A 72,089-nucleotide genomic window follows, 5' to 3' on the forward strand; every position below is an offset into this window, starting at 1 on the left:
AGACAGAAATGGCAGGGTCAGGTTCATGTGTACCATATACTACTACAGATGTTTTGTGCTAGCCCTAATGTATAAGATGCCTTATGATTCAGAGAGAGATCTCTCTAGCAGTTATGATGCCACATATGACCATAGAGAGCACCTGGTTCAATACGAAGTCTGGTTAACAACTCTGGGCCATGATGTTTATTGGGAAACACAGTAAACATGATATATGTAGTGTATCCATCAAACTATACTGGTAAGTGCAGAGTCTGGTTTCACTATGCATCAAACATTACCTCAAAACCTCACGGGATGGAGGGTAGTGGCATGTGCCACATTTGTCATTATTTGCTCAGGGTACAAGCAGACACTTTAGCACAAGACTATTATGACAACTAGGAGGTAGAGATGGAGAGACAATTTCAGGCACAGATCAGCAGATGCACAGTGGATATGTTCAGATCAGCAGATGCACATTGGATAGGGGCCACATTAGTACAAGTCTGACAGGAGGAATGGATGGCTTCCTTCATGGGGACCTGAAAATATACTTAGTTGCTCAATAAACAGTGTTAATAGGTTTAAACATGCTCTTGCGGACCATTCCTTAAACTATTTAACCTATGTTTAGCTACTGGTTTCATCCTTAATGACTGTTGTACTGTAGGAATGGCCTTACAATTGACACAGGCAATTACAGGCCTATCAGTCTTACAAGCCTCATTTCCAAAGCTATGGAATATTATAAACTATCATATCAAGAATCTTATTAGACTTGACCCCCAAGAGTCTGTCATTGTGAAAGGTAGGCACTATCTATTAACTCTGGTAATCTTCTTTGAACGGGTTATATAGAAGCTGTAGGTGATAACCGTGTTTACATCTAGATTATCTTTACCTGGGTAAGAGTATCAACACCATTTCCTACTGGCTTCATATAGAAGCTGACTGCTTTAAAAATCAACCCATATGTAAACAATAATCCAGTACGTAGAACACCAAATAAAATCCAAGGTAGGAAGAACGCAAGACAAACCAAAATAGCGTAACAAAATTTAATCACCGCTTTCGTCCTAAGACTTCTTCAGAATACAAATAACAAGCATAAACGTAACAACTTATATAGTCCATAGTTAATTAATTAATCACTAGCAATGATTCAATAAAATTCAGTTAAAATTAAATTAACTATCCATTAGTGTGTTAATTAACGCTTTTAGAATAGTTTTGTCAATATCAAGTTTAGCATCCCTTAAAAAACATTTAATATTGATAGTATCATTGAGCCCTGGATACTTGTCAGATTTCAATCTAATCTGCCATAACGCTTTGCTCAATGAAATTTTAAAATCACCACCCTCAAATCACTTTTGCAAACTTCAATAACAGAAAATACAAATTTTTTAAAATTATGACATGTCAATGAATGCTTAAATAAGGCATTATTTTCATCCTGGACTATAAATGTTCACGAATTCTGATTTTCAAACTTAGTTGTCATTCGACATAAGCCGGACATGAAATGCAAGAACTAACATAAATAACTCCAGCAGCTGACATATTCTGGGACAACAAAGTTTGATCAAAATTTTCTATAGTAATAATGGGCCCTGTTGAAATATATCTACATGTTACAATTGAGACATTGAACATGCCTTTTTTTTTGATGTTACCTGTGTTAATTGTAGTGTTTTCTATATTCTAAGGATTTTTGATGTTAAAATTATTTAAAGGTGCACCTAAAACTTTACTCATCGCCAGGATACCAATTGCTTTCAATTAGGCGTCTTATCCTAAGGCTGTCACTGGTCATATCCAAGGTACAAACAGGTGTTCCCCTAGTTGTAATTTTTGAATTGACCAAATTTAAATTGTTAGTACTATTATCAAATGAAGTATTGAAATTCAAAAGTGCCGAATATAGAGTGTGTCTTTTACCTAAAACTTCTCTGATGGTGTTTTCTAACAAAAATTTGTCATATCCCCTGTCTATGAACATGTTGGCAATGAAACGTATTTCATCATGTAAATCTTTATCATTAGATGTCATACGGCAAGCTCTTATGAACTGGCCTTTAGGTATATTTTGATAATGCCCACTTTGAAAATGTAAATAACTGTTGGTTTTTGCTATGAAATCTGGACTCAACATTGTCCCAGGACATCCAAAAAGTTGATGACTGACCCCATGTTGCCTAATGTAAATTTTAAGTAATTAGATGTTTGATTAACATCACTTAAAAATGTGTTAACCGTATTTTCATCCCCTCTGATGATAAAAATTAAGTCGTCTACGAAACGGTGATAAAATAAAATTTCATATTGGTTTCGCAATAATTTTAAACTATCACATTCCCACCAGGATAGGACTAAGTTGGCATATGAGGGTGCGGCTGGTGAACCCATGGCCACCCCTCTAATTTGCCGGTAGTAGGTACTGTCAAATAACATTTTTTACATTTTTTAAACATCTAATTACTTAAAATTTACATTAGGCAACATGGGGTCAGTCATCAACTTTTTGGATGTCCTTTTTTGGTGGGGCAATGTTGAGTCCAGATTTCATAGCAAAATTTTCAGGAAAAACACTTTCACCAACAGTTATTTACATTTTCAAAGTGGGCATCCCCCTCATGTCATTAAAAATATACCTAAAGGCCAGTTCATAAGAGCTTGCCGTATGACATCTAATGATAAAGATTTACATGATGAAATACGTTTCATTGCCAACATGTTCATAGACAGGGGATATGACAAATTTTTGTTAGAAAACACCATCAGAGAAGTTTTAGGTAAAAGACACACTCTATATTCGGCACTTTTGAATTTCAATACTTCATTTGATAATAGTACTAACAATTTAAATTTGGTCAATTCAAAAATTACAACTAGGGGAACACCTGTTTGTACCTTGGATATGACCAGTGACAGCCTTAGGATAAGACGCCTAATTGAAAGCAATTGGCGTATTATCCAGGGTAATCCTGACGTGAGTAAAGTTTTAGGTGAGAAACCTTTTTTCACCTTTAGAAATAATTTTAACATCAAAAAATCCTTAGAATACAAGGAAAACACCCCTACAATTAACACAGGTAACATCAAAAATAAAAAAGGCATGTTTCAATGTCTCAATTGTAACATGTGTAGATATATTTCAACAGGGCCCTTTATTACTATAGAAAATTTTGATCAAACTTTTGTTGTCCCAGAATATGTCAACTGTAACACCGCTGGAGTTATTTATGTTAGTTCTTGCATTTCATGTCCGGCTTTTTATGTCGGAATGACAACTAGAAGTTTGAAAATCAGAATTCGTGAACATTTATACAGCATTAAGGTCCAGGATGAAAATAATGCCTTATTTAAGCATTCATTGACATGTCATAATTTTAAAAAATTTGTATTTTCTGTTATTGAAGTTTGCAAAAGTGATTTGAGGGGTGGTGATTTTAAAAATTTCATTGAGCAAAGGGAAACGTTATGGCAGATTAGATTGAAATCTGACAAGTATCCAGGGCTCAATGATACTATCAATATTAAATGTTTTTTAAGGGATGCTAAACTTGATATTGACAAAACTATTCTAAAAGCGTTTTTTAATTAACACACACTAATGGATAGTTAATTTAATTTTAACTGAATTTTATTGAATCATTGCTAGTGATTAATTAATTAACTATGGACTATATAAGTTGTTACGTTTATGCTTGTTATTTGTATTCTGAAGAAGTCTTAGGACGAAAGCGGTGATTAAATTTTGTTACGCTATTTTGGTTTGTCTTGCGTTCTTCCTACCTTGGATCAACCCATATGTGGTGAGATGGATTGCAAACTGGCTGAAACACAGAAACCACAGAGTGTGAGTTACAGGTGCCAAATCAGAAAGTATGAAACTGACCAGCAGTGTTTCCCAGGGCTTGATTCTGGGGCCTCTCCTTTATAGACTTTATTTCTCAGAACTCCAACCAAAGAGCCAATACCTTTGTTTAACAAAGTTTGCAGACAATGGTCAACCTCTGACACCCAAACACTCCAGAATAAACTCTCCCTATTAAATGTTCAAACTGAATGCTAAAAAGGTTAGTACTGCCATTTATGGTAGTCAACCCCTCTCTTCATCATACTGAAGAGACAATACATCAATACAAAATGAAAATGTAGTCTGGGGACTTAGGAACTTGGATTAATAATTCCCACTCTTGTGGCAATCATGTGACAACAATTGTCATGAAATCCTTTTATTTACATAGCTAATTGGTAAAGGGTATCTTCAACATCAAAAGAGGTAATTTATTCCCTTATACTCAATATTTATCAGACTATTTATCAAGTACAATGGAAACTCTGTCCCTTTATTTAATGTCTTATAAACTTCTAAGTGGAGATCTCAGTTTCTCTTACCATGCCATTAGAGACACAGTTGTCATGGACCTCTTGTATCTCCACAAGCCCAATGGCTCTATCAATACTAGAAAAAGGGACATAAATCTCCAGAATAAATTCTGCATGCATGTTAAGAAGTATAACTTACTATCTTCTTTTAAGCATCACCTAGATGACTGGATGAGTAATCATAGATTTTGTCTGGAACTGACAGGTATTTCTTCCTGGAGAAAGAAGGTGCTGTCTAAGGGAAGTTATTTGCAAGGTGTAAATGGTCATAAAATTCAATAGCCTTGTACTATCTCTGAATCTATTAATTTATGAATCTAAGGGGGATGCATGTAACTGGGCAAAATTCTGCAGTAGGATCTCTGTAAGTAAAAGATTGTATCAGTAGTCATTTCCTCTTACAATGTGGACAAGGAGCCACTGTATGGCCTTTTATTGTTACATTGCTGCTGTGACTTCCATGGTAAGGATGGTGTTGTTATTAATAATTTTGACCTGGTGTGCCTTAGCTAGAGAGGATGAGTATGGATCTTGACATCTTCTGACAGTGATGGTATACAACTTCTTGATCTAAATGTGTATAATGTTTGCTGGTGTAGGTTCCAGTCCTGGAGGTTAGAGGTCATTGTTGACCATACTGAGAAGAGCCTAGGCATCTGACAACTCCATGCATAGCTGATAAGCACACCCCACTAATAACCCATATACATGTCCACCCTCTGCCATACTCTACCTTGGTCATAAACAACAGTGACAATCTAGGCAGACATGCTAGTACTGGCAGTCCTATGGAGAGTAGTGATCATTGCAACAGTCTGAGCCATTTCACAGTGCCTGTTTTCTTTGCCTTTATGTCACTGGGAAGCATCATCACAACTGCCACCTAACACATGTAATAGCTCCATTAAGCACTGTTAGCCAGTGGGTTGTTGTTGGGTCATGTGACTATACATCTGCTGATTTATGTTCAATGCCACAAGCAAGTCAGAGGGTAACTGATGTTTAACAGTATCAAGTGCATCCATACTACTGGCTTATGTGGGTATGTTCACAGGCAAATAATTATGCACCTCCAAAGATGGCATTTCAGGGACAGTTAGAGTCCGTTTAGAGACTGGCATCTACAACAGAATCCTCTTGCACAGGAGATGGATATTCACAGCAGAGTACACTAATTGGGGGCCATTATGTTTTGCCATACATGTACCCTCTGTTGTGGATAACTTCTCACCTAGCAGTGAAACAGAGATGACTGTCACATGTCCTTTGAATCTGACACATCTAACTCTCAAGCAATCTGAAGCACTCTTGCTAAACTAAACAAGGAACTCCAGATATTGATTAAATCAAACAAACTAAATATGATGTAAAATAGTCACCTAGGTGAAAGATAACAACAAAGCCTTTGTTATCTATGCTAGAAACCTCAAAAAATAATGCCCTATACTGTGCAGGGCTAATGGTAAGTGATATCACATATTCAGACCCAGAGGACAAAGCCAATCCATTGTCTGACAAATTCATCTTTAATATCACCCCCATCCCCTCCAATATTCTCAGATCAAATACCTGCACAGTCACCCACCAAAACCTTGAAAGAGCAAGTTCTTAAGGCACTATCTAATACTCTGCCTATAATTAGTCTGAAACATGACTTGTCAGACCTCCTACAGAGGATATTCAATATTAGCCTCAAAACAGGCTTATTACTAGATGAATGGAGAACAACAATAGCCATTCTTTTCACAAAAGAAAGGCTTTAATAGACCTGGGTAATTATAGACCCATAAGCCTGACTAGCCTCATCTATAATGATCATCATAAAACTAATAGAGAGAGATATAAGAAACTTACAGACTCTTAACCAAACCCAGTTTGGATTTATCAAGGGCAAGTCCTGCTTACTTAACCTGGACAACTTTTTCTAAAAGGAAGCAGAGGCAATGGATGAGGGCAAATCAGTGCACACTGCATATCTGGACCTCCTATGGGTATTCAGCACCATCCCACACATAGGCATCATGAATAAACTTTCCCAGCTTAACTCTTATGCAACAAATTGAATAGTAATATGGTTCACAAATAGACCAAAGGAAATAAGTGTGAGCAGTTCTACATCCTCTAAAAGACCTGTCACGAGCAGACTTCTCAGGATTCAGTCCTTGGGCCACTCCTTTTTGGCATTTACTTCTTGGAGGTCAAAGCTTGGAGGTTAAGGATTTGTGGAGGTCCAAGTTTGTAGATGACTGCAAATTTGGTGCTATTGTGAATTTCCCAGAGGACACCAGGATCCTACAAGTGGGACTGTTCCAAACAAAGAGTTGGTGTCAAAATCCAATGACTAAAACTTAATACCAAGAAATGTATAATAGTATCTTTGGCAAGCATAACACGCCATGTAACTACCACATTGACAATACTGCTCTAAAAAACTGAGCCTATAGTTAGAGATCTGGTAACTTATGTCAACAATTAGCTGTCCTTCAATCAACGCATCTCCACTGCTGTAAGGAAGTTTTTCTGCATTGAACAAGTTATATCTAAAGGTATAGCATCCTGATCCAAGGACATAACTGTTGTACCTTGTGATGACTCACCACTGGACCAGTAATCAAAGAGCCTCAATCCTCACCACTGGCACCAGTGGTAGACGTACACTGTGAGGATGACAGGTACACACACAGTATTTCCAGATGCAGCTCTCTGCATCAAGTGCAATTTACATTAAGATCATGCAGAGACCATAGTCAGTCCGGGGCTGGTTCCTCTACCTTTCTCCAGATCTCCAGTAAGAATCCCCACTGACACAGCTATAAAGTTGTGTCCTTATGGAAGGTTCCAAGCAAAGTCCTCCAACACTGTTTCTGTTCAACCAGTGCTTCATGTGCCTGCCCAAGTAGCTGACATACACGCACACACTCTGACATTTTGATTGCACACACACACACACACACACACACACACACACACACACACACACACACACACTTCATTAAGGCTGGCACAGGTTTACTAGCTATGCCCCCTTTTGCCCAGATGATAAGGTAGTTTTCACTGCCACCAGAACCCTTCTGCCAGCTAGCTTAAGGCCCTTAACAAAGAGTGTCCAATTTTACTGTGTAATATTAATACTAATACAAATGATAGTTTGACCAAGAACAAGGTTATTAGGCGTGGCCTACACAGTGTCACCAAATAAATATTCATGTGCTCTCAATACTTAAATATCTCTACACAGATCAACCACAATGAAAGGTTTAAATATATTTAATAATAAATAGTAAAAGAACAAGACAATACTAAATATATATATATATATATATATATATATATATATATATATATTCATAGTAACATCACAGTTCAAAACCACAGGAAATATTTAAAACAACATTGCAGGACAGTCTCAAATAAAAAAAGAACAATATCTAAACTAAGACTCACTATATTCCTGACTGAATCTAAGAGAATTACTATAACTTAAGAACTTACTAATAGAGCAAGTTAGATGTGGTGAATGGATCTTCTAGTTGTTGTCAGGTCCAAGACAGAATGCAGAATGCCCTGTCTCACCAAGAGACTTCACAAATTAATATCTCAAACATTACTGCTAGGCTAGCTTGCAGAATGACATTATCTCTGGTCATCTAACTCCTAGTTCCTCAGCCCCAAACAACCATTGATGGCAGCTGGCAGCATTTAGCATCTACCTGTGAAAATGCGTAGACCTCAGTTCTTAGGCAGATGCTAGAAGTCATAAAAAATAGTATTCCTTCATGCTTCCAATGACAATACGGAAAGCTTCTCAGCACAGACTCTGTGTCACTAGCTGCAATGAAAACTGAAAGATACCATCTTTTATTGTATAGCCTATAAAGTAGTTTAATTTCAGTTACTTTCCTAAAGTTTGCTGGACTGAATTAAACTCCTGTATTCCAGTTTCTACTGTTAAAATATATACATTTAGAAAGTTACAATAGTGCATGTACATTTCTGTTCTCTTCCAGCAGGGTGCACTGTGGATGCATTTCAAACACAAACACTTTATAAAATACCTTTTCAACACACATGTCTGTACAACCCAGTTTGATATACACATGACATACAGTTCTAATACATTTGTAACACAAACATCTTATGTAAATCATTTCAATATTCACCAATGACATATAATTATTTATAAAATTCTGGATAGCTGTGCTGGCAGTATCTCCCTTCATCACATACCTGTTGAGCTGCAGACACTGATTTACTAGAATACCTATAACTCACACATATTAGGCCAATAATTGACTATAATGACCCTTTCAATATGCACCTTTCCAAACAGTTGTCACAGCTGGAACTACCACAATGCTTTCTCATTAAAAATCAATTACCTAAATTATGAAAAACTATTCATACCATCCGAGGCTTTCTCTCTCTTCTCTGTATCATATAGGCTACTGAGACATGAGCTGTGGCTCATGTATCGAACATGTATAGACCCTATTCTGTCAAATCTTTGCACATTTACAAGTCTAATGCTGTCATAACCACCCACTTGAGGGATCTAAATCTTTTTTTTTCAAAATTAATAGAATGTTGGAAGGATAGTTTCATATCACAGAGAATACCACCTTCATAGAACCATCTTCCACTTTACATAAAGCAGAATACTTTTCTTACACTTTTCAAATGTAATTCAGATGAATGCATGAGAAACTACAAATTCATCCCTAGTTCAGCATCACTGGCTCTCATGAATAGGGGAAACACATAGTTACCCCAACATATACTTGTTTGCCCACCTTTGGATACTTGAATTGAAAAATATAAGTGGGTTGGAAATTACCATGAGAAATCAAGGCTAAGCTTTTTAAGTTCATCAATGATCAATAGCCTAGTAAGTACCTCTGAACCTATGAACCTGCAAAGGTATCTGAGTATCATTATGAGACCCTGCAAAGATGTGCACATCAGAACCTCATCCAGTCTGAACCATGACTACATGATGTGCATCACTGATGAGCATCATAATGAACACCTTAAAATGTATTCCACGGACACCTAACAAGTACTATATGGGTATTTTAACTGTATCCAGTTCCTTATTATGCATATTTACCATCTTTGGGAGTGGCAACCTGTTGCATTTCAGATGTGCCTATGACAAATTTGCTCATGCCTACTTTGTTAAGACACACCCAGAAGTATAACAATTGGGTATAAACATCTTTGCTCTGTACTATTAACCTGTTCTATCCTCCACTGAGACAGAGGTGAGATAGGTTAGCCCAGCATCAATATTCACAGCATCATGAAGATAAATCTTGTTGCATCACTCTCATCCTAGTGAATGAAGGGATTCCTTCATTTCTGTCATTTTTGAGGCAATAGTAGCACACTCCTGTGGTGGAACAAAATATCACAGTCTTCTGTGAACCAAGTTCATGCCGCAAATTTATTTATGACAACACAGGCTGCCACATATGATCACTTAATAGTGGTTCTCTTCCCTCCACCACCATCATCTGAAGGCCAGACAAATTGAGTGTTGTGCTCAGCATTACTGTAATGTTCTAGCCTCTGTCTTCTCCATAATGTGAACATGCAAAATCTTGTTGGAAAACATTAATATTTTGTTTTATTTACTAATTTAGTTACCGGACAAGAAAATACCCTTTTTAGTAGAGGCCCAGAGAGAAAAGCTCCAGACAATGAAAATAATAAAGCAGACAGTATTGTGCAAATACATAGATTTCTAAGGAAAACACTACAGCGAAATTATAAATAATATGCAATAATGGCCTAATACATATAATTCTAAGGACAGATGATATCAATATAACAATATTTGAGAAAAGTTTTCAACTTATTCAATATTAAAATAGTGTAACTTGATCTTACAGTTGGAAGAAAAGGAGGCAAAGGGGGGATATAGCAGGAAAATGGAGGAAACTGGGCAGAGGTGGTGGAGAGAGATGAGAAGGAAGAGTGGGAATTTAGGAAACTGGAGGAAAGGGGGAGACATTTGGTGAGATCGTTCAGCTGTGCAAATCAGGTATAAACACAGTAGTGGCTCATAGGTTCCTCATTATTCTGTTGAGTTACATGAGCAGAGCTAAGACTCAGTCAAGTGTTGTTATAATTTGGGTTTGAAATATCATTTGTCTATTTGTTTTAGTAGAAGTGGCAACTTGTTCAAATGTTTGGTGAAGAAACTGGAATAGACAGCAATTGCTGTAGTATTATATGACTTTGTGGTGGCCAGAAGAATTTTTTTTTTCATTTCAGCGTAACTCTTTCTGTATAGTGAATACTGCTGACAGATGTTTATTAGCAAATGGCAGTTATCAGGGCTGTGGATAAAATTATAACCTGTGACCAGCTTGGTAAAAATTAGGTGTTCTGGGAGTTGTTTCAAGGTGAGACAGTGGTGAGCCTTATATGAGAGTGTTAAATAAATTTGTTAGAGTCAGACTGTAAAAATCATTGAGTTATTCAAAAACAATGTCAATCAATAACAAACAATAATGCAGGAGAACTCGAGTATCTTAAACTCTAATGTACATTAGGAGGCAAAAAACCATACACAAACTTGTACAGAATTTTGTCTAGTTTTATTCACAAAGGGCACCATTTTTATACATGCCATTATCAGTTTTGCCCACCTCACTGGCGTGGTCAGTGACAGGGTCTTTACATCATAGTAATTCATAAAAAGTGCTGAATTTGTGTTTTTCAAAAGTCTTTTTCCCATGTGAATGTTACAGCCTTGCAAGCACCTGGTCAGTCACGATGACCTCCTGAGGATGTAGCCAATTCAAGGCTCTCAGATTAGTTCAATACAATAGATGTATGTCTTCTTTAATGCCTCTCTTTGTCTTTCTGTTCTCAGCTAAGCACTATCAGAGATAGTACAAGGCTATTCTCCTGGTGGAAGCAGGAAAGAAGATACACATGCTAACAGATTTATTATTTTCTAACTTTGCAAAATAATCTTTACTTGAAAGACATGAGCCAGGCTCTGCTTGCACGCTGCCAAGGTCAAATTTCTGATTACACTGCAGCTTGTGCTTCAAGCAATAATATGCAGGTTTATTTCTACTATTATTCTAGTAAGACAGAATTAAATGCATTATATACTACTTTTCAAACTTTGTTCTCTATTATGGATTTAAGTACATTTATTCCTAACTAAAGCACACATTTCTCTATATATTTGACCACACAACTTATATGTGTTTGAATGTTTGAATACACATTTTCCCAAGCAGCATACATTGTAAATATATTTTCTAAGCAGCATGTATAGATTTTTCTAACATTCTCCCTCCTGTTAATGCATTTTATTCTATTTGAAACATAAACAATATTATTTCATTCCTCAGCCTTTTCCTTTCAAGGACTTTCAGTTAAGTTAGTCATTGGTTTTATATTTCAGAAAAGCATCATTTGAAATTAATCTTTTAATTTCAACACTTTGGTAAAAAGTTTCAGTAGCAGATATATCAACAAATTTTTGATTAATCTTTTCATGCAGGGAATTTCACAGTAAACACATGTTCCTATTAGGAGTATACCCACACAAATAGCAATTAAATGTTTAATAGGATGGAACCCCACCCCCCCAAACAGATTCTGGAAAAAGTCCGTCAGTGGGTTTGGGCCTGGTTTAGTCATTGCTGATACTTGCTGAATTACCTCTAGGTGGTCATTGATTTCATGTTGGTTGTCTGGAATGTACGCACAGCATTTTTCTTCGTGTACCACCTCTTGCCGCTAGGGTGAAGTAAAGAGCCATTCGATTTTGTAGCACAACAGTTTTATTGCATTCAGTTCATTAGTCACCAATTCTAGGGTGGAAAAAGTTGCATTGCTCATGACTTTTTGACAGCTTCCTCAGCTCCCAGATCGATTTGACTGCTCCATAGGCTGGTGGTATTCCTGCCCTGGATATAACACTGTTGCCCAAGTTCATATGAGTCAATTTACTTTTGTCTTTCACTGAATTATGGCCTTTTCAACCAGCTTCGATTTTACCAACTGGATTCACAGGTTTTTTTTTTCCACTGGACCTTCAGATTCTCGAGCTGTTTTCCTTACGTTTCGTATTTTACCCAAAGGTAATTCTGCAGTATGTCTTATTGCTAAAACCAGATAACCCAAACAACAACTGCCGGACCAATTCTCAGGTAACCATTTATATGCCTTTTTCCCACAAATAAAATCATTACTTTGGTACTGATACGTGTTATCCCTGCATGAAACATTTTTCTATTCTTAATAGACAATTGCTTAGTTAAGACTGGATTGTCACATACTGCATTTAATGTAGTTTTCATTGAACTCAGATATGAATCATGGTTAGTATTACAAACAGTACCCCCACTTTTGACTTTAATGTAACATTTATAAGACATTGTTATATTACCATTACTCCAGCCCACCTGGAGGGTATTACTTTTGTAGAGACATACAACTCCTTTTTGTGTGAACAGGTATAAATAAAGCAATTTTGTCCTGTGATCTCACAGTTTCTGTATAAAAAAACTTTCCAAAGTCTCATTTTATCCCCAGAGGGACAGAGGACCTTAAAGTCTATTATATGTTGTTGGTATAGCTGTACAAACTCAGCAATTTGAAATGTGCATAGTTTCTGTATACACTTGCTTCATGGCCAGGTACGTGTTAAAGTTTGGATGCCAGTCTATAAACAGTTCATCACGTCTTTTCACTTTCACTTGTGTGGTTGAGTGCAGGAAAAACCACAATAAGAGAAAAATTGTCACACTTATAGGTAAGAGATGCACAGTGAAAATAATTATGCTATAGTTCTTGGGTTGCTCTGCTTTTTGTTTTCTTTACTCTTGGCCATTTTGCCCTTGTGTATCAGTCACAAAGTTTTTATTCAGCTGAAAGTTCTTTTGTCTGAAAAAGAGTTAAACTGCAAAACAGATTTATTTATAACAGTTTCTTTATATAATTAGCTAGTGAACCGTCAGCCTCCAGCTCTGCAGGCATGAGGGCTTTTTACTGAGGCACATAATATGCCCTTCCAAATACTACTTTAAAGGGGATCAAACCCTTTACATTTGTTACTGTTTTCATGCTCAGCAATGCTAGAGGTAAACAGCAAATCCAATTCTTCTGAGTCTCACTCATTAACTTTCTTAACTTGTTTTTTTTAAAATCCCATTGTACCTCTCCACCAGTCCTGCTGACTGTGGGTGGTAAGCACAGTGATTCCTTAAGGAAAACCCAAAAAAAATCTCCCAAGTTGTTGAATTGTCTGATTGACAAAATATGTCCCATTGCCACTATAGATTCTTTCCGGTATGCCAAATCTAGGAATTATTTCCTTTACTAGGGCCTTTGCCACTGTTGCTGCATTCGGATTCCTGGTTGGAAAAGCTTCTACCCATTTTGAAAACATATCTATGATCACTAAACAGTATTTCTTTCCTTCACATTTATTCAACTCTATGAAGTCCATACAAATAGTATGGAATGGATATGGTGGTGTAGGGAAACTCCTTGCTTGTTTTAAATGCTCCTTGTGCATGGTGCTTGTTACAAGTATGACAAGCTGCACAAAATTTTATTGTATAATTTATGTATCCATATGTTTGGAATATTTTATTTACTAACTGTACCATCCCCCCTGTTGAGACATGGCTCTGCCCATGGCTCAACAAAGCTGCATATTTAAATAAATTAGACGGTAATATTGTTGTTTTTTTTTTTTTTCCCTTTGGAAATGTACAGTCCATTTTCAAAAATTGCACCTTGTTTTACCCAGTTTTGTTTTTCTGCTTTTGTAGTAAGCATTTGCATTGTTTTTAACATGTCTAAATCTAAAATCTCAAACGGCTGTAATTTTTCATTAAAAAATAAAGTTTTTGAGTCTGAGGCTGCTTGCTTTGCAGCTGCATCAGCTCGTGCATTACCTTTTGAAATTTTATTCTATTGTTTTGTATGAGCTACACATTTACAAATAGCTACTTTGGTAGGCAACTGAATAGATTCTAATAGCTTCAAAATAAATTGCATGATTAATAGGTTTTCACTGGATGTAATCATCCCTCTATTTTCTTTATTATTGTGCAAACACATGCACTGTAGAAAAAGCATACTGATTATCAGTATATATGTTTACTTTTTTTGCCTTTTACTAAAATACATGCTCCTGTCAAAATTACCAGTTTTGCTGCTTGAGGATACAAGTTGTGTGGCAAAGTTTGTGCTTTTAAATTTTTAGTGTCTGTAACTACTGCATACCCCACCAGATTTTTCCCTGTAGGACCCCTTCTGCATGAGCCATTCACGTAATATGTCACCTCAGCATTATTTAAGGGCATATCTGTAAGATCTTGTCTAGGTAAAGCTAACTGTTTATATGAGGTTGACTCAGCAGTATGGTCATACATGAAAGATGTCTAGCAGGAGAAAGGTATGCAACTTTTCCTTGTGGCAGAATTATTGCAACTGCATGAGGCATTCTTAATGTGAGAGGGTGGAATAACACCACTGAGGCTGAAGCCTGTACTGCCATTGCTGCTGCAACTACTGCTTGTACACAGTGAGGCAAAGATTGCACCACTGGGTCTAACTGTGATGAATAGTAAGCTATGGGGCATTGCTTATCCCCATGTTGTTGCTTTAATACTGATGTTATGTACCATTGCTTACAATCTATGGTCTAAAAAAAAACGTTTGTGATAACTTAGAAGTCTTAAAACTAATGAAGAAGCTATTAACTGCTTCAACCTGCAGAAAGCCATTTCTGCTTTTGTTTTCCATTGTAAAATAATTTGGTACCCAGTTTCAACAAAAATTAGTTGTACCTAAGAAAAGACATTATTTCTTTTTTAGTTGTTGGTTTGGGTGCTTGCAAAATTGCTGTTTTTTCCCTTTTTTCTTTCCCCTTATTTAGTATTTTATCTTTATTGAATATCACATATCCCAGGTATTTAACCTGTGTTTTTTTTCCCAAAGTTGTAACTTACTTTTGTTTACTTTGTGTCCTTGTATTACTAAAAATTTTAACAATGCTACTGTATTTACCCTGCACTGCTGCTGGGTGCTGTTAGCAAGATGTCATTTACATAAAGTAAAATTTGACTACTTTCTGGTGGGGTAGACCCTGCCAGGTTGCTAGCCATTTTTTGTGCAAATATTATTGGGCTCTCACAATATCCCTGTGGTAGTCGAGTATATGTATACCTTTTACCCTGAAATGTAAATGCAAACCAATATTGACTATTAGGATGTATAGGTATTGAAAAGAAAGCATTGCTTATATCTACCACAGTAAAATACTTCTGTTGTGGCTTTAAATCATTTAACAAGGTATGTGGGTCTGGCACCGTGGGTGCTTTAGGTATTACTGCATTATTCACAGCTTATAAATCTTGTACCATCTGCCATTCCCCGTTTGCTTTTGTTTAACAGGAAATAGGGGTGTATCACATGGTGAATCAGGAGTTTCTACTAGTACTCCTTTTTTGAGTAATGCTGCTTATTATAGGCTTAATTTTTACTTTTGCATTCTTTCCCAAAATGTATTGTTTTTTTCTGTGGTCTAAAAGCTGACTTTGGGGTAATTGTAACTGGTCCTGCTGCTTGAATAAGCCCTACATTTAACTTGCCTGTTGACCACAGAGTTGTTGGAATTTTACACAAGGCCTTTCCTTTTTTTTTTAATAAAAATGCTAATTAGCTGTCCTTACTAGATTGCAAGTGTACAGCTGTATGTGTCTGTGTCAACCAATTCAGTTTTGTTTTTATATTCCTTGTCCTGACATTTTTAAATCAGTCTGTTTTTTTCATTTTGTTACCCTTTTTTTCTAAGTCTGCCCATTTAACACTTTTGTTTTTTTTGTCAAGCTGACATGTGGCAGTCTATTGGACTTATACAATCTCATGAACTCCTGAGGTAATGAACAGCTTACTACACTGTTTCCCTCAGTATCCCAGCATAAAGTTTGTAATATTAATTTGTCAGCAGGATTTTTACTTATATTTTTTATTAGGTCCTGGTGTGCTACAGTAGTATGGAGTACAATGTAACAAGTGCTGCTGATCTGTGTCAAGGGAGGGTACCTTACTGATAGCTACGTTTATCAGTTCTTTGGTTACTGCCCCTGGACCAATCATAACTAGGTCCTGGCTGTACCAATAATAGGCTTTACCTTCTGATCACACCACAAGAGCATTCATTTGTCTTTGTGCTTCCATACCCTGCATGGTAGGAACTACTGCTATGCCAAATATCTGCACAAGGTCTTTTCCCAGTAAGTTTACTGGATATTTTTGCAGAAACTACAATTTTACTTTTCTGAGTCATACCTGAAACAGGGTCAGTTATTGCTATATTATGGGAAAGTGGTTCCCTGTATAGCTGTCCATTTGCTGCTTTTACTAATATATAATCAGGTGATTTAGAATGCTTTGGTAACTTGGGGGTGTATCAAAGTCCGTGACGCTCCTGAGTCACACAGGAATTTGACCTTTCTTCCCTCCACCAGAAGTGTTACTTCTGGTTTTGTATTTGCTAGGTAGAGCTCCAGGCTCAACAATGCTAAATCTAAAATTTTATTTTCATTTTTATTCTCTACATCTGTTTGTACTTCCTCTATTCCCTACTACATTCACATTTTCTTTTTGTTTATTAACCTTTCCTGATGATTTTTGGTTATTATCACTATCATATAGTCAGTCCACATCTCCTTTTTCTTCTGTTATTGCTTTCTTATTTTGTTTATAGTCCCTAGCTAGATGCCCTTTTACCTGACTGTAATACAAATACTTCAGCTCCGTCTTCAGCAGTGAAGACTTGTGCCCTTTTTTTTTTTTTACTATTAAGGTGTCTTTCAGTACGTCTAGCATACTCAAGTAAGGCTTGCAGCCTGCTTGTTCAGTGATTTATCATATGCCTTGTAATAAAACTACTAACAGAGGCAATGCAACCTTTTAAAAATGTATATTTTAATTGTTGTTTTAAGCATTTTAATGATCTAGCATAATATCCATCTACTGTCTCATTTCCTGTTGTATGCATTAATTAATGCAAGTCCAGTCTGCTCTAAGTTTTCATTTTTCAGAGATTCTGTCTGTTAGACCTTTCACTCTGTTGTCTAAAAATGTTTCAGAATTTTTTAAGCTTCTGTTTTTTTTTTTACAATTTGCTTCCTCAATCCACCTATGTGCTTGAGGTATGCCTAGTTGGTGCTGTTTTTCTTTTGCCTGACGCCCTGCATCAGATTAAAGCTTGTTTAAGGAGTTTAACTAGTGAAAGTTTATCTAGTTTACTATCAAATTTATAGTTGTTAACACATTTTGCAAAATATCTCACATTATCTGCTTACTGCAATTGCATATGCTTTAATTTATCCGTTAGGGCGGATCTCGTGATTTCTTAGTGCACTGATTTCCCATGTCTTAAAAAGACTGTTACGTAACCCTTCTCTTGTACCACGTGGTATCTTATTTCCCATATCCACAGTAGTGTCTAGAATGACTGTTTACTTTGCTTTGTTATTCCCTGATCTATGACTCAAGATACAATACTTGACTCTCTCTCGCTGCTATCACAAACCTTAGCAATAGCACAGTGTAACCTGGTCCCTGATCTAAAACAAAGACAAAGAGGGAAATTCTTCTTACCTGAGCCTCCTGCTCTTATTGTTTTTCCTTGGGGCCCAGTCTTCCGCTTTTCAGCCACAGATCAGAAAGTGGACAGCCTCTTTACACACAACAATTCAGTCGGAGGTCTTTTCACTTTAAGAAGAACCATTCTTTTCGGCAGCTTCTCCTGCGCAGATTTATTAGCACTCATGCACTCTGTGACCTGCAGCTTACCAAGGGAATTCCGGCACGATTAGGACCAAAATGTTAAATAAATTTGTTAGAGTCAGACTGTAAAAATCATTGAGTTATTCAAAAACAATGTCAATCAATAACAAACAATAATGCAGGAGAACTTGAGTATCTTAAACTCTAATGTACATTAGGAGGCAAAAAACCATACACAAACTTGTACAGAATTTTGTCTAGTTTTATTCACAAAGGGCACCATTTTTATACATGTCATTATCAGTTTTGCCCACCTCACTGGCGTGGTCAGTGACAGGGTCTTTACATCATAGTAATTCATAAAAAGTGCTGAATTTGTGTTTTTCAAAAAGTCTTTTTCCCATGTGAATGTTACAGCCTTGCAAGCACCTGGTCAGTCACGATGACCTCCTGAGGATGTAGCCAATTCAAGGCTCTCAGATTAGTTCGAATACAATAGATGTATGTCTTCTTTAATGCCTCTCTTTGTCTTTCTGGTTCCCCAGCTGCGCACTATCAGAGATAGTGCGCACAAGGCTATTCTCCTGGTGGAAGCAGGAAAGAAGATACACATGCGAACAGATTTATTATTTTCTAACTTTGCAAAATAATCTTTACTTGAAAGACATGAGCCAGGCTCTGCTTGCAGCTGCCAAGGTCAAATTTCTGATTACACTGCAGCTTGTGCTTCAAGCAATAATATGCAGGTTTATTTCTACTATTATTCTAGTAAGACAGAATTAAATGCATTATATACTACTTTTCAAACTTTGTTCTCTATTATGGATTTAAGTACATTTATTCCTAACTAAAGCACACATTTCTCTATATATTTGACCACACAACTTATATGTGTTTGAATGTTTGAATACACATTTTCCCAAGCAGCATACATTGTAAATATATTTTCTAAGCAGCATGTATAGATTTTTCTAACAGAGAGGTTTGTAACAAATTTTGCTGTTTTGTTGTAGCATACCTCTAACTTTGTTTGCTGTATTTGTAAATATGGCTGATACACATAAGACTCTGTGAGGGATGTAAGCCTGGGTAATGGTTTTCCTTGTTGCATCAGTTAACAGAAGTTTCAAGTTTTTAGTATTTTTTAATGATTTGTTGCATGTGCTGATCAAATTTCCAATTTCTGTCTAAAGTTACACCGAAACAAGTTTTGTTTGGGTGATAATAGAATGTTTTGGGGAAGACAATTGTTTGGATGGGAATATCATTAATTCATTTTTTCCTTATAGTTTAAGAGTAGGCCTGTTATTTGTTAGCTAGCATTCTATTCAGGAAAAAAAAAGCTTGGCTGATTATTTGGAGTTTTGTAAGACTTGTTGCAGGGCAGTGAAAGGTGGAATGATCATTGCACTGCACAATGATAGCTTGTTTGTTAGCTAGAGTTTTTTTATATATATAAATATGTTAAATGGAAAGGGGCTAAGAATCAAACTTTGGGGACACCTAGAAGAACAGGACGAAAAGTTGAGAAGATATGTTGCCATTTTACAGCCTCTTGTCAGTTGCTATTTATTTATTTAGGTATGTGAATATTTATTTGTATTTGCTCATCAGGATAGTCTGACTGGCCAAGAAAGAGCTCTTTTACAACAGAGATCCAGTGAAAAAAGCTCCATAAAACTTCTACAATGATTTACAAAATTATAAAAAAGTACCCAAAATTGTTTACAATTCAGCATGATAGACACAACATGTGCAATTATGAAGATAAAAATACATTTACATTGCTTCCACATAACAGAAATAACATGAGCAATTCTGTAATAAAAAAAGAAAAAAAAGGCTAGATTCATTAATGCCTATACTAAGCGTACACTAAATTTACATTATCTGTATTCAGGAACATCACTGAAAATTTTGGGGGCTTTCTAGTCCCTCAGAATGATGACAATAAGTATACATGTAGCCTACACTTTGTCATTACCTTTATGAATCCCCCTTGATAGTAAGGCCACAAGAAAATCAGTAGGAAAATTAAAATTAGGAGGTAGAAGGTGCGAGTTATGGTTGTGTTGTCTAGTCACTCAGAAAGGTGTACACATAGGGTACACTTAGTGGAGGCGTTAATGAATCCCAGGGAATATCTTTTGGTGATTATAGACTATTGTAGGCTACTATAAGTTGATAGATCATATATTTTTAGTAATGTTATAGCACAGAGTGATTTACATTCAGTATAGCTGGATAGCATACAATGGGAGTGCAGGTGTAGTATGTTTATGAGCAAGAGAATATACAAGGATACTAGAACTTGTCAGAGAATTGGGGTGCATGGATAAGCATAAAAAGGCCCTTGTGGTTATTACCCTAATACACACCTATGAACCTACTAACAATACTTCTTCACTGCATTGTGGGACTAGGGGAATACAAGCAACCAAAATGGTGACTCCAAGATAAACTCCAGAAACTCTTTTTGGCAAATTATGTCCCAGTTTGGGTCTTTTTCTAATGACTGTAAATGAGTGAGTATGAATACCTTAAATCTATTTTCATGCAACAGACCCATAATGAGTGGTATGTCTATGACACCTGCACCACCTTCTCAAATTCTCACGGCTGGTGCAAGATAGTAGTGCAACTGCATACTACTGCATCTTAGACCAGCCTTGGGAATTTGATACATGCATTTGCACTACTCAACTAAACAGTGAATGTTTGCATGAATGGTAATCTCTGTCATTCCTGATTTCATAAGTTGCTGCCATTTTGGTGTATTATTTGGTATTTAGCATCCTGCAAGGCACATATAGCTGATAACAGATAAAACATAGAACTTCTATATGTTTTTTAAAAGAGATGAAGATTTTTTTTATCTCTTTAAAGCCTACTTCAGGAAGCTGTTTCAATATCAATATGATGGACCATACAAAAAGACGGATGCCTGTCATGATCTAGGCCTCATGTTACCAAGTGTACAGATATCTAGCAGTCAGTAGAACAATGCAGATGCCACTATGGTTACATGAGACATCACCTGCCTGAAAGACTGCAGCAATTTGGAAGCTGATGGGTAAACAGAAAACTCAGAGATGTACTGTTCATAGGTTCATAGGTGTTTACTAGGCTAATGACCATAAGGGCCTTTTTAAGTAAAGCCATGCATCCCAAATCTCTGACGAGTTCTGATACCCTTGATAATTGTAAGCATGGGACTGGAAGATGAACCATTTACAGGTCACCTGTTTACATCAGAGACATAGGTGCCAAACCAGGGATGAATTTCCGGTTTCCCATCCAATTGCACAAGTTGTACTTGAATTGGATTAGGGAGGAACTCTGCTTCACGTTAATAGGGAGCCTGTTCCATAGATGGGGTAGTCTCTGGGATATATACCTATCTCTCCAGCAAGTCCTATTTATATCACAGGCAAGGTTTAAGCCATTAGAATGGGTAATTCTGATATTGGTTGTTTTCTGGATATGCAGGAGGTCCATCAGAGTGGGGTCTGACAGTGCCCTGTATGCCAGGCATAGATCTCCCCTCAAAAGCCTGTAGGAGACAGAATACAGGGATAGGGCCTTGAGGCAGTCTGCATAGGACATATTACTTATGTCCTGTATTCTTTTAGTGAGGAACCTCTGTGGTCATTCCAGTTGTTGGATATGCCTGATTAGGTGCATACCAAAGAGAGTATTATACTCAATGATAGGTCTGATGAATGCCGAATACAGTGGAACAATGATTTCCTTGGAGTTAGATGCTATACCTTTGTTTATAAGTTGCACCGCGTAAAATGATTTCCTCACCATTGTAGACACATGATGATCAAAGGCTAGAATACTATCTATGTGTGTCCCTAAGTTCCTGACTACTGGGTCAGCTCTAAGGGGTGTGTTGTCAAGATGATAGTTACCAGGGATGGATGACTTCCCAAAGAATACTATTATGCATGTCTTGGCATTTAGTTTTAGTCTATGGCACTGACACCAGTTGTTTGTCTGTGTCTGCCTCTCCTGGAGAACATTTGAGTCAGTGTGAGATTCAATAACAGCTCCTAATTTGCAATCATCTGCAGATTTAGTCAGCCAGAGACTACTGACATTGGCCTTGACATCTGAGAAGTAAATGCCAAAAATAAAAAGCAGTCCAATGACTGATCCCTGAGGGACTCAACTTGTGACTGGCCTCTTTGTGGAGGTGGACTCCCCAGTACTAACTTCCTGGGACCTGTCTGTGAGCCATTTGGCTACCCACCGGGTGACATACAGGTTTGTACCTAACCTCTTGAGTTTGTCAACAATGCCCAAGTGGGGTATTGCATCAAATGCCTTGACCAGGTCAAGGTAGGCAGTGAAAATGATTTTACCCTCATCCATTCCTTTGGTGACGTTCTCAAAGAAGTCTACCAGGTTGAGTAGGCATGATCTTCCCTTTATGAAACCAAACTGGGTTGGGTCCAGTTTATGGAGGTTTACTATATCTCTACTGATCATCTCCATGATAATTCTTTCCATGGCTTTACATATAAGACTAGTGAGACTTATGGAGCTGTAGTTTCCAGGGTCAGTAGATGGCCCACCTTTGTGCAGAGGGATGACTGTTGCCTTTCTCGATTCATGAGGCATGAAGCCTGTTTGGAGGCTACAGTTAAATTGTAATTCCAGAGACCCTGATAGGTCATGTTTCATGCTATTTAGAATGCTTCCTGCGATATTGTCTGGGTCCATTGATGCAGTGTTCTTGGTTTTAGAGAGAACATTAAGGACCTGTTCCCTAGTGATAGTAGGGGGAGTTATGTTTGATGATATTTCCTGAGGGAGGGTAGTGGGGGAGAGAATAGTAAAGTTGGAGCTGCATTTATCAGCCAGGAGGCTTGCTATAACTTCTACGTATGATTTTTATTTTACATTTTCTTCTTGAGCTAAATGCATAACCCTCCAGCAGGTACTATAATGCATTCACTGTTATCTTTCTGCACAATGGGGTTGGGTGTCACAGGAGATATGTATAATTGCTATCTGCCATAGAGCTTAGCTTGTTTCAATAAGGAAGGTGAATATGGGGAGCCTTATGCATCTTCATCACTGCCTCCATCTGCTGCATCTTGTTGTGGATATGAGGATAAGGATATGTATGGCTCACCATGGAGTATGAAGATCCCTCTTAGATGGACAGCTATGACCCAGCACCTGTTGACCAACCATAACCAAAGTAGATTGTTGAGACTGTGGTGAAAGATGTTGCTGATTATCATACTGTCCAATGTTTTGACCAGATAAAAAACCCTCCTGCAGCAGACAGGTGATTTGTTGAAATGGGCAACCCCAATCACTGGGCCACTAGAGGGTCTAACACCACCTGACAGTGCCTAGATGAGATTATTGTGGTAATTGTTCTACATAGGTTGCTTCTAGCCTAGTCTTTTGCCACTGTTGTTAACAGCACCCCATGGTATCCCTAACTGGTGTTACACTCTCTTTCTAGTGTGTCCTGCTCTATATTTTGTGCATGGTCCAGGCCTCTACATCACTATTTGTTCATCCTCTATATGTGTGTGTCCAACCACTGCCATCAGATCCTAGTATGTGCAGAGAAGCACCAATATTTGTCTATAGTGTCTCATGTTTATATACTTGCCTCTCCGTACTATCCTACACCCTGTTTCCACACACATTTGTCAATTGCATACCATTCCCCTCGTTTTTTTCTTTATATAAATAATGGGCTGCCTCAATGCAAACCTACACACCACCTTCCCACCACCATATACAATTGTCTTATTTGTTCACTTTGCGTGTTTTCCTTTTTTATGCTTTCTGATTGTCCTATGCACTCCTTTCCCATCCCATTTTATAATAACAGTATCCTTCTGATTTTTGACACATCAAAGACAATATTTATCTACTATACTTTGTGGAGATGCTGTGCTTTGCTGCACTTTGTATACGACTAGAATGAGCCATTACTTGTACTCTACAAGACTTCACCTTGCCATATCATGGCATTTAAGGAGACAGATGTGTTACATGTATTCTGTATTCACCTATGACTAGTGTGTTGGGTACGTTGTTTAGCCTTATTGGCTGTGGTTGAGTGGCACACTGAGTCTGCGGGCTATGTGTCATTTGGTTTGTGTTGCGGGGTGGATACAATGTTAGACAGAGATCACCTCTGAGTAGGCGATATGCGACGGAGTAAAGCTGGAGTTTTTTTAGACGGTCTGCATAGGGCATCTGTTTGAGGTCAGTAATCCTCTTTGTGAGGTATTTCTGTGGCTTTTCCAGCTGTTGTAGATGTCTTGTGAGGTACATACCAAAAGGGGCATTGTACTCTATAATGGGTCTAATGAATGATGAGCAGAGGGGAACAATGACCTCTTTTTTTCTGGATGAGAAACCATTTGTGATGAGGTGTGCCATGTAGAAGGATTGCCTGACTATTGTGGTGATGTGATTATCAAAGGAGAGACTACTGTCCACCTGTGTCCCAAGGTCTCTTATCACACTTTCAGTGTTAAGTTTACTACCGCCTATGTTGTAGTTTATAGGTACAGAGTTTTTACCAAAGGGGATGACAATGCACTTTTTGGCATTGAGCTTGAGGCCATGGCTTTGACACCAGGCATCTGTCTCAGAGAGGCCCTTTTGTAGGATATCCACATCGTTAGGAGTTTCAATTATGGCTCCTAGTTTGCAGTCATCTGCAAACTTCATTAGCCAAAGATCTTCTGTGTTAGCCTGTACTTCAGAGAAGTAGATACCAAACAGGAGAGGACCCAGGACTGAACCCTGTGGTACTCCACTTGTCATTGGTCTGAAGTCAGATTTGGAGTCTGCTACTTTCACAGTGTGGGTTCTGTCAGTGAGCCAGTTGGCAACCCATCTTGTGACATAGGGATTTATACCTAGTTTAGTGAGTTTATCTATAATTCCAGAGTGGGGGGATGGTGTCGAAAGCCTTGGCAAGATCTAGATAGGCTGTGTGAACCACCTTACCCTTGTCTACGGCTTTGGTGACTGCTGCAAAGAAGTCTATCAGGTTTAGGAGACATGATCTCCCTTTTCAAACCTGAAACGGGTGGAGTCCAGAGTTTGGAGATTACCAATGTCTTTGTTTATAAGTTCCATGATGATACGTTCCATGGCCTTGCAGACCAGGCTTGTCAGGCTAATGGGTATGTAGTTCCTGGGGTCCATGGTGGCTGACAGTAACCTTCTCCTTGTTTAGCCTGGTGAGTGGGACATCAGTGTGCTTGACTATAGAGTCACCTATGACTAGTGTGTTGGGTACGTTGTTTTGCCTTATTGGCTGTGGTTGAGTGGCACACTGAGTCTGCGGGCTATGTGTTATTTGGGTTGTGTTGTAGGGTGGAGGTTGCTTGCATTTCTGCTTTGGAGGTCTCTGTTGCTTGAGCAGATTATTACTGAGAGCCTCCGCAAATGTTTTTGAGTTTCTATGTGTGGAGTTTGGTGGTGTGGATTTAGCGAGACTATGTGATGAGTGTGGTGTGGTGCAAGTGTTTACCTTCTCCTCTTGACTGTCAAGTTCAGTCTTGATTGGAGAGAGCTTTACCTCCAGTTTGGCTAGATAAGTGCATCTCTCACAGGTTGTAGTGTTGGGTGGTAGGAGAAGAGGGTTGTCTGGATACATGAGGCAATTTCTACATTGCCCCAAGATGCCCAGATAGATTCATCAGATAGACAGGAGAGAACACTGGGAGATGACCCTTGGACATGCCTGAATAAAAAACTATTTTCCTCTAGATAAGTGAGGAAAGTGAGTACAAGAGATGTTTTTCTCTAAGCAAGTGAGGAAAGTAAGTACCAAAACTGTTTTCCTCTAGGTAATGAGGAAGGCTGAGTGCTGTAGTAATTAGTAGGTTATTTAGTGCTTACAAGTTCTGAACAAGTGCTGATCACAAATAAGCAAATTCAAGTGCTAAAACTAAGAATATGTATCTGGACTGAACTAGTTACAGGAAAGGGGAGAAACAAGTGCAAATGTGGGCTTTTAAGTCAGAAAGTTGAGAGAGATGGAAAAACTGCCCAAACGGCCAATAGGTTCATAGGTTCATACTAGGCTATCTGCCCTAGGGCATTTATAAGCCTAGCCAGAATGTGTTTGGCTTTCGCCACCCATTTTAAATTTATTTTGCTATGCCCTTTTTCGAGGTTAGTATACTGTGCCTCTGTCTAACAGTGACACAGAAGTGATACCCGGGGTAAACCTACGATCTCCCATCCACTCATCAAGATTCATCTTGAAGAGAGTCAATGAGGGACTCTGCCTAACCTGGATTGGGATTTTATTCCAGAGTGAAGGGAGCATCTGGGTTATGAGTCTGTCCCTCCAGCATGTCCTATTTATTTCAGTGCTGAGGTTCAAGTCTCTTGAGCATATAGCTCGATGGGATTTGGATTTTCTGAGGTGCAGCATGTCCATTAATTCCGGGTTGGACATGGCTTTATATGTCAGGCACAGATCGCCTCTGAACAGGCGGTATGCCACTGAGTAGAGCTGGAGTTTCTTTAACCGGGCAGCATATGGCATCTGTTTGAGCCCTTTGATCCTCTTGGTGAGGTACTTTTGGGGTCTTTCCAGTTGCTGCAGGTGTCTGGTAAGGTACATCCCAAAAGGGGCATTGTACTCAATTATGGGCCTGATGAGGGATGAGTAAAGAGGCACGATGACCTCCCCTGATCTAGATGTGAATCCCTTCATGATTAGGTGGGCTATATAAAATGTTTTTCTAACCACTTTGGCCACGTGGTTGTCAAATGAGAAATTGCTATCAACTTGGGTCCCCATGTCCCTAATTACTTCTTCTGTACTTAATGGATTATCACCTATGTGGTAATTTGTGGGCACTTTGTTTTTGCCAAAGGGGATGACTATACACTTTTTGGCATTTAGCTTGAGGCCATGGCTCTGGCACCAGTTGTCTGTTTCTATGAGGCCCTTTTGGAGGATGCTTGTGTCAGCTGGAGAGTCAATTATGGTGCCCAGTTTGCAGTCATCTGTGAACTTGGTCAGCCACAGTCCTTCTGTGTTGGCCTGTACCTCTGAGAAATATATACCGAACAAGAGAGGTCCCAGGACTGAGCCTTGTGGGACACCACTTGTAACTGGTTTGGAGTCTGACATGGCTCCAGCAATTCTAACCATGTGGGTTTTGTCCTTGAGCCAGTTTGCAATCCATCTAGTGACATGGGGGTTTATATTTAAGCTGGTGAGCTTATCTATAATGCCCGAGTGGGGTATTGTATCGAAGGCTTTTGCGAGGTCCAGGTAGGCTGTGTGGACCACCTTCCCCTCGTCAATGGCCTCGGTGACTGTTTCAATGAAATCAACCAGGTTTAAGAGGCAGGATCTGCCATTAACAAAGTCGAACTGGGTAGGATCCAGTGTCTGTAGGTCCCCAATATCTTTATTTATGAGGTCCATGATGATCCTGTCCATAGCTTTGTAGACCAAGTTAGTCAGGCTTATGGGGCGATAGTTTCCAGGATCCATTGAGGCACCACCTTTATGGAGAGAGACCACTGTTGCTGTATGCCACTCTTTGGGCACATATCCTGTAGTAAGGCTGAGAATGAACAGTAGTTTTATGTTTGGGTTTAGCTCTTCGTGGAGTTCATGTAGGATGCAACCCAGGACACCGTCTGGTCCCATTGATGCTGTGTTTTTTGCTTTGGAGAGGGCGGCTCTCACCTGAGCATCTGAGATGTCAGGGGGGCAGCACTCTGCTGGGATAGATATTTGCCCTTTTGGTGGGGGGAGTGGAGTTTGCACTGAACCTGTCAGCTAGGATGTTGGCAATGTCTCTGGGTTCAGTGTATTTTTTGTCATTTTGGACTAATTCTGAGCATATCTGGGAATTACCACCCAGGTTCCTAACATAACTAAAGAAAGCCTTGTGATTATACTTAGTGTCCTGTGCAATTTTTCTCTCAAAGCTGGCCTTAGACAATTTTATGAGTGCCCGTAGTTTTTTGCTAATACTGATCAGTGATGCCTTCCCTTTTTGGGATTTTGCTCTATCATTTAGTAGCTTCCTCCTTCTATTGTATAGTTTGTTTATGGCTGGGGTCCACCAGACAGGACGTCTGCCTTTGGAGGATTGGGTCTTGGTTTTATTTGGGATCGATGATCCATGCATTCCTGAAGGTGTTCATAGAATGCGTTTATAAAGGATTCTGCGGTCTGGGCCATATTTTCCACAGGCCGGGGCATTGAAGGATTCCACCTCGGTTTTGAGGAGTGTGAAATTTGCTTTAGAGAAGTTTTTCACTGTGGTTTTCTGGGCAGGGGGTGGGGTCAGGATGTGAATATCCAGTGAGATTAGTTTATGGTCTGATCTTACCAGTGAGGGATACACTTCTGGTCTGGAGCATAGAGTCCCCATGTTGGTGATGATCAGGTCCAGTATGTTTTCCCCTCTTGTGGGAGTGGTAACAAGTTGTTCCATAGCATTTGAGTTTATAAATTCTAGGAACGTTTGGGCTAGGGTATTGGAGCTAGAGTAATGCTCCCAGTCTATGTTTGGGTAGCTGAAGTCGCCCAATATAATGGTGTTTGGAGAGACCTTCATATTTTCCAGTGTTCTCAGGAAGGCCGAGTGGGGTTCCTGGGTTTGGGATGGTGGTCTGTAGCAGGCTATAAACTGGAAGGCAGTTTTACCCACTGTTAGTTGCACATGGATAGTCTCTGATGCTTCGTGCTTTGCCACCAACCTGGAGGTGTGGGTATCTTTGATGAATATCGATACTCCCCCTCCTTTTGTGGTTCGGTCCAAGTTTTGGGGCCGAAAAGCATGGTATGAGGTATAACCTGGTAGCGCTGGGGTGCTCTCGGGAGCCCTGAACCAGGTTTCTGTTACAGCACAGATATCGATGTTCTCCATGCTAAGGAGAGTTTCGAGTGCGTGCATCTTGAGGTTTAGACTTCTGGTGTTGAGTAGCATTACTCTTAGTTTCTTATCCCTTGTGATACCTATGGAGGTGGGTTTGTCTTTTGAGCCTTGCCTAAAAAAGGCACTATGGGGGTAGCAAGAGTCTTTGCCAATATCCGAAAGCCCAGGGGTGACAGGTGCAAGCCGTCCCTAGCGTAGCATCATGGCTTGTCGAGCATATCATCCCAAGCTGACAGGCATTGGATCCCCTTTGAATGACACCAGTACTTAAGCCAATTGTTGAAATTGATCATCTTGTCTTCATATTGTGGCATAATTCTTGGTGAGGGTAAGATGCTACTCAAGGTCAGGGTCATACCGGCCTGGGCTACATGCTCAGAGAGCTCCTTTATGTCTCTTTTCATGTAGTCCAGGAAGGTACATCTCAGGTCATTCACACCAGCATGGACAATGACTGAGTCATATTTGTACTTGCCTTGGAGTGACCTGAGTGCTTGTGTTATGTGATGGATCCTAGCGCCCGACAGGCTGCTCACCGTGACCCTCTCCTTGTTCAGCCTGGTGAGCGGGACGTCAGTGTGCCTGACGATAGAGTCACCTATTACAAATGTATCAGTTGTGTTGTTTAGTCTTAAGGGCTGTGACTGTACAGCACACTAGCTTTGTGAGATATGTGTTGCACGTGTTTTGTTTTGGGGTAGCGGTTGCTTGGGTGTCTGCTTTGAAGGTCTCTGCTGCTTAGGCAGATCTTTATTTAGAGCCTCTGAGTATGTTTTTGTATTGATTATGTGTTTGGTTTGCTGTTGTGGTAGGTCTATGTGAGACTGGAATTTTAGTGAGTGTGGTTTCCTTCTCCTCCTGGCTGGTTATGCCAGTACTGAGTTGAGAGAGCTTAGCCTCCAGTTTGGCTATATGGTTGCATCTCTCACATGTGTTTGAATTTGTTGGGAGGAGGAGAGGGTTGTCTGTGTACATGAGGCAGTTGTAACATTGCCTCAAGATTCCCAGATTCACCAGCTGGACCGGAGAGGAGATTGACAACTGACCTTTGGACATGCTAGAATAATATTTGGAATTCCTTAATAATTGAAAACAAGGGCCAGTGGGGTGTGAGGTTGTAGTGCTTTTAATTTTTAGTGCTGACTTATAATTGCTTTAGTGAGCAAGTGCCATGTAACTTAAGTGCAATATGTTACAGGTAACTTAAATGCAAAAACGACAAACAGTAACTTTCTTTCAAGTGAAACAAGGAAATAAGTACAGTAAGCAATGCAGATATCACTAGTGATCCACAGAAGTGCTGAGAAGCCGCGTATTAGGTGGAATTAGCGTTAGATTCTGGCAGTAGGTGGCACCCTTGCTGTATTTTAAGTAACATTTGTACTAAGCATTCAGGTTAGAATAGTTTCATTAATAAGATTTTTTAACGAACATTTTTAACATATTTTTAACATGTTATTTAGAATATTTATAAATAGTCAACATTTTTAGGAGTTTTTAATGTATAAATTATATTTATTTATTTATTTAAAAGTTTATTTATTCATAACTAAGAATCAATTATTACGGAAACAGGAAGTGATGAATTAATTATTTATTCAGCAGCTTGTAGGTTGATTTGTACGTTTAAAATGGGATGGATAAATGATTGGTGCAAGTAATTATTGTTTTTATATATAAACATCATAAAGTAAAAGGTATTTTTATCTGATGAAGTCCATTTGGACGAAAACGCTGTAACTGTGAAGGCGTTCATTCTGTGGATTACTATTTTGTGGTTTTGTGTGTTAATAAAATTGGAGGATCTTTTCCAGCCTGCATTCGTCCTCGCTTTCGTGTTTTTTGCTTTGGTTAGTGGAGTTTGGAGTTTGGAGCAGTTCTTTACAGTTTCTCTGTCTAACATACAAAGCTATGTCAAACCCAGAGCTGTTGGACATGCTCCACTTAAAGAAATCCCAATCCCTGCGAGCTACATGCTCTAGGGACCTAAACCTTGTCACCACAATAAACAGAACATGCTGGAGGGATAGATTCCTGTCCCAGAGACTTCCCATACTCTGGAATAAACTATCTAGCTATATCAAACAAAGCTCCTCATTAGCACCCTTCAAGAAAAATCTTGATGATTGGATGCAAAATAGGAAATTCACCCCGGGGATCACCTCTGTGGCTCTGCTCGACAGTGGCACAGGAAAATCATTTTCTTGGGTGGCAAAAGCCAGGGTACCTTTTTGGCTGGGCTTGTATAGGCCCCAGGGCTGACAGCCTAGTACCTACCTATGAACCTATTAACCTATGCAAGACCTCACCTTGCAGTATCATCACATTTCAGGAAACGTGTATTACTTGTAATATCATGGCATTTCAGGAGACAGGTATGTTATTTGTATTCTATAAGACCTCACCTTGTAATATTAGGGCATTTCAGGAGACAGGTGTGTTACTTGTATTCTACAAGACCTCAGCTTGCAGTATCATGGCATTTCAGAAGACAGACATGTTACATGTATTCTATAAGACTTCACCTCGCAGTAGAATGGCATTTCAGGAGACAGGCATGTTACATGTATTCTATAAGACTTCACCTTGCAATATCATGGCATTTCAGGAGACAGGCATGTTACATGTATTCTGTAAGACTTCACCTTGCAGTATCATGGCATTTCAGGAGACAGACATGTTACATGTATTCTATAAGTCTTCACCTTGTAGTATCATGGCATTTCAGGAGACAGGCATGTTACATGTATTCTATAAGACTTCACCTTGCAGTATCATGGCATTTCAGGAGACAGGTGCATTACCTGTAATATCATGGCATTTCAGGAGACAGATGTGTTACTTGTATTTTACAAGACCTCACAGGTGTGTTACTTGTATTTTATAAGATCTCACCTTGCAGTATCATGGCATTTCAGGAGACAGATGTGTTACTTGTATTTTACAAGACCTCACAGGTGTGTTACTTGTATTTTATAAGATCTCACCTTGCAGTATCATGGCATTTCAGGAGACAGGTGCATTACCTGTAATATCATGGCATTTCAGGAGACAGGTGCATTATTGCTATAGCTTGCTCTCATACTCAGCTCTGCTCTTCCATGTACTACAGTTTGCTGCAGTTCTTTCAGTCTAGTAGTAATTATCACATTGGAGCTGAGTGTGGGTAAGCTACAGTGCACTAAAGTTAGACATTTATGTGTAACTAGTACTTCAAACACTACTCAACAATATCTTCCCAAGGAGATCTAGCACTACTGCAGAGAAAATGACTACAAACTCATATCAATTTTTTTTCATTGTTATAAAGTGGTTTTACATCTGTCTTGTTTTGCACCACTATGGATGCACACATAACTAGAATAACTTTTATTGACTCAGTTTAAATGCTTTCATCTATAAACAGACTTCTTCAAAACTGAGACAGCATAATTTAACATCACTTGTGTATTAAAAGCTAAAATCGTGATACAATACATACAATAAAAAATCTGCATTTTATTCAAGTAATATCCCTATTTTTAATACATTTTGATGTAAGCATTATTTTAACATGGCAGAATATTTGTGAGTCTTTGTTGCCATTTCATCACAGTAATCTCTGTTTTTCTAACCCCCCCCTTAAAATTATCAGCCACTTTCACTAAACACTTCAACACAATTTATTTAAAGAGACATGAACCAAAGAATAATGCTTTGAAGCAGATCATCAAGATTGAAGAGTGATGGTGTACTCAGATGTGGCAACAGGCAGGAATTTAAATTAACAAAATACATATTAAGGTCTTCTATAAATGGTATACTATCTTTGTCTGCCATGATAGAATATCTTATGGCGGGTCTACTTGAGATTACCGAAATCTCAGTAGACTTACATTTAAAATACCGAGCCCACAATACCAACACTACACAAAACTGACACCTCACATACCCGATACACACAATCCCGACACTACAAAATCCCAACAAACCTCCCTACAATGCACAAACAACAAAACATATAAAAAAAGAAAACAACATTCCAAATAAAATTACCTACTTCCCCTCACCTGCACCCCACCCACCATCTAAACCAATCTAAATCCTTACTATAATACATAAAATAAACTTTAAATAAAAAAACCTTACATACAAACCTTTACATTTCACTGTTTTGCAGGGGGGCTATGCTCCCCTGCACCCCCTATTGGGAGCTGTGCCCCCCAACCCCCTGCTACTTATAAATACTAACTCTGAGATTGCACTACAATGTGCACAAGAGCATATATCTCGTTCCGCTCAACTTGGACTGCCAAACGTCAACATTCTCAAGTTTCACTCATGTAAAACTTTGACCTTTTTGGCTTGGTGTTTTAAATGTCGGTCTACTGAGATTTCAGTAATCTCAAGTACACCCGTTATGGCATATTTTATATTTTAGTTCATCATGTTAGTTTGCCACAACGGAGATTACCTCTATAACATGTGTGTTGACTGGCTTGCCATTTTCATTCCTCTGTATGACTTATAGAATTTTTCATTTCCTTTACTTACTGAATTGTTCTGCTACAAAGATGCCATCCTTTATATTCAGGGACAGACCACCTCCATGTTTTGCAGTCTCATTCTCTCTCTATTTTCCTTCTTCTTCATACGTTGTATATGAGAATATATTTACTTCCCATTCTTGGTATCCACTATATCTAATTTCTGTTACTGCCACAATATGAAGACGTTGTCCTTTCATCATACTCATAAGATCAGATAACAGTTTGGTTGGCTTGTGGACATCAGTACTAACGTCTTTCTAGTTTTATCTTTCTTTTTGGCTGCAGTCTTCTTAATACTGAGTATTGATTTTTTTCCATTTATTACTGATATCCTTATGATGTGGCTACAGTGACCAGCACATCACCAACTACTCTGGTAGTTTGATGACAGGCATATTTTCTCTTTGTGCTTTGGCCATTTCCTGCATTAAATACTTGATGATGAAGCAATTATATTCCCCAATTAGGACCATGATCTCCTTTGCAGGGAGCTATGGATGATTGGGCCAATAAACACCTGCACCATCCATGGTATTTCCTAGTCCAAAGTAATGAGAAGTCAGTGATACGTCCAAACAACTGATGTAGAACATTGTAGTCTTATCCTGGTCAGGGGATGTTACTATGTATATTATTTAACTAAAAGCCCTACTCAGTTTATAAACTGAATTTTTATTCTTTCTAGCTCATTCCGGGGCAGCTCATTCATTGCTAGAAAGATAACAGCATGTGTCATCACATCTGTCAGGCATCACACAAGATTCTCTATCGTTCTGTTGACTTGAACTCAATGAAGTGGAGTACTTAAAAAAGCTGTCCTTCAAACTCCATATCATTACAGGAATCATCTTTCTTTTCTCACATTTTTATTTACTTCATAGTTGATTTTTATAGTAAAGAGAGACATAAAGTTGCAACCACATATGCAGAGAAGCTATTGTCTTGGAGGTCCACAAAGAACATAATTATTTCTATGATCATATTCAGGAATATAGACCCCTTTAGATATCCATTACTTTCATGTATCACAGCCCAGTTATCTAGATTTAATTTAAATGCTGGTAAACTTACTGAAGGAAATTTAGGTCCTATAAACTTTGTACTTCTACCTCTTTTTATTCAGACATGAGCTCAGTCTGTAGTTCCACTAAGGCAGATTAACATTACTCAAAATGATTGTGTAATAATTGTCTAACAACAATTCAAGTCCAGACCCTGAACACCATTTGCAAACTGCAGATTTATTTCCAGTCAATAGGTTTTATAGCTTCACTCTGTAACTAAAAGTCAGTTTTACTGTAGTTGTATATCTTGATATTAAAAAATACATGATTTTGATCCACATCCCAAATGTCATAAATATATCATCAAAATTGTCTAGAGATTCTGAAAGTGTATTATTAATGATTGTACCGGTTTTGGTAGCAGATAAGTCTGTTATATCATTAGCATGTGTAGGATGACATACCAATTGATTGTATTTTAGTACAGACAGATTTGCAAATTCAGAAGCAAAACAGGAAAATGTAACATAATCATGTCACTTAAACTTCAAATACTTAAAATCACATGTAAGAATAGAGGATGTCTCTACCATATGATCAAACAGAGTTTCCAGAAATTTTCCATATTTTTCTGCAGTCGTATTGGTTGAATGGCAACAGAAGTCAGCTTCAGATTTTGTGAGCTACTGAAGTTCTTTATGTTTAAATTCATGATCTCAAGCCCAGAATCCATAAGCATAAGACTTCCCTGAGTAGTGATGTGCAGAACACAGCAACATCCTCTTGTCAAAAACAGGAAACAAGCAAAAGCAAAGAATCCAAGTTAGTGCATATGAACAGTATTATATGCCTCTGTCATCACCACCTCAGTCATAAAGCTATCAGTAGATAGCAGTCTCTGGCTCATTAGACATTTATTAGGCCATGTACATTAAAACGTCACAAAATTGCATGTTGCTGACTGCTATATTTTTGACTTGGTCTAAAAACTTTTAAGCTTCTCTTGCACTTTTCAGTCATGAACTTTCTCCATTATAACTCAAATGTAAACTATGATTGAAGAGTACCTCTTTCCAATATCTAATAAATTTTAGAATATATTTCAAAGGTTCATAGGAGTATACTAGGCCAATGAACACTAAGGCCCTTACAAGCCTTGCCATCCAACCCAAATTGGAGCCACAAATTTGATTTATATAGAGGGTGATTTACTGACTGTCTCTGACCATCACAGACATGGGCACCAGACCAGGGGTGAATTTTAAATTTTTCATCCATTGGTCCAAGTTGCACTTAAATAGGGTTAAGGAGGAACTCTGCTTAACATGGCTGAAGAGTTTGTTCCAGAGAATGGGAATTCCCTGAGAAACATATCTGTTTGTCTAACATGTCCTATTTTATGTCACGAGAAACATTTAGGTCTTTTGACCTAGTAGTACTGATGCTCCTTGTTTTGCCGATGTGCAAAAGATTCATCAAAAGAGGGTCCAAGGATGTCTTGTACACCAGCAAAGAATCCCCCTCTCAGAAGTCAATATGATATTGAGTAAAGGGACAGGGCTTTGAGGCAATCAGTATAGGGCATTGTGTTTACTCCCTTTATTTTTTTTTAAAAGAACCTTTGTAAGCATTCCATTTGCCACCCAGCTAGCTGCTCTAAGCTTGACGGTGTACAAGGTATTTGCTCTATATTTACTGCTTTACAGGGTGTGGTTTAGTGGACAATTCTATATAGGAAGATTTGCTTTCTAATTGTTTGCTGCTCTACAGGGCACTGCTAACCAATGCTGCACAGTGAGCACCTCTGGGCAATGCTCCAAATTTATAGCAGTTCATTAAAAACAGAAAAGTAACTCACCCTCTAGCCAATAAAATGGCCATGGGCACTCTTTTTAAAGTAAAAATTCCACAACCATTTGTTAAACAGATGAGCTTTAATTTTGTTATCTGAGTGCATGCAGTTAGTATCACAGTTTTGCATAAAAAAACTTTCTGTTCAGTAATCTCTGATGAAATGACTTACCTCAACATCTCTCTATTTAGTCCTTTCTCTTCTTTTACAGTTCTAAAATGAAATCTCCAATGAGCTGTTGTATTTCTTGCCTTCTTTGGTCCCATGTTTATCGTCTGTGTCTTTTTATAATGTTCTAAGAATCCTTCTGGGCATCTATTTTTGCTGTCTCTGTAGAAGATCCCACTGGTGCCTTTACAGCAAAAGCACTGTGATATAGTACAGGTGAACAGATGGTTATATAATAAAGATCCTTGGCATACAGGCACATGCTCTTTCCTAGCAACAAAGACAAGCTATAAGACATTATCATCTTTAGGTCATAGTATTACAAGTACATCATACGTTTTGCTGAAAGAATACCTTCATGAAGGATTTGTAGGCCTTATTTCACTGCATCTATGCTCACACAGTAGGCAGCATGTACAACAGTGAATCCTGTTTGTGAAATATTGAAAGTTTTTCTGGGGATTGTCAGCACAGTCTGAACTGATTAAAATGAAGGATTATAATGAGAATAATTCAGTTGAGATGATTCTTACTTGACATACAAAATTGCTGTTAAAATGTAGAGACTGTAGCTACAGGCATGAGAGACACTGTTTCTTTTTTCCATCTGTCTGTCTGTCTATTTATCACAGAGAAGACACTGCCTTTCATATTACAATGTGTCTTGCTAAAGTTCACAAATGAAGATACCAGTTTTAAATGGATTTTGTACAGATTTTGCCAAACAATTTACTTTTATATCTCTCTCATTACTATTTTTCTGCTCAAAATGTTTAATTATTCAGTACTATGATTTGCACAACCTTAATTCATGCAGACTATGCTGGTATAGGAAAAATCAATGAAAGTTGTTTACTACATAATGTTTGTCATATGTAATGTCAATATATGCTTTGCATACATTAAGTCAAAGCCAATTAATAATAGGCTGAAAACTTGCTCTACATTCTCTACTGAATTATTTATAATCCAGACAGCATCTTTGAATAAATGTGGTCTCTTCTTTTCTGCAGGTTATAATCAGTGATCTTCTGTCCAAAATCTGAATCACGTCTCCTGAGGATGGCTTTGGAAAAGTGCACCACTTTGTCATTTGCAATAGTTGTCCTTTGTAACCAGATGTTAATTTATGGCTCTCCTATCCCTATGTCAGCAAATGGTAATGCTTCAGTTTCTGCTTTTAGCACTTTACACAAAATATTGAAAATTCTCTTAAAAAGAAAGTGAATGAAATTTTGTATGCTTTTCTGAAATCAGTGCTTGTCTGATCTGAAGTACTGCTGGAGTCCTCTGTTTGTTATCATGCTGGACCCTTTGCAGAACAACAGGGCAACTTAAAAGCTAATCTAGATATAAGCCAAGAGATAATACAATGGGAAAGGAAATTAACTTAGACAATAGATGAATGATAATGCTATTTACCCAGAGGAGTGATATAAAAAGTATTATTAAGTTCTAACTCTAAATTACATTAATGTCTTCACCCATGATTTTGCAAGACAAATTGAAGGCTGCCTGTACCTTATCTGCATATAGAACTGTAGTGTTTAATGCTCTGGTTCTGCAGAGAGACAAATATATGAACAACAATATAAACAGAATCTAGGCCAGAGTAAGAATTGTAAAGTTAAGCATGGGAGGGATGGAAACCATGATGTAGAGTATGATTTCTAGGACTGGCTGTGTCATGTAAGAAATAAAAAAGCCTCAATGAATATAATCCCTCTTGATGAGCAAACAAAAGCTAAGCAATGCTATAGAACTGACAAAATGGTCCAAGGTTTATATTAGTGAAAAATATTCCTAAGATCTTTTACTGGGATTATAATCATAGCTCTTCACTTTCTATATGATCACAGTGAAGCTGGAATTCAGTCATATCTGCCTAATCACCTTTACCAACTTATCAATAGACTACATTATTAGAAAGCAAAACTATGTAAAAATGTTGGCTCTTGATGATTGTCGCTGTTGATGTCACACCCTGACCCCAAGTGCAATAATGGTAAAATGAAGTTGTGGGTGGATGGATGGATGGATGGATGGATGGATGGATGGATGGATTATGGACCTCAAAATATGCTGATATGTATAGAAGGAGACCCTATGGCCTGAAACAAAATAATTTTCACATTTGAAACACATTGGTGCATACTGAGAAGGAGAAACACACTGAACTTTCAGATATCAAGCTTGCAGAAGACTGATTTTTTGAAGCTTGAATTATATAACACTAGGTCTATATTTTTAATCAAACATAAAATAGTCCAGTGTTTTTTATTTTATTTTAAATGTGCAAAAAACATGCACTGTATGTTAAGGAGTGCTCATTATCTAGGTAACTGGTTCACACTCGGATCCCTTTTTTTCATTCTTTATATTTAATAGCAAACTACTTAACATGTTATTGGCCCTATGGGGCTTTGTTTTCCAGAGAGTGCTCCAAAAAATAACTGAGTTATACAGTGCCTTTCATACTAAACAGAAATCATCCCTCTGGAATGAAAATGATACTGAGCACATAAACAAGGCAAAACAATTCATTTACTTCTGCCATATTATATTTTCTGTTGTGTTATTATTTGAGTTTCTTCTTTGATTTTTATCTTATTGGTCTCTTTCCTTATTGACAGTGCTCCTTTATTAGAGATCTTGTTTGATGCACTGTTCTAGGAAATGAAATAGCGTGATTTGATAGGCGATGTGCCTTTCAACCAATGAATGTTTTTGTGTTTTCTTTGTTGTTGAATATAGCACGATGTTGTACAGCCCGATTTTTGTTATAATGTTTTTTCTTGGTTATTTAGTTAGTATGTCTATACAACTGATTGCAATCATTATTTAAGAGAATATGAGTAGATGCTATGAGTCATTGAAATGGATTATGATTATTTCTGAGTGGAGTGTGAATTTCTTGATAAGCCCACATATGTTTTCTACATCTTTTTAATTTCCAGTATGCACTGCACTATTTGGTCTTTGCTTTGCCATTGGTGAGTTTCTTTGTTGACCTTATTTTATTGTTTTATCTTGATTAATAACAGCGCTTTTTTGATAAGAATTTTATTGGATGTACTGTTTAGGCAGTGACATAAGGAATTAAGATACATGTCCAGCATGATCAGGCAGGTGATGTGCCTTTAATCAATAAATGCTTTGTGTTTTTCTTGCTGTTAATCGTAGCATTCTGAATTTCTGGCTCACAACGTGATTGATTACAGAATGTAATTCATTGGTAGGTTAGTTTTTATACAACCAATTACAACAAGCATTTAAGCTCAACATGATTGGATGTTATGTGATCTAGGAACAAATCACATTTATTTTCTATATATTTGTTTATTGGTTTCATAGGTTCATAGGTTCATAGGTTCATTCTAGGCTATCTGCCCAAGGGCATTTATAAGCCTAGCCCATAGTTATGTGGCTTTCGCCACCCCTTTAGTTTGAATAAAACTATGCCTATTATTTTGCTGTGTGCCTACAATACAGTGACACTGAAGTAATCCCTGGGTATATATGCGATCTCCCATCCATTGGTCAAGATTCCTCTTGAACAAGGCCAGCGAGTTTCTGCCTCACATGTACCGGGATTTTGTCCCACAGCATAGGAGTCTCTGGGTGATGAATCTGTCCTCCAGCACGCTTCTATTAATAACCGTGTCAAGGTTTAAGTCTCCATTTGTGGTTCTGAGGGATCTAGATTTTTTAGGTGAAGGAAGCATATTCATCAAATCTGGGTTTGACATGGCCTTATATGTCAGGCACAGGTCACCTCTGAGCAAGCAGTATGAGACTGAATAGAGCTGGAGTTCTTTCAGTCAGGGCAGCATAAGACATATTTTTGAGACCCTTTATCCTTTGGTGAGGAACTTTTGGGGCCTTTCCAGCTGCTGCAGGTGTTGGGTCAGATACATTCCGAATGGGGCATTGTACTCAATCATAGGTCTAATGATGATGAGTAAGGAGATGACCTCCCTGATCTAGATGTGAATCCATCATGATCAGGTGGGCAATGTAGAAGGTTTTCCTAACTACTTTAGCAACATGAGTGTCAAACGAAGGCTACTGTCAACCTGGGTCCCCAGATCCCTGTTGACTTCTTCTGTGCTCAGTGGATTGCCACCTATATGGTAGCTAGGGGTAACCTTGTTTTTTCCCATAGGGTATGCCTATGCACTTCTTCACGCTTAACTTTAGGCCATGGCTCTGGCACAGTTATCCGCTTCTGTGAGGCCCTTCTGAAGGATATCTGTGTCAGATGTGTTTCGACTATGGTGCCCAGTTTGCAGTCATCTGCAAACTTTGTCAGCCATAACCCTCCTGTGTTTGCTTGTACTTCAGAAAAGTAGATGCCGAACAAGAGTGGAACCAGGACTGAGCCCTGTGGGACACCACTTGTGACAGGCTTTGAGTCTGACATGGCTCCAGCAACTCTGACCCTGTGGGTTCTGTCACTTAGCCAGTTTGCAACCCATCTTGTGATGTATGGGTTTACATTCAAGCTGATGAGTTTTCGATGATACCTGAGTGGGGTATTGTGTCAAGGCCTTTGCCAGGTCGAGGTAGGCTGTATAGACTGCCTTTCCCTCATCAATGGCCTTGGTGACTGTCTTGAAAAGTCAACCAAGTTTAAAAGGCATGATCTGCCTTTGACAAAGCCAAACTGGGTTGGATCCAAAGTCTGCAAGTTCCCTATGTCTTTATTTATGAGTTCCATTATGATCCTCTCCATGGCTTTGCAGATAAGGCTTGTCAAGCTAATGGGACGGTAATTTCCAGGGTCGGTGGAGGCACCGCCCTTGTGAAGTGGGACCACAGTCGCTGTGGCCCTCCTTGGGTACGTATCCTGAGGTGAGGCTAAGATTAAACAGCTGTCCTAACTGCGGGTTTAATTCCTCATTATGTTCGTGGAGCACACAGCTGGGGACACCATCCGGTCCCATGGATGCTGTGTTTTTTGCCTTGGAGAGAGCAGTTCTCACCTGGGCGTTGGAGATGTTTGGGGGGCTACAATCCTCTGGTATAGATATCTCTACTTTTGGGGAGAAGTTTGCACTGAACCTGTCAGCCAGTATATTGGCAATGTGTGTAGGTTCAGTAATCTTCACATCATTTTGAACTAATTCTGAGCATATCTGGGAGTTTCCTCCTAGGTTTCTAACATAGCTAAAGAAGGCCTTATGATTGTCTTTTGAGTCCTTGGCGATTTTTCTCTCAAAATTTGCCTTGGATGATTTTATGAGAGCTCTTAGTTTTTACTTATAATGATCAAAGGTGTCTTACCTTTCAAGGATTTTGCTCTATCTTGTAGTAGCTTCCTCCTTTTGTTGTAGAGCTTGTTTATGGCTGGGGTCCACCAGACTGGACGCTTGCCTTTGGTACAAAGAGTCTTAGTTTTGTTTGGGATTGCCTGATCCATGCAGTCCTGTAGGTGCTGGTAGAAGGCATTTGTAAGTGATTCAGTGGTTTGAGTAATGTTTACCACTGGCTCAGGGGCCTTAAAGGAGACCACACTAGTTTTTAGAAGTGTGAAGTCGGCTTTTGAGAAGTTTTTCACTGTGGTCTTTTTTTTATTTCAGGTGGGGGCGGGATGAGGACCTCCAGCGAGATTAGTTTATGATCTGATCTCACCAGTGAGGGTATACTTCCGGTGTTGAAAATTGTGATCCCATGTTCGTGATGATGAGATCAAGTATGTTTTCTCCTCTTGTGGGGATGGTGACTAGTTGTTCCATGGCATTTGAGTTTATGAACTCCAGGAACCTTTGGGCTAGAGTGTTTGGGCTTGAGTAGTGTTCCCAATCTATATTAGGGTAGTTGAAGTCACCTAGTATGATGGTGTTTGGAGATACATTTATCCCTCCAATGTTTTCAGGAAGGCCATGTGAGGTTCCTGAGTTTGAGAGGGTGGCCTGTAACATGCTACAAATTGCAGAGCAGTCTTGCCTATGGTTAATTGCACCTGGATGGTCTCCGATGCATCGCGTTGCCACCAACCTTGAGGTGTGGGTGTCCTTTATGAATATGGACACCCTCCTTTCTTGGTGTTGTCCGGATTTTGGGGCGGGCATGATATGAGGTGAAACCTGATAGTGCTGGGGTGCTCTCAGGAGCCTTGAACCAGGTTTCTGTCACAGCACAGACATCGATGTTCTCCATACTGAGAAGGGCCTCGAAAAGTGCATCTTGAGATTGAGACTTCTGGCATTGAGCAGCATTACCCTTAGTTTTTTTCCTTTTTGTGTTCTAGGGTGGTAGGTTTAGAATTTGAGCCTTGCCTAAAAAGGCACTATGGGGGTGGCAAGAGCCTTTGCCAATATCCGGAAGCCTAGGGTGACAGGTGCAAGCCTCCCTTGCGAAGCAGCGTGGCTTGTCCAGCATGTCATCCCAGACAGACAGACATTGGATCCCCTTTGAATGACACCAGAATTTAAGCCAATTATTAAAGCTGATCATCTTATCACTGTATTGTGGCATCATTCTAGGTGAAGGTAGGATACTGCTCAAGGTCAGGGTCATACCTGCCTGGGCTACATAATCAGAGAGCTCCTCAATGTCTCTTTTCATGTAGTCCAAGGAGGTACGCCTCAGGTCGCTGACACCAGCGTGGACAATGACTGAGTCGCACTTGTACCTGCTGTTGAGAGACCTGAGTGCTTGCGTTATGTGGCGGATTCTAGCCCGACAGGCAGCTTACTGTGGCCTTCTCCTTACTCAGTCTGGTGAGCGGACGTCAGTGTGTCTGACTATGGAGTCACCTATGACAAGTATGTTTGGTGTTGTATTTGGCCTTAAGGGCAGTGACTGCTTTGCACACTGATTTTGTTGTTTATGTGTTGTTTGTGTGGTGTATTGAGTTTGCAGTTGCTTGGGTGTCTGCTTTGGAGGCCTCTGCTGTTTAGGTAAATTTTACTCAGAGCCTGAGTATGTCTTAGTGTGTTTATGTGTTTGATTCAGTGGTGTGGTTGAGTTATGTGAGACTGGTATTGTGGTGTGTGTAGTTGCCTTCTCCTCCTGCCTGGTCTTGCTAGTCCTGAGTTGAGAGAGCTCAGCCTCCAGTCTGGCTAAATAGCTGCATCTCTCACAAGTGTTAGTGTTACGTGGGAGGAGGAGAGGGTTGTCCGTGTACATGAGGCAATTGTAACATTGTCTCAGAATTCCCAGATTCACCAACTGGGCAGGAGAGGACGCCAGCATCTGACCCTTCGACATGCTAGAAAGAATTATGAGTTGGTATGAGACAGAAAAGTAGTGGGCTTAGCAGGGAAGTGGGTACTCCTGGGGGGTTTTGATAGTGAGAGATTTGTATAATATAGGAGTGCTTGACCTGCAAAGAGAATGCTTATAAGACAAGGGATATGCTTATAAGACAAGTGCTGAGCTTTTGAGAAGAAAAGCTATTTGGAACAAGTGCTGCACTTTTTAGTGAAGGTGTAAACTGTTTAGGTTCCTAACAGAGCAGTTCTAAGGGAAAAATTGAAGAACAGACTTTCTGGAGCCAGAAAGAGTTTAACCTTGTTTAACCGGCGCTGCCCGATGCTGCTCTAGTGGCAACTCCGGCTAATTCGGCTAAAGCACGTTAAAGCATGCTTGATAGCAGGGGCTGGAAAGAAGCAGGAATAGACCCAAAACGCACAATAAAACTACAGTTTCAAGTCAGTAACCACCTCTACGGGGGGCAGGGAAGCTGCTCAATGTTATTCACTGCCACTGATCAACACAGAGACCCTCCTTCAGCCCAAGCAAAAATGGCCTCACAGAAACTTTCAAACAGTTCAGGAACAGCAAGCCTGTAACTGAACTTTTTAACTCTCAGAAAAGTGGGAAAAAAGCAAGATTTTTTTTTTTGTTTTTGTTTTTTTACAGAGATAGCAGAGGTTCACAAGTAATATCAAGTTATAACAGTGCAGTAAATGACCCCACACAAGAGTGCTGTGTCAAGGACAGAAAATATGCAAGTTTTAAGAAAAAAACGATTTAAAATTAATTTTGACTTCTTTTTAAGCATTTTTGTAATGATTATGATTTTATGACTTGAAAAAGGGTTTCACCCGAAAGTGCTTGTGATTTTTTGTTTTATTAACGCTTTTATTTGGCCGTGCTCTGCGTCCTTTTTTTCGAAATTGCCTGTGTCTTTTTTTGGACATGGTTTTCTCCCACCAGTATTTTTGCTTGCTTGTTTCTACATATACAGTGGCACCATAATCATCAGAATTGGTGACATATAGAGAGATACTGTAATCATCAGAATCAATGACATATACATTGACACCAGAACTTTCAGAATCAGTGACCATATACAGTGGCAGCATAATTGTCAGAATCAGTGACATATAGAGAGATACTGTAATCGTCAGAATTAGAGACATATACAGTGGCAGCATAATTGTCAGAATGAGTGACATATAGAGAGAGATACTGTAATTGTCAGAATCAGTGACATATGCAGTGACCAGAATTGTCAAAATCAGTGATATATACAGTGACACCATAATCGTCAGAATCAGTGACATATAGACACATACTGTAATCACTAGAATCAGTGACATATACAGTGATACCAGAATTGCTGGAATCAATGACATATACAGTGGCATTAAGGCTTCATTTAATAGTACATGTATTGTTTCTAAATGTTTTACAATCCACTGATGAGCAGGAATGACACATTCTAATCAATGCAGTCTTCAGATAAGATGGTAGGAGCAATGCATCTGCCTGCTTGCCTCAAGAGGTATAGGATGATTAGCCATCTTGTTGCACAAGTGTGGTTTGTCTATATGATAGTATTTAGGCTACAGGAATGGACTCAGAGAACAGATAACAGCCATGAGGAAATTATTAATCTTCCAGGGTACAGCTGTTTTCTCTTCTTCTAAAACTGATGGAAGGGGTGGACACCAGGTGCATGCTGACCAATGATTGATACCATTTGTTAGATAGTTAGCCAGTTCTTCTAATACTGCCCCACCTGCAGCCATTCATTAATGAGTGTATGCAGATATATTGCATTACATGCTGCATTTTATGAGCTGGGAGGACAAATTGCAGGCTGAGATGATGGACCATGCAGTCTATTCCCTAGCATCTGTTAATGACAAACAGTCTGATGGATATGCACACCTACCCACAGATATCACAAACACACACACACACACACACACACACACACACACACACACACACACACACACACACACACACTGTATCCCTGTAAATCTTGTTATGAATTCATGTTGATAATATGGGTAAGTGGCCTCTCGCACTGCTTTTGTCTGACCACCTGCAGAAGTATGAAAACATATTGAGGATATTCGTTGCCACTGGTGAACAAGAATCTTCAATGTAGTGCCCACTGGAGCAACTTCATATGGCAATAAAAAAATGCAGAAAAAAATCACTAATACTTAAGCTTGAGATTCACAGATGGGGTTGCAGTGCATATGGCTAGTATTTTGGGAACTGTACAGTGAAAGCCCAAATATGATTCATAACAAACACAGTGCAAAGGCTGAAAGCAGGCTTTGTTACATCATGCAGCATGTGCGTACTGTGAGCAGAAGGTATTTGATAAGCAGTAGACATGCCATAAGGTGAACTGGGGACTCTAAATTGTCCATATGTCTAAGTGCATGTGTGTATGATACTGAAGAAAGGCCTGGAAGCATACTTATATTTACCCCTTTGCCTTGAAACTTTGTGGGTAGCAGTGGCTGTCTACTGGGTCACTCTAGGAGTCAGATACAACTTGTAAGAGAATGGCCACATAAATAACTGTATGCCTATCACTTTGTACAGTCTGGGCCAGACATCTGTAAATGGTAGAAAGACTAAAAAAATATAAAATGCTATTTCTATAGGCTTACACCATTTGTGCTGGAGTACAGTTGTTCTGTACTTGCTATAGTTAGCCAGGGCATATACGTCTCCTTATAGGTGATGTCTACTGGGCCTTGACATATAGTGTCACAGTGACATGTCACACATGGAGAACAAGTCCATAATGAAATGCAGATATTACCTTGAATATATAAATGGGTAATGTACTGTATACTTGGCAAATATTTGTGAACTCATGGCCTATCCTGTGTATTAGGGAGCCAGCAATGGTGTAACACATGTTCTAAATAATGACAAACATGCTGCTAGATATGCACACGCAACCACAGATAACCCACAAACACACACATGCATGCAAGCACCGCAATCACACACACACACACACACACACACACACACACACACACACACACACACACACACACACACGCTCTTGTGTATGAATGCATATATGTATGAATGTATGCATGTATTTGCTTACTCCCTTGCTATCTATATTTGACCCACCCACAAACATGGTCTTTACACAACAGTGGTTATGGGTGAACAAGGAACCATGCTGCGTGCCCAGGTAGTGCAGGTTAATAATCAATTGTGGTGTACTAACATGAGGCACACATCATGCCATACTGTGTATATCTACAGTCATTCTTAAAGGATCAGAGTCCTGGTTCTCTTGTCTACCACATTAAACACACACACACACACACACACACACACACACACACACACACACACACACACACATACACTTGCAGACAACTTTCAGTGCTTGCTTGTATACAAGTGTGTCTGTGTGTTTGTGTGAGCTTGCTTTTGTGTTTGAGGGTGTGTTTGTGTGTCTCTCTTACACCATGATGCCTGTTCTTCCAATACTCCTTTTAAACATCCTCTCATACTGCTTAGTTATCAACACCTCCACCTGTGACATGATATTTTCAAACTACACCTAAAGAATAACAAAAGGTATTTAACTTTGTGTGTGTATGCTATACACACAGTCTGCAATGTTTTAGTCCTTTCTGATCTCAGCCGGTCATGTCCCTATGGCAGTGCCCTGTGTGCTGTAGGAATGAATGATATACCCAGTATGTTCAGCACACTATACCACACTGTCAAGTTACAGCACTGTATTTTGAATAATAATACAGTTAATCTAGTCTATGTTTTTTGTTTTTATTTTATCTATATTTTACTATTGATTTATTTAATGTGGTTCACACTCCATATTTCTTTATTACTAATCTATAGAGCAAAAAGGAAATGCTCTAATTCATCTACTTAATAAATCCTCAATTCCTCAGTAGAGAAGGGATCTTAAACTCATAAACACATCCCTGGAATGTGACGACAGTGACTGTAAAGCCAGTAATGAATTAAAGGTTGCCTCAAAGACAAAAGATGACTAGCATTCTTTAGTGACATCCAGGCATTTAGAAATTAAAACCTACTTTTGTACAGAACCCAGCTAATGAAATGACACACTATAACCCTATATCCATCTCTACTGTCCTCTTGGACAAATTCAATCTAGCTCTGCTCCATCTAGCCGTATAAATGTTTCTCCATTACCTCCCTAAAATCGCTTCACACATAATCACTTCCAGTCAGGTTCTATCAGCTTTTAGCAAAACCAAAATTAGCAGTCCTATGAGTCCTTATAATATTCCCGAGTGATCATTAGTAAGACCTAAGTGTCACCTAGCTAGAGCCCCTCTAAAACTCATTAACTTCAGCCTGTCCACATGTTGTATCCCTGAAGCATGGTGTATTGCCATTGTCGTCATGTCTCTGCACAAAGCCAATCCCATGACCATTCCTGGTTGCTGCAGACCCATTAGTATTACTAGATTAACTAGTATTACTAGATTAACTGGCAAAGTCATGTAGTGCATAATTGCTAAACTGCTCACCAAAGATTTTGGCAACTTCCAGACATTTCACCAAATCAATTTAGTCTTGTAAAAGGGAAATACTCTCTACCTAGTCTAGTTAACTTTTCTGACAGGATCACTGAAGCACTGGACAAAGGGCTTACTATACATGCTGCCTACCTAGACCCAGCAAAGGCATTTGACACCTTTCCTCATACTGCCATTATAGACAAACCATACAAAGTGCTGGTTTATATCATCCATCTCTGGCTATGTTTTGTATTTGACTGTCTGCCCATGCTGCGTGCCTTCCTCCCATTATCTCATCCCTCACTAACTTTCCCACTTACCTTTATTTTATAACTTTTCCAAAACAGTCTGTTTCCCAACAGCAACACAAAATGACCCTTCCCCACACCGTTCATACTTAATTATCGCTCTTCTGTTTTTCCTCCTGCTGCTATTCTTCCATTTCTCGATTTCTTATTTGATAAACAGGATAGTCACTTTGCTGCGCATACCAAGATTGATTCATATGTTGCCTCCTATGCTGACTTTCTTGAGGTAGGTGGGCCTTACATGAAGGTATTTTATTTGGATTTGTTTTCTGGGGGAGAGGACTGATCTTCATGCACCTTTTTCATACTCAGCCTGGGAGTGGTATCTGGTTAAGTAGCGACTTGCTCAGAGTCACACAGTTACGCAATGGAGGTTGAGGGAATTAAATCCTGCACCACTTGTCTACAGGAAGTAGCTCATTATTTGATGATGTTACATTGTACATGTGAGCTAAGGGATGTTATATTGTACATATGACTGTGCATCATTTGGCTGCACTCATATGCCTGTGATGTCATCATCATGCCAGTCTCATGCACTGCTGTAGTGTTGCTTTTGACATAGAGCAGCCTAACATTGTTTATTCCATTACTGCTATGCCTCTTTTCTTATGTAATCATTGCTTGGTATGCCTTCCTTGGTCAATGCGTAATATCATCTGTTTAGCACTTGGAGCAGTGACCTCTCCGAAAATTATTGCTATGTATATACAGAGTACTTGTTAATGGATCCTCACCAGAAACATTTTTTTTCAGACTTTAAAAGCTTTTTAGTCTCCAAAACCTTTTACTGTACATTTGGCAGTGTCAGTCATCTTTGTTTGGTATAGGTAACAAAGCTTTACATACAGATTAAGCAACACAAGTTAACATACTGGCTTAGACACCCATTGGAGCTGGCATGGGGGGGGGGTAAAGAGGCTTACATATGCTCACTTTTCTTTTGTAGGCTGGAAGGGCATGCACCCAAGATGCACTGTCTGAGATAGAATCCCCAGAGGCAATGAAGGATCACACAGATTGCCCATCAGCAATGTGAAGAAAGCCAATTTATTATATCACTTCTAGCTGTAACTGTGTAGAGCAAAGGCCAATTCCATACCAGCTTCTTGGATGTCAATGATTATGAAAATGGGGCCTTAACGAGGAAATGACAACCTCTTTTGTTGACAGTAATATCAGTCATGGTGATCTCAGCCATCTTCTCTTGGAAACAGATGAACTATAAACTCACAAGAGGTATGAATTGGGCAATAGAGTGGACAGCAGTTAAACTTCATGGTGATCAGTGGAGGACTGTAACAAAAACATTGATGTTTCAATTTGTTTTTCATTTTCCCCCTTAAAACTATTCAGTTTACTTTCCCATTCTTGGCCCAGAACTGTGGAGTTACAATTTCTGTATCAGAAAAAAAAGCTTTGTTGGCTGGGCTGTTTTATAAAATAACCTAGCATTTAGATGTACTCCTCCTTAAAGAATAAGATGATTGTATTACATTAAAGGTTATCCTGCTTTTACATAACGTTAGATGTGTGTGTGTGTGTGTGTGTGTGTGTGTGTGTGTGTGTGTGTGCGTGCGCATGTACATGAGTGCACTTATCTGTCAAAATTTACACCGGCCTATTAAACTCGGGCCTGCACATTCGATTGCTTACTGGAACATCTTTCCAGTCCACTTCCTTTAAAGTCAATGGACATTATTGCATTTTGGATATTTTAAATTACAAATTAGCTTTCAAATTACTCCTAGAAGCTATACTAAGGATTATTTAAGAGAGAATATGTTAAACTCTACTTTATACATGTTATGTTCATAGATTCATAACTTTGCATGTCAAGTTTATGATCTACTGGTCTTTAAGAAGCATTACAGACCTGTAAACCAAGCTTCAGTAATGGTATATATTGCAATATCCTCCAAGTAAAGTAAAGCTTCTATATTACTCATTTAATTGTTATAATATTTGGCATTTAACAAAGATAGTTTCACTTCTGATTTTTTTTTCTTATTTATGTAATATTTATTTTCTGAGCCTAAAATTGGTGACTATTGATCAGTGCACTACCATGGTAAACAAATATAAATAAATAAATAAATAAATAAATAAATGTGATGACTAGTTGGGTGACCTGATCTATTGACCCATTTCAGTCACAACCCAAGCTTATAGGGCAGTATGCAAACATTTTACAGTAAAGACATGAATTTACAAAATATTAAATACTAAGTATGTATCTATACATCTATCTATCTTTCTAGGATGCAACAGTAGAAATAGAGATATATCTTGGATCTTTACATCACAGGATAAGAGAAAGTAACTGTTTTCGGCTTTAACCATTATAAACAAGTCAAATTTTTAGATATTAACCATTACCTTGATAGCAGTTGCATGATGATTCAGTGAGGAGATGCTTTTTTTCAGCTTTAGTAAATTATCGCAGGATTCTTAATTTTTAGCTTTGGCAGGCATGTAGTTCCACATGGTAAGTTCCAGTCTTGGGAAAGCTTTTTTTCTCATGGAAGATTTGAATGGCTGGCAAGGCAGTGAGAGGAAACTGTCTTGTGCACTTCTTAGATTATACAAAGTTGCTTGAAATGGAAGTTTCCTTTTTATTGGGGGATCATAGTCCTTCAAAGAACAAGGGTACTGATATAGTCACTGAGAGCCATCATGTATTCTTCCACAGTTTGAAATGATGATGTTAGGGGTCTGATAGTAGTGAGGAATATTGTATAATTTCTTTGGCATTTAGATGACTGTAACATTAGTTTCCTTGTGATTAATAAGAAGCTTGTTAGAGAGGAACCAGTTGCATGCCTGAGTGAAGTTTTCTTGCAGCTTGCTTTCAACTTCACTATGGTTAATGTTGGATTGTAAGAGATGTCAATCATTAGCATACATAACCAGCTTGCAGTTTAAGAGTTTGATGAGAACTTCATTGACAAAGAACAAAAACAGGAGGGGAATGAGTACTGAACTCTTTGGAATTCATGCATTCAGTAGTCCATGGAAGGATAGGAAATTATAGCAACAAACCTAAAATGACATGTTATATAGATAACTCTGAAACCAGTGAATTGTGTCATCTTCAAAGTTTAATTTCATTAGCTATTTGAGAATGATGTTATGGCTGACCATTTCAAAGGCCCTAGTCATATAAACAAACAGACCTGCATTGATGTGGTCTTCATTCAGGTTGCTATAATGGTGGTAGTGGTACTTAAAAGGTTTGTAAAAGTACTGAAGATGTTAGTTAATCCACGCTGTACATAAAATAGCAAATTGTATCTGTTAATATGCTGTAGTTATTGTCTATATAACATCATTTCAATATTTTAGTAATGGGACAGAGATTAGAGATAAGTAAGTCTTCAATCTTTCATTTTCTTAGGAGAAAATACTTTAGATAGTGGAACAATGTATGTGTTTTTGAATACAGAAGGGACAGAAGCAGTTAAGGAAAAAATAAATACATGAGTAAAGGTTTTAGCAACCTCTTCTGCAGCAAGCTTTAAAAGGTGGAATGGACATAGGATTGATGGAGTGTGTATTGATAAGGTCAAATTTCCATATTTTCCATGCATCATTTCTATTTTTCTTATACTTCTTTCTTTTGTTTCCTGGAATATGAAGAGGTCTAAAAAAGACTATTGAAAAAAAACGCTGCTCGAGATTTGTATTCCTTAGAGGTGAAACCAAGTCAACACAAAACTACTCAGTGTGGATACATAGCCAACACACACTAAATTGTCAGTAACAGAATGTGCTTGGCCACTGATTAAATTCTGATATTTTTCTTGATTTTCGGGGGTCATATGAGGTAATGGAGGGATTTTTACTAAGCAGATATTTTTTCCTATGCTTGCTAGGATGTTTGATTATCTCCACGATATTTTGTTGCATAACCAGGAAGGAAGACCTTCTTAGATTATTCACTGCAGTCTGAACAATGACAGTATCAAAGTTACCCTTTATTCTTTTTAACCTATTTGCAATATCCCTGCCATTGCCCCTTGACAGGCATGGTAGTCCTTATAAAATCAGTTGAAGTATGTGTCTGTTATACTCACACTGGAATCAGCAATTACTAGGCAGTTTTGGGGGTTGCTTGGCTTGCAATGTTTGCTTATGGGCTGCTAAGTTTGGCTTGATTTAATTTTAACTCCAAGTATTTTGCTGTTATGACGTTTTTCCATTGTTGCAGCATGCAATTCACAGTCAAATTTTTGTAGTCAGTAGATGGTCTGTGTAATATTTTACTCAAATGAGGATCTGGATTTGTTTAGCTTATGGCTTCTTGACTAAAAGCCAGGGTTTAGAAGGTTTTATCTTCATAGTTTCATAGGTTCATAGGTGTGTACTAGGCTAATGGCTCTGGAGCATTTACAAGCCTAGCCCATAGAAGTGCCCTGGCATTGTGCCGCCTGACGTTAGTCCCCAGTGCCTCTACCAAGTGTAGCCACTGCAGTGATCCCTGGGATGACCTTTCTATTTCCCATCCACTCATCAAGATTTCTCTTGAAGAGGGCAAGTGAGGTGCTCTGCTTGACATGTATGGAAAGTCTATTCCACAGCATGGGCAGTCTCTTGTTTATGAACCTGTCCCTCTAACATGTTCTGTTAATTGTGATAACAAGGTTGAGGTCTCTGGAGCGTATGGTGTGGAGGGATTGGGATTTCTTCAGATGTAGCATTTCTAACCGAGCTGGGTCAGACATGGCTTTGTAAGTCAAGCAGAGATCGCCTCTTAGTAGACAATATGGGACAAAGAATAGCTGGAGTTTTTTTAGTCTGTCCATGTAGGACATGTATTTAAGGCCTAGAATCCTCTTCATGAGGTACGTTGTCACCTTTCCAGCTGTTGCATGTGTCTAGTGAGGTACATTTCAAATGGAGCATTATACTTGATGACTGGCCTAATGAGGGAAGAGTAGAGAGAGATGATGACATCTTTCTTCCTGGATGCAAAACCCTTGGTAATGAGATGTGCCACACAGAAGGACTTTCTGATCACAGTGGCAATTTGGTGGTCAAAGGACAGGATGCTGTCAATCTGTGTCCCCAGATCGCTTATAACACCTTCAGTGTTCAGTGGGCTCCCATCAATGTGGTAATTAGTGGGAACTGAGTTTTTCCCAAAGGGGATGACAATGCATTTTTTGGGATTAAGCTTAAGGCCATGGTTTCAACACCAGTCATTGGTCTCACTGAGGCCATTCTGTAGGATGTCTACATCACTTGGGGAGTTAATAATGGCTCCCAGCTTGCAGTTGTCTGTGAACTTGGTCAGCCAGAGTCCCTCTATGTTGGCCTGGACTTCTGAGAAGTAGATGCCAAACAAGAGAGGATCCAGGACCGATCCCTGTGGGACTCCACTCGTGACTGGTCAGCAGTCTGACTTGGAGTCTGCTACTTTCACTCTGTGGGTTATATCTGTGAGCCAGTTTGCAACCCCCCCTAGTGCTATAGGGGTTGATGCCTAGTTTGGTGAGTTTATCAATAATTCCTGAGTGGGGAATGGTATCAAATCCTTGGCTAGATTGAGGTAGGCTGTAAGAACTGCCTTGCCCTCATCCACAGCTCTAGTGACTGACTCAAAGAAGTCAACCAGGTTGACCAGGCATGATCTACCTTTCAGAAAACCAAATTGCGTGGGATCTAGAGTTTGCAGATTCCCTATATCCTTGTTAATTAGGTCCATGATGATGCGCTACATAGCCTTACATATCAGACTTGTCAGGCTAATGGGGCGATAATTCCCAGGGTCTGTAGTCGCTCCCCCTTTAAGGAGAGGGATGACTGTAGCAGTGCACAATTTGGTAGGGACAAAGCCTGAGGTGAGGCCATGATTGAACATGGCAGCTGTGATTGAACAGGGCACAGAAATGTGGTGCCAGTTCACTTTGTAGTTCATGTAGAACACATTCAAGGATATTGTCGAGTCCCATGGAAGCTGTATTCTTGGCCTTGGACAGTGCAGCTTTAACCTGTGCTCCAGTAATGCTGGGTGTTTGTCATTTTTCTGGTATTGTGATTGGTCCTTGGGGGGGGGGTAAAGTTGGCACTGAATCTGTCAGCCAGTATGTGGGCAATATCTGTTGGCTCAGTATAGGAGGTACCATTGTGCAGTAACTCAGAGCAAACCTGGGTATTGCCATGGAGATTCTTGATATAACTATAGAAGGCTTTGTTGTTGTTTTTACTGTCTGCTACAATTCTGCCTAGATAGCTGGCTTTAGAGTTTTTGATGAGGGATCTCAACTTTTGTTGAGGCTAATAAGGGAGTTTTTCCAGTCTTGGGACTTCACCTTTTTCTGCGCCAGTTTCTTCCTTCTGTTGTAGAGTTTATTAATGGCAGGGGACCACCAGATTGGCTTCCTTCTTTTGGAGGCGAGCGTCTTGGTTCTGTTAGGTATGGCTAGTTCCATGCATTTATGTATGTATTTGTACAGTGCATTGGAGTATGATTCAGCAATCATGCATCTATTTTCCATTGGCATGGGTCCCGTGAAGTGAGCCACCTTTGTTTTTAGGAGTCCAAAGTCATTTTTGGAGAAGTTTTTCATGGTGGATACATTTGTGGGAGTGTGTGGGTGAGATGTGGAGTTCCATACTGATTAATTTGTGGTCGGATCTAACCAGGGACAAATTGACTATTGGTGTAGAGCAATGGTTGCCCATTTTAGTAATAACCAGGTCATGGATGTTGCTTCCTCTACTGGGGGTAAGAATAAGCTGTTTCAGCGCATTGGAATTGATGAATTCCAGGAACTGTTGGGCCACTCTATTGGTGCATGAGTACTTTTTCCAGTTGATGGAGGGGTAGTTGAATTCACCTTTTATGAGTGTGCTGGGTTGGACTCTAGTAGTTTCCAGGGTGCTTAGGAACGTGGAGTGAGAGTCTTGGGACATGGTTGGGGAACTATAACAGGCAACAACCCTACAACCTGAATCACTGTCTTACCCAATGTTAATTGAACCTGAAGTATCTCAGATGTGTTATGCTGGGCTACTAGTCTGGAGGTGTGCATATTCTTTATGAATATGGAGACACCACCACCTTTGGAGCTTCGGTCTATGTTCTGGGGCCAAAAGGTATGGAATGAATTATAGCCTGGTAGCGGAAGGCTGCTTTCTGTTGCTTTAAACCAGGTCTTCATTTCATTACAGATGTCAATGTTATCTATTTTGAGGAGTGCTTCGAGCAAGTGCATCTTGAGATTTAGACTTCTAGCATTGAGCAGCACAGCCCTCAGATCGCATTTATTTATAGCTGTTATGGTGGTAATTTGGTCTTTGAAACATCATCTAAAAAAGGCATTATAGGGGTGGCAAGAGCCTTAGCCAGTATCAGGAAACCAGGTGTGACAGATGCAGGCCATCTCTGGCATAGCATCAAGGTCTGTCAGTCATGTCGTCCCAAGCAGACAGATACTGGATACCCTTAGAATGACACCAGAAACTTGGCCAATTGTTGAATTCAATCATTTTCTGCTTGTACCATGGTATCATTCTGGGTGATGGTGGGATACTGCTCAGGGCTAGGGTCATACCTGCCTGGGCCACATAATCCAAGAGCTCCTCCATGTCTCTTTTCATGTAGTCCAGGAAGGTGCATCTCGGGTCATTCACACTCACATGGACAGTGAGTTAGAGCCTTAGGGGCTTAGGTTGAGGGACACGCTGTGTAGGTCAGCTATGCGTCTTGTGGTTTGTGCTGTGTTGTGGTGCATTTCTACCTTGAAGGTCTCTGCTGTTTGGATAGCTTTCTATTGAGACCCCCTGAGAAGGTGGGTGTGTGGTTTGTATTTTTATGTAAGAGCTGTGATGGTGGGTGCTCTGGAGGGCTATGTGTTGCATGTGTTGTGGTGCAAGTGTTGACCCTCTCCTTTTGACCAGTTATTCCGGTCTTGGCTTGAGAGTGCATGGCTTCCAATTTGGATATATAAGTGCTTCTCTCACAAGTATGAGTGTTGGGAGGTAAGAGGAGAGGGTTGTCTGTGTACATGAGGCAATTGCTACACTGCCTCAGAATTCCAAGTTCACCAGGTTAATAGGAGAAAGCACAGGGAACTGACCTGTAGACATGCCAGGAGGGATGGTCATTATTACTAAGTACTGGAGCTTTTTCCTTATATATTCATTTTACAGGAAATGTGTCACTCATGGTGTCTGCATCTGTACAGAGCATTGCCAAACACTTGTGAGGAAACTAATATGCAGACCATGAAAATTTAAGGATGAAGTATTTCGGCAGATATTCTGACATTAGGAAGAAATCAAGCAGCACTTACTGAAAACAAAGAATTAGCTTGTTAAGAATGATGAAAAGAGGGGAGCTGCATGAATGGCTACTGACTGGCTACTACTAATGCTGGTCTCAGCACAGCTTCACTCTGTTGGGATAGAATACTCCTTTGCTTCTTCTCTCACCAGAAGCAAAATTTTAGCACCAATCCCAAAAAGAGAAGCAGGCCACAGCCTGTTTGGTGATCCACAGTCTTGTCCCAGATGATGCAAGGGTCTGCAGGCTTGTAGCCTTTTTTCTGGTAGATGCCTCGAACAGCAACCAGACCAATCAGGTACGTTAAGCACAGACACTCACTATCCAACCAGAAAGAGTCAGAAATCAATGCACTCTGTTCCTACTCTCACCAGGATCAGAATATAAGCACAGATTCCAAGCAGTCACCTATAAAGCAGTTATTAAGCTTTCTGGTGATCAGCAGTCTCCAGGAAATAATGTAACTGCACTCCTTCTGTCACCAGGAGAAATCAGAAGCACTAATCCCAACATGACTACTGAGAGGCAGAATGTGGGCTCTCCAATAACTGGTGGTCTTGCAACAGATGCTTCAAGGTAAGATGAAAAAATGGTTTATCCTAAACACTTTAGTGTGCACGAGAGGAGTTAGATGTAAAAGTAGGTAAGCTAAGTTTTACCTGTCTAAAAAGTTAAGTTTCAGTGAAGAGTCACTATTTTTAAAACAGCAAGATAGATTGAAAGGGACTGGTCACTTTTGTATTATGGTACTATGGAATACGGTAGGGTGGCCAATAAATTTAAATAGTTGAAGAGGAGTGATTTCACAAAATGATAATTGTGTGCTTACTCACACTAGCCAGCAAACTCAGAGAGGAAATGAGATATATGGTCAAATTAACATAAGGGGCAGGCAAATAGAAAGACAGTGGTGTTTAACAACACAACAGTAAGTGGGTGGGAAAAATTTCTGACTCACAAGAGACAGATATGTGGTCTCTTTTCAAGTTTTAATATGCAGTTAAAAGCAAAATACAAGTAAACACAGTTGTAAATAAAACAAATCACAGTATACAAAATAGAAAAAGGCAATAAAGTAATACAAAATACAACAAATAAAAAGCAAACTAACCTTTCCCTCACAGCAAACTGTAACAGAGTCTGGGTGAGCCTTTCCAGTAAAGTCTTTCTTCAGAAACTTTACATATGTTCTTATTACTGCACTAAAACTCAAAGTATCTGAAGCTTCCGTTATGAGGTGACAAGTAAAATAAAACTATTTTTTAAAGATACTCAAATTACATATTATATTTTTCCTGGCTACTTTACTTAATGACTTTATATGATTTTTTTTGTAAGACCCATACATTGAAACAATAATAAATGGTAGATCATATTTGAAGTTTTCTGTGTATGAAAAGAAAAAACAATGAAAAACAGATTAATACCACATACATTTCTTGTAGGCCCATGGTGGAGAAACATCTCTTACAGCAGTTTGTTATAGTGACTAGCAATGCATTTTGGTTTTCAAAATATTGGTTTGCCTTTATCAAGAACTGACAAGAAGATTGGATAGTAAAATGGCTTAAAATGTACTTCACACATAGTAAGTACAAACTTCCTAACTTTCGGTTAAATCATGTTATTTTGATCAAAGGTTAGCCATATGTATGGCACTGAGACATCATGGTGGCAACTCTCTGAACAGGCTTCCTAACTTTTGATCAAAGCATATTACTTTGACAGTTAAATGTACAGAACACATTGGCATGTCACACTGGTGATTTTTAAAATCAAGAGGTGTTAAAAAAATAAGGAAGTAAGAACTATGCAGCCATTTGCTGTAGTCTATTTACTATAATCACAGAACAAGCACTTTACAATCATTTACTGTAGCTGTAACACAAACTGTTTTACTTGAAGTCTCCATTAAGTCTCAGTAAGCCTAAAACCTGTAAAACCATACAATAAATAATTAGATTATAAACAAATATGCATAAAAATAATAACCAATTTGTAATCATGTTATTGAACTTAAAACATGTACAATACTGTCAAAAAATTCAACCTGTGGGCAGGCTCCTACCTATTGCACTTCTGCTGGCAAGATAGGCAATGCCAGGAACCACTGTGCTAACAATCAGCTGTTGAGTTAAGGCAGAAACACAGAAACAAAGTTATTCTATCCTTAGTGGCACACATGCTGAATGGTACAGCCCTATTTATTCAAGCTTTTGTTTCACTATTATTTCTTTTGTGATTTTGGAGAGTTGTTGAAATGAATTGCCAACAATCTCTGTACAATTAACTTTTGATCAAAGTAACATGCTTTGAACACTTTTGTTAAATAATCACTTAAGACATAGGCACACATGCATTAATAGAAAACAAGCCATATTAACATTTATTCCATTTGCATACATTATATATTACATATATTGTTTCTTATAAAAAATCAGCAACTCTCCAAAACCACAAAACAAATAATGGTACAATAAAACTTGAATAAATAAGGATGTACCATTGTCTAGAATTTCTTTTACTTGATGTGATGATTCTGTATGTAAGATTAGGCTGGAGCTTTTCTCCCCGGGCCTCCACTGAAAATGGGCACTGTCCCAGTTGGACCGTCCCGGTAAACAAATGTAAAATAAATAAATAATAACAAGTTTTGATCAACATTTAGGAAGCCATAGAAACAAGTTAATGTGATTTCTGTATTACATAGAGATGCGTCCTTCGGTCTGTGTTTTAATAGTCTACTGGTATGGCATTATTTTATCCTGCGCACATTTTTGTGTTTCCCGTTCTACTTTGCTGTCGAGGTACACTCACTACATATTTGTTCAAAATCTGACAGCATAGCATTGATACAACAGTGTTCAAAGATGTTGCCAGCCTGTTTCTAGATAGCAGATATATTATTGACTGGATTATTCAATCCTCTAATTGTAAACCAGTATGGATATTTTATTTTTCCTTTGCTTGTTATTTCAGAAAAAGCACTGACAGTAGCACATAAGAAGCAATGTCTTATTTGTCATTCTATCCATATACTCTTCCTGTTTACACATTTATAACAAATATATGTAGTTATTAAACTTAATGGTCTAAAATTACAAATGGCTGATGATATCTTGGTCTTCAAATCACAGAGGTCAGTGGTATTCCGGAATCTGTTATTGGTGGTCCATTTGAAGGAAGTGGAGACATCGCTGTTCATGCCCCATTGAATGCAGCTAATGATTATGGAAGTCTATCAGCCGAAGAAAAGGAAGCTGAAACAGGTATACTGTGTACGATGTCCTTCTTTAGATAACCTCATTTACAATAACCAGTGAACTTTGTTTAATTTCAAAATGCAGAAAATGGCACACGTTTTTATTGTGCAATCCAAACTGAAAAGCAAAGAATGATGCAAAGCAGTAAATTCAAGGAAAGGCTAACCACAGACTACACTGACCAGCCAAATTCCAAAGACAAGCATATTTACACGTATCCCATAGTGTAAAGTGTAAATGTAAATTCACATTAATGCTTATGTAAACATTTATACTATCTACATTTAAACAGTATTACATGGTTTTCAAAGAGTAACTCATTACAAATTACACAAATTAATAGAGCAGACATACGTGTACTTTTTACCCTATTGGGGTAATAAGAGTTACTTCACAAAATTTTGATCAAAGAAAGACTCATTCTGTACTTATGTAGCAGAAAATGCATGCTAGTCTCGTATCATAAAGAACTAGTAAGTGGAAAGCTAAAAAATGTCCGTAAAGCAGCAATAAATTTAAGAAATGGATTCCTTACCAGACAGGGCGTTGGCAATCCAAATAAATTGTAAAAAACAACATAAATACATGTGTTCCAAATTGTCAAATGTCACGAGAATACAGGAAAATACCTATAAGATCATTTAAACTAGCGAACATGCCTGTTTATTTGCTGTACTGACCTGTGTGCCTTTGCAGAATATATAGGGAGAGCCCCTTTGAAGAAGAGGCGGAATAGGTGTCTCAACCACTGCCTGCCCCTACTGAGGCTTCTGCTGGACACGGTGATGAGGATAGGAATGCCTCATTGGAGAGGGGGTAGTGACCTCTCACTTCCAAGCAGCTACTTTGTACGATCTAGTGAAGGACGTGCCCAACATAGCAGCATTTTTCAAATACGGAGCTCCAAGCCAACTAATTGGAAGAGAGTGAAGTTGTGCGTCCTAGCCCTGGATTCCATACCTTTTGAAGTCTGTAGATGAACCCTGTTAATTGTGACAGCTCTCTACATTTCAGTGAGACATTTAGTGATGGACTGTGATTCTGGCAGTTTGCAGCCGTTTACCGAGATCAACAGGCTATTACCTTTTTTCAGACAGTCACTCGCTTGTTGTGTTTGTGGTGAGCAGTTCACATTGTCTTCAGATTTCTTGGCACTTTTGTTTAATTAGTTTGGTTTCTTTGAAAAGCATTGATGTGGGTAATGAAAATATGGTGTTCGCATTTGTTATATAGAAGTACTTTTTGTACCCCCAACTCATGGCCTATTCAGTGCAGTCGGGTTAAAAAGCCTATTAAAATACTCGATTTAGGGTTCAGTTTGTGGATTTTTTTTTTATTACTTGGTCACACTTGACAAACTGATCAGTGGGGACAGTGTCCTTTTCTGGGTACTGCAGTTGTAAAGAAATAAAGCTGGTGTTTCGGAAACATGATAATGTGAACCACTCCTATTTTAGTATTTATAGTGCATATGAACAGACTGCATCTCTAAATCAGGAAATATTACACAAAGGGAATCCAGTTTCATCAACCATAAGGACTTTTCTGTATCTATATCCTGAGACTTGGATATTTTACTGGCTGGCCAGATAAAGTTCAGCTGAACAACAGGTCAAGATTTTTAACACTTCCTGTGTTTTAAAGAATGCTACGGCCAGTTCCTGCTGTTACCCTCTGCTGCATATTACTGTCTCAGTACAAATTCCCCAGATAAGGGAAAACAGTGTAGGTGCTTGATTATTGTGCAGTTAATTGTGAATGTTTTACGTTGGTAAGAGTAAAACAAAGCGTTTCAACTGTATACGTTTGATTCCTACTATGAAAACTACTCCACTCTATTATAGAGCCACTCTTTAGATAGCCTCTGACAAGAGACAGCTTAATCCACATTTATTGTACTACCTTCTCCCTAAAACACTGTGGTACAGCGAGAATAGTACAGTTGTTACTCTACAGGTTGGAGAGTTGATCTCTCTGTGTATTTAACAGTGCCTGATGCACTTACCTTTCAAAGGCAATCACTGATTGGTTTCTGTTGATGTGAAATTTCATGTGGTGGGTACTTACCTCCCCTCTGATATATATCCCACATATACTCACCCATTACTTCCACATCACACAGGCTCACTATGCCCCTCCCCAAAAACCTCCCGCTAACATTTCTTACAGCTATTCTCATCTTAGCTCTCATTGGGGCTTATTATCATACATATGAAATTCACCACTATATACCATTTCAAAACCTAAGGGACCATACCTACACCATACCTATTAATGCCACCCACTTTAAAATCATTGGGGTCCACACCATAAACAGCATCTCTACTTAAAACTTACATACTTCACACAAATCTCAGACAGTTCCAAACCACCATTAACAAAGAGATATACACTTCTACTTATTAAACTATCCAAACTACTCCTGAAAGTGTATAGCCAATTACAACAACATGGTGGCATCCACCCTAACCCTGGCCCAGCTTCACAAATTCAAATTCCCAACAATACAAACCTGGACAATGAGCACCAACTATGGCAAACACCCACCACAAGTCTAATGATCATAAATTTGGACATTAGAAGCTTAGCAAAAAAGACCCCTAATTTTCATGCCTTATTGTCATATTACTTGCCAGACATTGTTGGCCTTACTGAAACCTGGCTAAAGTCAACATTATCTGATAATGAAGTGCTCCCATCTGGCTACAACATCTATAGAGCAGACCGCCAAGGTAGAAAACGGGGAGGGGTTGCAACACTCTTTCAAAACTCCCTTGATATCATAAAAATAACTACAGAAATCCCTTAATTTACTAATTCTGAAATTTTAGTCACCAAACTCAGAATCAAGAGTAGGAAACGTATAAATATTATATGTGGATACATTCCCCCTGGCAATAATATAACCATACTTGAAAAGATTCTGCAATGGTTATCTGAAACCAGCCCCCAGGAAACCTATTTGATAGGAGACTTTAACATCGACTAGAACACCTGTTCCACTATGAACCCAATCAAACACCTAAGCCTATATAACTTTAAACAGGTAATTAATACCACTACCAGAATAGACATCAGAAGTAAAAAACAGAGTATCTTAGAAAGGGTCCTCATTAATAACAACCCTCACCCCTATACATCAGGGACCCTCCCCGATATTATAAGTGACCATCAACCCACCTTTATTCTAAGACTCACGTCTCACCATACACATATGCAAGTCCTGCAAACCATTAGAAACAAGAAAAAATTCAATCCCATAAAGTTCAGTGTAGAACTTAAAAACTATAACTGGGCTATACTTTACCACCTAACACTGTTAGAGGCAGTTCAGCACTTCAATGCCATCTTCTTGTCTATCCTGGATAGACATGCCCCTGCTCGGACCATTAGATCCAAGCCAAAAATTGCACCTTGGCTAACAAATGAAACCAAACTAAAAATAACAGAAAGGAATAAACTCTGGAATCACGGGAGAAAGACCAAATCCCCTACAGATCAGCAGCTCTACCATGAACTTAGGAGTAGCACAAAAAATTAGTGTACCTGGCTAAGAAAAAATTGTTTCTTAATGTGCAAACAATATGTCAAAGAAAATCAAAAAAATACTGGACAGGGATAAATAAAGTATTGCAACCTGGCAAAACTACTACCCAATCCCCAACAGTTACCAATAACAACCAAGTGGCATAGCTGAAATCTTTAATACATACTTTATAGAAATCATACTCTTGCCAACCAACTACCAAACCACACAACCAATCTTCCCCAACCTCCCCTCTATCTGACCTCTCTTTTAACCTCCAACCAGCACCAACCGATTATATCAGAAAACTACTAGCCAAACTAAAACCTACAACTCTAGCCGCTGATCAACTCCCAGCTGAATTCCTTCAAATTGCATCAAATGCCATAGCTGTGCCAGTTGCAATCCTTATTAATAGATCAATAACTGAATCAACTATTTCCCCTATTTGAAAATTGCCCATGTAATCCCCCTGCACAAAGGTGGTAGTTCCACATATCCAATTATAGACCTATAGCAATACTCTCCCCTTTAGTCAAAATCTTGGAACGTTGCATTCATAAACAACTTATGCAATACTTCATCAACAATAGACTCCTATCCCAATCTCAATATGGTTTCAGACCAGCCCATACCACAATTACTACATTACTAACATTTACAAATACCATTGATCTTCACAGAAATAATGGTAAATTATCATCTGCACTCTTCTAGACCTGTCAAAGACCTTTGACATGGTTAACCACTCAAAATTGTTACACTCTGTACAAAACCTGGCCTTAGACAATCACTCTATTGCCTGGTTTCAAAACTACTTAGAGGGAATACAACAGGCAGTTCAGTGGCAGAAAAAGCTTATTCTCTCTACTACCAGTATCCGTAGGGGTCCCACATGATTCTATTCTGGGCCCCTTGCTTTTCTCCATTTTCATCAATGACATGAATACTGCTAGTCCTGACACCAACATCATTCAATATGCAGATAATTCTACACTTATCTGCTCTGCATCCTCATTCTCTGAACTGCAACAATTACCCAGATCATATGTATAAACAATAAAAAATACCGAACCAGCACAGCTAGGCACAACAGAATTTATTTTAAGAAACAAATGGAGCTAAAAGAAGTAAGCACTTTCGCGATAGTCACATCGCTTCATCAGACTGACTGATTGCATCAAGCACATTCAATTTAAAGTAAAAAACAGCCAATCAACTGCTTAGCATTCATTAATTGCCATTATACAATGACCCCCCATTAATATTCAAAAACATGCACGCTGATTGGTCAGCATGCACGTTGTAAATCCGAGTTATAGTAATGGAAAAAGGTCCGGTTGCCCAGACTTTTTCCATTACTATAACTCTTACAGCAACACTGTCTCGCTATGTTGAATGAGTTTAACATAGCGAGACAGCTTTACAAAAGCAACGGAGATTCTCCGTTTCTTTTTTTAAAGCTGTCTTGCTATGTTAAACCCATTTAACATAGTGAAACAGTTTGTAAAAAGCAACGGAGATCTTGCTTTCTCCATTGCTTTTTTTCAAAACTGTCTCGCTATGTTAAATGGGTTTAACATAGCCAGACAGCTTTAAAATAACATAGCAAAACGGTTTGTAAAAAGCAACGGAGATCTTGCCTTCTCTGTTGCTTTTGCCCACAGCTCTGATGTACTGCGTAGGCATACGCATGCGCAGTACATCAGAACTGCCTCAGAATACCAAACAGCTATGGAAGGGCAGCAAGGAGGCATTATACAATGCCATTATTTAAGAAAAGTAATTATTTTTTTTCTTAAATAATGTCATTGTATAATAGCAATAACCCACTTCTGGGTGTGGGTAATGCTGGATTTACCCACGGTTGGCGTTGTTTGGCCCCTCGGGCTTCGCCCTCATGACCAAACCATGCCAACCATGGGTAAATCCAGCATTACCCACACCCAGGCGTGGTTTATTGCTATAATAAGACATTTGACAATCTTAAAAGCATAATACAAAAAATGTGTAAAAAACAGAAACTAAGTTCCAAATATAAACAGCCATCATGAAAAGCATGTAGGTGAACAGCAAATCATTGTCTAAGTGGACGTGCTTTTAAAAAAGGTTTGCGGGATAACACACCATTCAAGCCAGATGGTTTATCAGCATTAAAGAATAAAATCCATTTCTGTTCAGCTGTCTCTGTTTGATTCTTCAATGCATGTTTACTATGTTCTGATCTTGTTGTATTATGCCTAAGTTACTTGTTAACTGGAGTTTTTCTCCCCGGGCCTCCACTAAAAATGGAAATGTATCTAGTCAGACTATCCCAGTTAAGAAATGTAAAATAAAAATAAATAAATAAAATAAATAACTATACTGCTGCTCAATGCCAAGCATGTCTAAATTATGTACTCGGCATCGGTCTGTATTTTCCAGTATGTATGATGTTCTTTGATTACATTTGCATAGGTAATTTTTGATTAGGAAGCGTCGAGCTTCTATTATCAGTATTTATGCTGTATGTTGAACATCGTTATTTTTATTTTTATTTTTATGTTATTTTATATATTTTACATATTTATCTACTTTATACAGTTTAATAAAATATTGTGCTTTTTTCTTTTAATTTCAAAGCCTGCTATTATTACAGTCTCGGTGTATGAATTTTTTTATTATGTTAATAGAGAATTGGAAATGCACCTTAGTTAGCTGTGATCTGTACCTTTAAGGAGCTAAAGGGAGAGCAAGGGGCATGGTTAAGTGTTTCAATGCTGGTATTTAAACTCACTTGTAATGGTGTGAATGTTTTGCTTGTCTGAAAAAGTTAGTGCAAGGTACTAACGAAAAGCTTTTACAGTGGCTTAATAAAATTTGTTTTTCATGTTTTTTATGTTTTGGACTGGCCTGAGTCGAGTTCTTGGCTTTTGAATTAGCGGTGGTTTTCACTAGTTTGTTTTTCCGGTCTTGAAAGTTTATTTCTTTGGTGTTTTTATGTCCACCGCTTCATCACAGCAGGGACTATGCCAGAGCCAGGAGATTTAACTATTTTAATCAACCTTCTCACTGAGAAAGTGGAAAACTTAACGCAACGTGTGGAATGTCTTTCACAGAGTACTTCATTATTAAATGGACTTAATACTTCACAAACACACTCCTTGCAGATGCCTTTAACTGGATCTTTGGGTTTGACTTCACCTAATGGAATTATTAATGAATCGGAGGTTCTACCTAACCTTACAACTCATTTGTTGACGCAATAACGAGAAGGGAATATGAAGAATTTAGTAAGTGGCTGTATGAGCCCCCCAGGTGCACTTGGTTTAGCACAACAACAGAACAACATCTCGGATGGCCAAAAGGGAAGGTATGTGAATTTTAATTTAAATGAATGGCTTAATAGGTCGTTCCATTTTGAATTCGAAAACGACCGAGCTAGTAATGAAGTTATTGAACATGAGAATGTAAGTCTGCCTACTAAATTACATGTATTTGATCAAAAACTACTTAAAAGTAGAAAATTACAACTTGAGGTGGCATATTTCAATGAATGTAGGCAAGCACACATAGTCCCTAAAGGCCTCCGATCCTGGCAATACCCAACAGGGCTAGAGGAAGGTTCTAAATTCCACCAGGATTTGATAGCCCTGTTTGATAGACATGGGAATGAGTTGTTAAACCTAATTAGTGTACATTATCAAGAGACTATTAATGAGTTGAATAAGGAATTATCCATTTTAGATGAAGAGATAAAAACTGATGTTTGTTTCCCAACGTATAGATTTGAATATGAAAGGTCATATACTAGTACTGATCACTATATAACAAAGATTACCTCAATTAAAGTCAAAAAATTACAAAGAGACATTAAGGCTTATAAGGATGGTGTAGCATATCCAAAACCCCCTAAGTCTCATGGTAATTTTCTGAAAATTAACCCTAATCTACCGAAACATCCAGTGAGGCCCTGTGAAGAGGGTGATATAACATCAGTTATGGAGCAGAACAAGGGGGCCAATCAAGAGAGACTGAGTCTAGAAGGAGTGGATGGAGCAGGGGAGCAGAGAGATAATATTGATAATCCAAGTCAACTTGATACAGGATTGGTCGGGGTAAATTTTCAAACACAAGCCTCATCTCCTCAACAAACATCGAGCAGAATGACGAGAAACAAATACAAATCGAGGAAGAACTAATGGAAGAGGTTAGATTTTCTAATACCCGATCAAATAAACCCTTTGAAGTGATATATAACACAGGGAAGCACTTCAAAATATATAATTATTCAAATTTTGTTTTCTCCCAACCCCTAGTTGACATTTTAGCCAAGGGCTTAACTTTTATACCCTCTAGATGTGCTAGTGTTGATAAATCAATTTTTGACCTCAAACTTTTTGTGAGAAAGTTGAACTTGGCCCTTTTATTGGGAGAGACGGTCCAACCAGGGCCTATGTATCACATTCCAAGTACATATAATCCACCTTTGGCCCCTTGCTTGGGAGTGTTTGAACACATGTGTGATGTGGACATTAGGAATTTGCTTAAGTGTAAACGACAGACCCACTTCAACATTTCCAAGATTGAATTGGACTCATTGGAAGCTCTCAGTCCTTCTTCTATCAGAATAAAGAAACCTGACAAAGGAGGTGGATTAGTAGCTATGGAACAGGATGAATATATAGATAGACTTTTAGCGATACTTTCTACAGAGACTTATAGAGAAGTATCTAAGAATTAATTGAATATTAGTATGAACCGTGTGCGGTCATACTTTGAAGACATGTTCTCTGGATATGGACATTTACAATTTTATTTCAGTACCCTCACCACGCATTCCAGCATTATTTGGGAATCCTAAGATTCATAAAAATATTGGTGATCCCCCTATGCGCTAATTAGTGAATGCGAGAGGTAGTATTACCTATGCAGCAGCGAAGGTAGTAGACACCATCTTCAAACAATATGTATCGCAGGTACCACAAATAGCCAGAGATTCTTGGTCGTTTTTGGAAAAAGTTGGACTAACTACCTTTGAAGGAGATGCCTATTTTCTGACCATTGACGTCATTGATTTATATTCTTGTATTCCCCATGAGGTAGCACTTGAATGGATTCAATTGGAGATGATTTATTACCAAGCTCCACCCAAAGAGATGTCTATGGTGAGCGAATTATTGAATATTATTTTGACATGTAACTATTTCACATTCAATAACAGTTGGTTCCATCAGTTGATTGGTGTGCCTATGGGGTCTCCGTGTGGTGCCAATGTAGCTAATTTGGTCATGACTCATTGGGAAAGAACGCTTGCCTTTCCCAATAATATTATTCAAGAGAAAGTCGTTCTGTACATAAGATTCTTGGATGACATTTTTATCTTGTTTAATGGCTCACTGGAAGAAGCCCAAGACCTAGTGATCGCCTTCAATAATTCGTCTGACGTTTTGAAATTTACTTGTACAATAGACATGGAGAAGAAATCCTATTTGGATATGGAACTTTATAAAGACAGAAGTCTAGGTCAGTTTGGAGCCAGAATCCATCAGAAATCAACTTTCTCTAATTCTTATCTACATTATGATAGTGATCATCCGCTTCACCAGAAAAAGGCTATAGTCAAAGGACAACTTGTAAGAGCAGCTAGGATGGTGTCATGGGATAGTGAATTTTTGGAAGAGTGTGATTTCATAGCCAATTTATTTCTGGATCGAGGTTATCCAGAAACCTTGATTGACGAGTTGTGTTTTGAAGTTAAGACCAAGAGAGCTAATGGCTAGTTTTCTTCTATCTTGAATCATGTTGTTCCTGAATTGAGTGATTCACCATCACCTGTATGCCCTGATTATCTGGGAAACATGTCCAGGTCCAATTTTATTTTAACTTTTAATACAGATGCCAATGACATAGTTACTATAATTAAGAGGAACTGGCGATTACTATCCCCTGAGTTACTTGGAGGTCCAATTTTTGATAAAGCCCCATTGATAACATACAGAAGGGGCCCTAACATCAAAAATATTCTGGAATCTACGCAAAATTTAGTAACACCAAGATCAGGGATGTATAAATGTAATATGTGCAAGTATTGCACATTTGTCCAGGCAGGTACAGCCTTTACAGTTAAGAACAGGAAATTCCTCATCAGGGGACGTTTCACTTGTTCCAGTACCCAAGTGGTATACCTTGCTCAATGTTCATCATGCCCCAGTTTTTACATTGGCAAGACTGAGAGGAAACTCCAGGAAAGAATGTATGAGCATTTGTATGCCATAAGAAGAATGAAAATGGACAATGCTTTGGCTATGCACATTCAGAACAACCCAAACCGTGAGTTTACATTTATGGTTATAGATCAACTGTATAATACCAATTCTTATGGACCTGAGAAATATAGATTAGAATGTAAAGAGCTTCTCTGGCAATTAAGACTGGAAGCATATCACCCCCCCTGGTCTTAACAGCTCATTATCCATTACTTGTTTTTTAAAACTTAAAAGTTTGGAGAGGTGACGAGCTGTTTATTGTCAAAAAATGAAAAATGAGAGTCGACAAATTAATGGTTTCATAACTCTTTATTATTCAACAGTGGTGGAGGGTTAATAGTTATCAGTTATTGTTATGATTATACATCATGATCATTATTTTACAATATATATTATTGATTCATATTTTATTATTTAGTAATTTTAGGTCTAGATACGCTAACTTTTAGACCTGTTTTATTTCATGACAGTATTAAACCTATACTGAGTAGCCTAAATTTATGTTATATTATATGTTACATGTCATATTTTATATTTCTATATTATTATTTTTATTATTTAGTGAGATATGATTAATATTATATTATTTTTCTTGGGTAGCTGTTCTAGTTATTTAGATGCTTAGGACAGTATGCATTAATTTCATTATATTTATTATATTCATTACATTAGTTATTTTACTTGAAAGCAGGAAAGATACAATGTATGTATAGGTAATTTTTGATTAAGAAGCGTCACACTTCTATTATTAGTATTTATGCTGTAGGTTGAACATCGTTATTTTTATTTTTATGTTATTTTATGTTTTACATATTTATCTACTTTATACAGTTTAATAATCAAAATATTGGGCTTTTTTCTTTTAGTTTCAAAGCCTGTTATTATTACAGTCTCAGTGTATGAATTTTTTATTATGTTAATAGAGAATTGGAAATGCACCTTAGTTAGCTGTGATCTGTACCTTTAAGGAGCTAAAGGGAGAGCAAGGGGCATGGTTAAGTGTTTCAATGCTGGTATTTAAACTCACTTGTAATGGTGTGAATGTTTTGCTTGTCTGAAGAAGTTAGTGCAAGTGCTAACGAAAAGCTTTTACAGTGGCTTAATAAAATTTGTTGTTTTTCATGTTTTTTACGTTTTGGACTGGCCTGAGTCGAGTTCTTGGCTTTTGAATTAGCGTTGGTTTTCGCTAGTGGTTTATTGCTTAAGAAATTTGACAATCTTAAAAGCATAATACAAAAAATGTGTAAAAACAAAAACTAAGTTCCAAATATAAACAGCCATCATGAAAAGCACGTAGGTGAACAGCAAATCATTGTCTAAGTGGATGTGCTTTTAAAAAAGGTTTGCGGGATAACACACCATTCAAGCCAGATGGTTTATCAGCATTAAAGAATAAAATCCATTTCTGTTCAGCTGTCTCTGTTTGATTCTTCAATGCATGTTTACTATGTTCTGATCTTGTTGTATTATGCCTAAGTTACTTGTTAACTGGAGCTTTTCTCCCCGGGCCTCCACTAAAAATGGAAATGTATCCAGTCGGACTATCCCAGTTAACAAATGTAAAATAAAAATAAATAAATAAAATAAATAACTATACTGCTACTCAATGCCAAGCATGTCTAAATTATGTACTTTGCATCGGTCTATATTTTCCAGTATGTATGATGTTCTTTGATTACATTAAATCCTGGGTAGCAACTATATACATGATTTTCTAAATGGTAAAAAATTATGCAAAGTAGAAAACTTTAATTGACAAGAAGAAAGTAAAAATGTTCAGTCTTAGAAATTAAAAACAAATCTGTGCACTTAATATATGGAGTAATAACATAAGCACATGAAAGTAACAGAAGAAAAGCAGAGGTTTTGAAACATGCAGACAGTTATTGCAGAATATGATAGTAAAGTAAGGATTATTTTTATAGCAGAATAACTGCAATCAATAGAAACCAGCACACTCATAAAAAATCTTTGGAATTTTTCTGACAATCACTGGTTATGGAGAAGTCACGGTGCCTCTTTTCTGATCATATATAGGTTCATAGGTCCATAGGTCAGTACTAGGCTAGCTGCCCTTGTCAG

Source organism: Protopterus annectens, chromosome 3.part1 (assembly GCF_019279795.1).
Source record: "Protopterus annectens isolate FY-2018-M chromosome 3.part1, PAN1.0, whole genome shotgun sequence".
Taxonomy (NCBI): domain Eukaryota; kingdom Metazoa; phylum Chordata; order Ceratodontiformes; family Protopteridae; genus Protopterus; species Protopterus annectens.